Genomic DNA, 62891 nt, shown 5'->3' with positions numbered 1-62891 from the left:
AATTCAGCAGGAACAGTCCCTAAGTTTGCTCATAGTCTGTACAGAGAGATCCCATAAAACTATGGCAGCATAGGTATTCCCCTGTACTAAGCACAATTCAGCAGGAACAGTCCCTAAGTTTGCTCATAGTCTGTACAGAGAGATCCCATAAAACTATGACAGTATAGGTATTCCCTGTACTAAGCACAATTCAGCAGGAACAGCCCCTAAGTTTGCTCATAGTCTGTACAGAGAGATCCCATAAAACTATGGTACATAGGTATTCCCTGTACTAAGCACAATTCAGCAGGAACAGTCCCTAAGTTTGCTCATAGTCTGTACAGAGAGATCCCATAAAACTATGGCAGCATAGGTATTCCTCTGTACTAAGCACAATTCAGCAGGAACAGCCCCTAAGTTTGCTCATAGTCTGTACAGAGAGATCCCATAAAACTATGGTACATAGGTATTCCCTGTACTAAGCACAATTCAGCAGGAACAGTCCCTAAGTTTGCTCATAGTCTGTACAGAGAGATCCCATAAAACAGTGTCAATTTAAAGTGTGCCTACATACATTAATGACTATAGTAAGGGTTAAACCGTCCCGTTCCACTCTTTATCGATGATGGAGAAAGTGATTTTGAATATGAATGTTACAAAGGGTTGGTTATATGAATGTACAGGTTGTGATTAATAAATATAAATACACTGAAAACACAGGGAGAGGGGACCTGTCTCCATAATAAAACACACTAAACTCTATTGGGTATTCAGTTATATAGTTATTACTGGGGTAAGAGAGGATATATGAGAGTAAGAGTGGATATATGGGGGTAAGAGAAGATATAAGGGGGTAAGAGATGATATATGGGGTCAGAGAGGATATAAGGGGGTGAGAGCGGATATATGGTGGTGAGAGAGGAAATATGGGGGTAGAGAGAGGATATATGGGGGTGAGAGTGGATATAAGGGGATGAAAGAGGATATATGGGGGAAAGAGAGGATTTAAGGGGGTAAGAGAGAATATATGGGGGTGAGAGCGGATATAAGGAGGTAAGAGCGGATATATGGGGGTAAGGGAGGATATAAGGGGGTAACAGAGGATATAAGGGGGTAAGAGAGGATATATGGGAGTAACAGAGGATATAAGGGAGTAAGAGAAGATATATGGGGGTAACAGAGGATATAAGGGAGTAAGAGAAGATATATGGGGTAACAGAGGATATAGGGGGGTAACAGAGGATATAAGGGGTAAGAGAGGATATATGGGGGTGAGAGTGGATATAAGGGGGTGAAAGAGGATATATGGGGGAAAGAGAGGATATATGGGGGTAAGAGAGGATTTAAGGGGGTTAGAGAGGATATATGGGGGTAAAAGAAGATATAAGGGAGTAAGAGAAGATATATGGGGTAAGAGAGGATAGAAGGAGGTAAGAGAGGATATAAGGGTGTAAGAGAGGTTATATGGGGGTAAGAGAGGGGTGAGGGCAATTAGAGAGTTGGAGCTTGTATGGTGACATGATCACATTTCTCCCCGGAGGTACAGCAAATAGTTCTGAATTTGGGAGGCCTCATTATTGACAATAGGAGGGAGGAGCCCATAGAGTAGGTGCAACTGTATCTCTTATTCCTGTTTGTATAAAGGTACTTGTTCCCTGTTCTCACATCCAACAAAGGGAATTTCTCAGATCAGAATATCTGTATGAGAATCAAATGCAGATGAGTAATTAGGATTAGGGAATGGGCCTCATTTTACTAATGAGACTCCTTGCTACAAATTCTAGTCAATAATTCCTTTCGCAGCACCTCTCATCTAGTGCCTAAGTAAAGGGGCACATTTAATCCCACCGTAGCACTTATCCTATAGTAGCCTACAATGCCACTTCCAGTTTACTCTGTCTCCTCTAACAAAGAGCATCCCCTATAATGCCCACTGTTTTCCTCATAGAACATCGCATTTTAGCCCATGGCACCCTCTTTACTAGTCAACAGTGCCCCTACATTGCCAACTTGATCGTCAGTACTCCTTTAGTGCCAAACAGTATAGCCCTTATTGCACATATAGGGCTTGAGATAACTGAGCAGAGCACCCCCTACACAAGCTGCATTACCCCATTATAGACCACTCTGTCCCTATAATGCATTCCATTATAACCCTCAGTGCCCACTAGTACTTCCCATTAAAGCTGGCACTGCCCCCACATTTTATTAGTCATCCATTCTGTGCTGGCATTTAATTAACCAGAGGTTTTTAGTTACAGGTTTATGTCCCATTACAGCCCACAGTGCCTCTTTTATTACTTGGTATTACAGCCCAGAATGTGCCCTATACTACATAACATTATTGCCCACCAGGTTTACTATTTCACAAAGCCTTACTTCCCACGTTGGAACCAACACAGTACCACCTACAATAGTATATTGCCCACAGCATATGGAGATACTTCCAGCAGCGCCCCCTAGAGTACATTACAATACTGACAGCAGCGCCCCCTAGAGTACATTAATATCCTGCCGAGTGTATTTCCCCTTTAGATGCAGAAAAACAAAGAAATACACATAAATATGTAGAAAGAAGTTGTTCTGTTTTGTGCTTCTACAACAATGTTGCCCATGGGTAAGTGAGTGTGACACACAGGGTTGCTACTTGGGCAATTTTTTGCCATCTGGGTATTTTTTTCATCGGAAAGGTGCCACTGCTTGCCACATACCCCTAGCCACACATAAGGCACCTCTAGCCGCACATAAATCACCCCTAGCCACACATAACTCACCCCTAGCAACACATAAATCACCCCTAGCCACACATAAGGCACTTCTAGCCACACATAAATCACCCCTAGCCACACATAAGGCACTTCTAGCCACACATAAATCACCCCTAGCCACACATTAATCACCCCTAGCCACACATAAGGCACTTCTAGCCACACATAAATCACCCCTAGCCACACATAAGGCACTTCTAGCCACACATAAATCACCCCTAGCCACACATTAATCACCCCATGCCACACATAAGGCACTTCTAGCCACACATAAATCACCCCTAGCCACACATAAGGCACTTCTAGCCACACATAAATCACCCCTAGCCACACATTAATCACCCCTAGCCACACATAAGGCACTTCTAGCCACACATAAGAAACTTGTAGCCACACATATGACACTTGTAGCCACACATAAGGCACTTCTAGCCATACATAAGAAACTTGTAGCCACACATAAGGCAAGCATAGGGATGCAGCACATCCAGTGGTTAACCCTTTCCTTTGCCACAGCCACATGGTGGGGACATTCTTAGTGTTGGGACCCACAGCCCTGTGCCGGATCACTTCTCATGTAAAGGCCTTTTTAGGAGAGAGGGAGGGGAGCTGATTTCCCTCCTTTCTAACCAAATTACAATGGAATGTGAGCGGGAGGGGGGACAGGGGACTTGTACTGAGCAACTTCCTCACAGTGGCAAAGGAATGTGAAGGAGAAACCTGCATCCCCTCAGCAGCCAGACTGCCAGCTCTGCGGGTGAATCCAGACATCTGAGCCCCCTGCCTTGGAACTAAGGAAGTCAGCACACTGCACCAGCAGGGAAGAGGTTAAATAGCAAGTTGCTCCACCCAGATATCTCTGTTTTGCCCAAAAGATCTCAGATTTCTATTAATCTTAGATAGAGATAAGGAACTGCAGCTACTGATTGTCTTGTCTGAGCGAGCCTGGGAGTACCGAGGACGTCTGGGAGTACTGAAGGAACCTGGGAATACTGAGGGAGTCTGGAAGTACTGGGGAAAGCAGAGGGATAACTGGGGCACAACTGAGGGAAGTGGAATTAACTAGAGGTTTAATGTGTAGTTATTTATTGCAGGGCTGGTGTGAGGCTGGATACCTCAGGGATAGCAGGGATTAAATGAGTGAGGCTGGATACCTCAGGGATATTTAGGAATAACAAGGTGAGGCTGGATACCTCACGGATATCAGGGAATAACTGTTTGAGGCTCGATACCTCAGGGATAACAGGGAATAACTGGGATTAATTTAATGAGGACAGTTACCTACCAGATACAGGATAATCCAAGGGATTTTGGGAATATCTGGGAATAACTGAATGAGGCTGGATCCCTGTGGGATAACATGGACTAACTGAGTGAGCCTAGATACTACAGGAGTAGGAAAACTCGAGGAACATTAGAAATACCTGGGCACAACTGAGAGAGGTGAGAGACTTCAGGGATAACAGGCAATACCTGGGGGAACTTGGAAAGAAATTGGCCCTGACACTTGGAAATATCTCTGAAGAAGAACCAAGAGGGAAGCTTTTCGGATTCCTGCAATGTGCAATTTACACTGAGGACTCTGAGGATCTCCGAGAGTAAAAGATAATGGGGCAGTTGGGGCCCCTCTTGCTGCTTCTGATGGCGGCTCTGCTCCTGAGAGAGGTAAGTGATGTGTCACTATGGGTGGGTCACAACTGTCACTAGGGTGCTTTCTAGGGGCCCTGGACTGCTGCACCCTACACCCAGTGTTTGCCCAGACACTGCCCACAGCTGCTTATTATTGTTGAGGCTTTTTCTTTTCAATCATTTCCAAACTACCAGCTAAAATGAGATTATACACAGGGGTAAAGAGAATCTCTATCCAAGAGAAAAGGCTTTATAATCCCAGTCTCTGTCTCCAGTGGCAGAACCATAGAGGGAGCAGACCCTGTGGCTGCAGGGGGGCCCAGGAGGTATAGGGGCCCCATGAGACCCTCATTCATATACAATTTCAATAAATATTGGTAAAACAGCTCAACCTATAGACATTCTGGGGGCCTGAAAATGATTTGCTGTGGGGCCCAGTAATATGTACATTTTTACACCACTGCTTGTCATTGGCAGGTGCATCACTGTGGAACCATTTAAAGGGACAGTAAAACAGGTTTACTTTACTTATAGCGTTGTGCAAAGGAAAAACTTAAAAATAGTGAAGGTGTTACTTGCTCAACATGCCATTGTCTGACTGGATAATACTCATATCAGTTCACTCAGACTGACTATTGTGTCTATAATCCCATCCTAAGAAGCTAAAAGGGGCCTGACCTGACATCAGGGGGGCGTGGCATTACTTGAAAGGGGCGTGGCAAGCCTTGTGGAGCTGTAAATGGCAGGCAATGTCTCAAGCATAAAGAAAAGATAGAATAAAGATGTGCTGGACTAGATAATTCCATCTGTTTAGCCCAATTTTGATGGAAAATCTAAGGGAAAACTGTCTCTTTACAGTAGACGATCACAACTCCTGGGTCCTGTCTATTAATTCCCATTCCTGATACACAGTCATTTCCAACCCTCACTGTAATCTCATTGACTGAAGGGCCCTATCACATTCCCCTCAGCAGGGCCATCATTAGAGATCACCCTAGTCCCGCCCACCCCAGATCCTGCCCCCAAGCCCCACCCCAGATCCCACCCACCCCACTACACAGTAAAAAGTCCACACAGACACCAGCGCTAAAAACGGTAAAAAACTGTTATAAAATGCCATTGGTGTTCCGGGCCCCCCCATAAGATAAAAAAGAACTATTGGCGCCAGCGCCCCCATAAAAGTTTTTTTTTTTAAAAAAACATTTGTGGTCAGGGCCCCCCTAGAAGTTAAAAAAAAATATCATTGGGTGTCAGGTCCCCCCCTATAAATAAAAGTAAAAATTGCGCCATGAGCGCCCATAAAAGTTTTTACAAAAACATTGGTGGTCAGGGCCCCCTACAAGATTAAAAAAATCATTGGTGGCCAGTCCCCCTATAAATAAAAAAAAATTGAGCCAGGCCCGGGTCTCACCACAAATCCGGACCTGGCCGAGCCTGTTCTCTTTAAGAATGAACATTTGCAGCAAGTGCCAAGGAATCAGTCATGGGGAAAGCCAGAGAGAAATGGGGATATATACTGAGCATATCTGGAGATTTATAAGGCATTTTTGGAGATACATACAGAATTTCCTGAGATATATACAGTATCGCTGAGGATATATACAGTATACCGGGGCATATATTTATTATACCTGGAGATATATAAAGTATTTCTGGGGATATATACAGTATGCCTAGGGTTAGTATACCTTATAAGCAAGGCTGTGGTATCTATTGGGCCCACAGATGAATTGTTTGGCTACAGAACGCGGCTGAACATTCACAGACTAACCTTTAGCCAATAAGTGAATATGTGCCCTGCTCATTTCTGTGTTGTCTATTCTTCTAGCGCTTTCTCATTACTGCCTGGGACTAAAGCCTCTGGGTCCCAGTGTGACCCTCTGTGGGATGTTTCTAGGAAAGGTTGCACAGCTGATTACTGGCAATCGAATATCAAATGCTCGTAATTAGGGCTTCGGGAGAAAACCCTGGTTCCCTTCAAGGGATACTGTCATGGGGAATTTTTTTTTTTTTCCAAAATAAATCAGTTAATAGTGCTGCTCCAGCAGAATTCTGCACTGAAATCCATTTCTCAAAAGAGCAAACAGATTTTTTTTATATTCAATTTTGAAATCTGACATGGGGCTAGACATTTTGTCAATTTCCCAGCTGCCCCAGTCATGTGACTTGTGCTCTGATAAACTTCAATCACTCTTTACTGCTGTACTGCAAGTTAGAGTGATATCACCCCCTCCCTTTTCCCCCCCAGCAGCCAAACAACAGAACAATGGGAAGGTAACCAGATAACAGCTCCCTAACACAAGATAACAGCTGCCTGGTAGATCTAAGAACAACACTCAATAGTAAAATCCAGGTCCCACTGAGACACATTCAGTTACATTGAGAAGGAAAAACAGCAGCCTGCCAGAAAGCATTTCTCTCCTAAAGTGCAGGCACAAGTCACATGACCAGGGGCAGCTGGGAAATTGACAAAATGTCTAGCCCCATGTCAGATTTCAAAATTGAATATAAAAAAATCAGTTTGCTCTTTTGAGAAATGGATTTCAGTGCTGAATTCTGCTGGAATAGCACTATTAACTGATGTGTTTTGAAAAAAAAACATGTTTTCTGATGACAGGAGAGAGAGAGAGAGAGAGAGAGAGAGAGAGAGAGAGAGAGAGAGAGAGAGTAAACCCAAGGAGTGCAGATATGTCAGGACACAGAGCTTACAGTCCAGTATGGTCTTTAAGTCTTGCTCCATCCTTGCTGAAATGATATTTGAGGGCCAAAAATCACTGATCACAAGTGGAAGAGCAATAAGGGGAGCAAAATGACAGTGTGGCTGTAGCTTCATTACCGAATAGAGGTGTCATCAGGAGGGTCAAGAAAGTCATTGGCACTGGGGGAGAAAGGACCCATGTTATTATACATGACTCTTAAGGGCACATTTACTAAGCTCGAGTGAAGGATTTAAAGTAAAAAAACTTCAAGTTTCGAATTATTTTTTTGGGTACTTCGACCATCGAATAGGCTACTACGACCTTCGACTACGGCTTCGACTTTGATTCAACGATTCAAACTAAAAATCACTCAACTATTCGACCATTCGATAGTCGAAGTACTGTCTTTTTAAAAAAAACTTCTACTACATACTTCGGCAGTTTAAACCTACCGAGGTAAAATTTTAGCCTATGGGGACGTTCCCCATCACTTTCTAAGGTTTTTTTGATCAAAGAAAAATCCTTCGATCGATCGATTAAAATCCTTCGAATTGTTCAATTCGAAGAGTTTCATCGATTTTAACTTCGATCGATCGACCGTAGTATTTGCGGTAAATCCTTTGAATTCGAATATTGATATTCGACCCTTAGTAAATGTGCCCCTTAGATTATGAGTTCTGTGGGGAAGGGATTTCCTTCCTTTTGTCTATGTAACAGTTAGTATGGGTATGGGACCTATTATCCAGAATGCTCGGGACATGAGGATTTCCGAATCTGTAATTTGGATCTTCATACCTTAAGCCAAGTAGAAAATTGTGTAAACATGAAATAAACCCAATAGGCTGGCTTTGCCTCCAATAAGGATTAATTATATCTTAGTTGGGATCAAGTACAAGCTACTGTTTTATTATCACACTGGCCTGTCCTTTGTTATACATAACATTATTTCTCTGCAGATCCAGAGCTCATGCCCCTGGTTTTTGTTGTTTATGTTGGAACCCTATGGGAAGTAACACTGCAATTAGGGTTTGGGGGTCACTAATTGGTTTGAGGGTCACTCATTTACTATGAAATAGCACTGGTGGCCCTGTTGTGCTTCTTTGAATTCATCCAGTTGATTGATTATCAATCAGATTCATGCTGAGGTCTAGAGGTCCATAAGAGTTCTCTTGGGCTGTGTACTGGTGTTAGCTTAGGGTGTTCTTCTCCCTTGATCACTTGGGTTCTCCCTTAAAATCAGGGGTGATGAAAACTGGGCATTTACTCATTTACAGAATTTGAGATGTTGGAATGCTGTCTCCACCTCTGAGTGGTAAATGTTCCCCCTCTAATTAACTTGGTGAGTTGGGACAGCCATAGTAGCAAAGTCTGGTGCAAATGTTCTGTAGTAGCCCAGCATCCCTGGAAAAGCTCTTACTTGTTTGTTTTTTTAACAATGATTGGGGCCAGTTTTGTATGGTCTCAATGTTGTGCGTCTGGGCCTTAATTACACCCCTGCCAATTACAGTACATACCCTGAGTAGCAGGTCTCTCCTAATCCAACTGTACATTTCTTAGGGTTGGCTGATAAAGCCACAGCCCTGATAGAGTCTAGTGCAAAATATAACTACTATGTTACTATGTAACTACTTCATCAAGTTATTATGGGGCTTAAAGTAGACCTGTCACCCAGACATAAAAAGCTGTATAATAAAAGTCCTTTTCAAATTAAACATTCTTTTTTTTATTAAAGCATTCATAGCTGCTGTAAACTCATTTAAAAATCTCAGCTGTCAATCAAACATTGCCCGCCCCTCCTCTATGGCTTAGGAAATTCGTTTTTCTTTCCATTCAGCACTTACTAAGGGGGTTATTTATCAAAGTTACGAATTTATCTCAATATTTTCTGCTACAAACTGCTCGGTTTTTTAGGCTTATTTATTACGATTATGATTTTCACTATTTTGTTGGAATTTTCACGCGAAAACTTTGGGGTATTGCACGAAACCCAGCGCACATCAAAAAATTCATTGGGACTTCTCCCATTGACTTATATGGAACCAGTTTGATATGCAAATTAGATGACAGGTCTTCAGATTTGGACTTTTCCATCGTCGGGGGTTTAATAAATTCAGAAACATTTTTCATGATTTTTGCATTCGGATTTTTAGTGTTAGCAAATAACCCCCTAAATGTCACTGCTCTCCCCACATTCCCCCAATCTCTTCACCATATAATTGTGTAACCAGGACATGGGGATGGACATCAGGTCCCCCATTTTGGTGCACAAACAAGATTCTGAGATGATACAAGACTTGTCTTAATAACAGTGTCCCACAAAATGGCTCCTGCCTGCTTGTTATAATTATACATTTATAGGCCGAGCAAAACATGATTATAATTTATATAGTGTAAGAAAAGAAGTGGATCATTTGTGCATTGCACCACAGTGTCTTCTCCAATGCTGGGAGCACAGACTCAGACACCCCTAACTGTTCCTGACTCTCATTCACTGTCACACAGCTTGCTTGCCCTAAATCTCACCAAGGTGCCCAGAAGCTTAGTCCCAATTTGCAATGGAGAGACCTCGGTCTGAGTTACACTAATAACAATCCAAACCAGACCCACTATCACAATTAAGATTGCGTGGATTAAGTCTGCAATGGTGGCCATGTCCAGTATTCAAGTGGCAATGAATAATTTAGGAGTTTCTTATCTGGCAAATGGACTGTGATTACCCTGCAAATCCATTGGGCCCCAAGGACTGGTAACATATATGAGGGTGCCGTATCCATGTTATGGTAGGGACACGGGTGCACATTATTCAGTTCATGAGGCACTAAGGGAATCACCGCATGTCTAACATAACTGATTATTAAATTCAAACAATTCAGCTTATATTAATTGACTTCTTCCAAATTATCTTCTTCCCATGGTGAGAAATGATTTGTGGTGCAAGTGCCATAATAGTTTGCTACAAACACTGCTAATGAGCTTGGCAAAAAAAAAAAACGTTATAGCCGATAAAGACATTTATGCCAATAATATAGTTCATTTTACCTCCCCTGTCCGCAAAAAATAGTGTGGCGTCACGTGAATGCTAGAACTTTCTACCCAACAAATGTTGCTTGGACTTATAGGGGTGTATTTATCAAAGAGTGAAGTTAGAGATGGCCACAGCCCTCTAGAGTGAAATCCCACCACTCTCCATTCAATACTAAGGGATTTTTAAAAGACTATTTATCAATGAGTGAAAGTGAAAGCCTTTCAAAATCCCCTAGTAATGTATGGAGAGTGGCGGAATTTCACTCTAGTGGACTGGGGTGAGCTCTAACTTCACTCTTTGATTAATATACCCCATGGAGTTCATTTAAACCTGGTAATGGACAAATGGCAATTACCACAATAATACCACGCTGACATTAAAACCTCCATTGTTTTTAACAATTGAACAACTATTAACCAATGACCTTAAATAATGAAATCATATTTATTGGTTTTGTGAAATGATGAATTCTCTCACTAATGAATTGGAGTTTATAGATGATTGAATTATTTATTCCATAATCCAGTGATCCCCAAACAGTAGCTCATGAGTAACATGTTGCTCCCCAACCCCTTGGATGTTGCTCCCAGTGGCCTCAAAGCAGGAGATTATTTTTGAAATCCAGACTTGGAGACAAGTTTTGGTTGTATAAAACCCAGGCGCAGTCCCAAACAGAGCCTCAATGTAGGTTGACAATCCTCATAGGGGCTACTAAATGGCCAATCACAGCCCTTATTTGGCACCCCAGGAACTTTTTTTCATGCATGTGTTGCTCCCCAACTCCTTTTACTTCTCAATGTTGCTCATGGGTTCAAAAGGTTGGGGATCCCTGCCATAATCAATATTACATTCATTGTATTTATAAGATGAAATTAATTGATGTACAATACTGTGAATTAATTGTATTTTGGGATGAATTTATAATACTAATTTATTATAAAATTATAAAATATAAAATGAATTAATCTGGAATAACCCTACTGAGTGCAAAGTTTGAGACACAGTATTTTGTTAATTGTTTATTTGTTCTCATGCACCACTTTAAATTTGGAGTAGTGTAGGTTCCTTAATACGTAGATGAGTGTGTTGCCAGTTTGTAACTATAGAAACAGTATTTCTACTTTTAGTTTTGAGTGCTGTTTGGCTTCCTCATTAGTCCCATCAAAATAAAACTTTTTGGGGCTCCCCAGTTAAAAAAGGAGCAACCAGCTCTTTCCACTGGTTGGTTGGAAGATTGTCCTGGTCAGCCATTGATTCATATATCAGAACTGCTCAGCATAGGCCCATGATGGGTTTATGACATGAGTTTGGGCTCTGTCAGGCACAGAACATACCAGATCAATGAGAGGGGAGAGCTCTGTAGGTCTAGCATGGGCTGTGAGAGAGGGTTGTGGTATTTCCCATAATGCTCTCTGTCCGGCCCATACGTAGAATTAAATTCATGTGATTACAAGAAATATCAGGACATTTTCTGTACCAGGAAGAACCGAGTAAAATGATCACTTGGTATGTCAGAAAAAAATCCCTCAAATGATTGACTTGTAAGACGAGAATTTCTAAAATATTCTACTAGGGATGGGCGAATTTGACCCGTTTTGCTTTGCCAAAAATTTGCCGCCAGCAAGAAATTCACTCATCCCTACTATCTACCCTTTTGTATGTACTTCACTTTCACTATTCTTTCTTGGAACCCACTGTACAAATATATATATGTGTGTGCGTGTGTGTGCACCCCTATATATGCGTGGATAGATTGACAGATATGTGTACCCCTATATATGCCTAGATAGATGTGTGTACCCCATTATGAATGGATATATAGGTGTCCACAAATGGGTTAATAGGAGATGATGGGAAACCCAAGTTCCATTGCCAATATAACAATGGTCCAGTTCATTATTTATGAAGAGGCGCAGTGATATACTTACTGGCTACTGGGAATAGAAACTAATAGAAACAGAGATTTTCAGCTAATTTTTGCAAGTCCCACTCTGGCTAACAAATACTAAGTACAGGATTTGACTGCCCTAGAGGAGAAGGCTTACAGTCGCTCCCTGATCACAAGAACTTTTGGACTCTTGAGAGAGGCACAAGAGAGACCAGTATGTGATCATTATTACACCCAAAAGATCGTTTGCAGGTACAGGTATGGGATCCATTATCCGGAAACCTGTTATCCAGAAAGCTCCGAAATTACAGGATGACTGTAATTTTTTTGCCCAATTTTTAAAATATGATTTCCTTTTTCTGTGTAATAATAAATCAGTCACTTGTACTTGATCCTAACTAATTAAACCAGCCGATTGGCTTTATTTAATGCTTACATGATTTTCTAGTAGATTTATGGTATGAAGATCCAAATTACAGAGAGATCCATTATCCAGAAAGCCCCAGGTCCTGAGCATTCTGGATAACAGGTCCCATATCTGTACTTTATTGTTTGTGACTAAAGGGCTTTTGATATTGGGTACAATGAGTGAGGCAGAGGCAGACCATTCCCTGCTCTATGTGAAGGGGGAGACAATGAGTAAATCTGGGGGGCAGGGGGTTGAACAGATTATGGACAGATTCTATTGCCCTGCACTAATAGATGCTCATGTACACCCACTCACACACATATAAACACTAAAATACACACTGTACCTCTGGGACTTTGCTCAGACACAATCACTTTGGGGCCCAGACTGAAGATGGAGAGGCAAATGTTTGGGTTCAGGATGTGGGAAAAATGAGGGGAAATGAGAGCAGGAAAAGTCTGACATTTCCCTCACACTCATGTCTCACTCACTGAATGTTCTATGTCATTGTCATTGTCACAATTACTGTCACCAGCCTGCCGCAATCATAATCTCATAATCGCCCATTAAATGAATGTTAATTATGATGAATGTCCACAAAATCCAATACAGTAGGGTGTAACTATACCTTTATACAGAGTCAGGTAGTGACAATAACAGCACAGGAATTGGGGAAATTCCCTCGTATTGTAATGTCATATCTGATCCCAGTGAGGTTCCGTATCCAGACAGAAAGGAACAAAACTCATTATAAGTAACCCTTCCCATCCCCAATGCTCATGTTTCTATTTTACTGACCTCTTCCTCCTTTGCAGCATGAACGTTAGAAAACAGCAGTGTGATGTTCCTGCCTGTGGGTATTTGCCATAATAATGTTCCATTCTGTGTGTATCACTCTGGAGTGTTATAGTTTCACACTCAAGCAATTCCCATTATCCAAATATATTTTCTATGCTCCTCTGGCCCTGCACTGGCAGTGTTCTCTCCTTTCCGTCCCAAGCCTGTCTATCAAAAACCCACTATCTCCCCCTCATCACCCCAAACTGACCCCAGCAAGGGGTGGTGTATTAATAGGAGTTTTTTCAATAATGGCTCATGGTAATACTCTGATTAAACCAATAGCTCATCGCAATACTTTGATAAAGAACTGTATAAAATATATCACAAAGAACTGTTCTATTGTTGAACCCAATGTCTTATGTTGAGCCCAATATAGTGTAAAAAGACAACTTTATGCATTATAATTGTGTATAACAAAGCTTTGTATCATAGTATACAAGGCGGCCTTATAATCCATAATCCTGTATAATGAAGCGTTGTGCAAGAGAAATCATGGGAAGGAATCAACTCGATGACTTAATACTTGTTCATTATTCTCATATGTATTATGTCTTATGATTTGTGAAGCCCTTATCAGACTCTTCTTTATTATAGATAGGGGCACAATATGCTATTCAGGTACCAGTTAACTAAGATAAGATCTCTGCTTCGGATGTGCTTGTTGGGAGTCTGGCCAGATCCTGATGAGCGCATGGGAAGCAAGATCTGTTAATAACCAAATCATTGTATTTTCTTACTAAATTATTATATGAGCTCATTGTTTGCTAAGCCTATATAATACACAAAAGCCATGAATATCCTGTAAATTATATCCTTATAAACGGTGAGTAGTGATGTCATCAGTTATAAACGGTGAGTAGTGATGTCATTTCTGTCACATGACTCACTAAAATTTGTGTATTATAATAAATAAAGTACCCCCAGTTGTAAAATATGGGGATATTAGAAGTTACCTCGGAGTTCCATGACCTGTATAAAAACACTCGGCCTTCGGCCTCGTACTTTTATATGGTCATGAAACTCCTCGGTAACTAATAATATCCTTATATTTTACAAGAGGGGGTACTTTATTCACTATATTAACTGGGGGTCTACATTCGGTCAGTTGAGATTCGCCTGTGGGGATAACGTGTGCCCGCGCAGGGTCTTCTGGAGACCGTTTGAGCCTCGATCTGCGGACTGTTCCGGGGTCTCCCAGTCTATAGGCAGAGAGGGGGGGCTTGCATACTTTGCTCACTCGGTAATGTATATCTTCTTCATTCTATGTATTTAATTTGCTTATACTAGCTGGTGTGTTTGAATTACTTCCGAGAGACTCATAGAACCACAATTAAAACAGGTGGTCATATTGCTTTTTGATTATCACTGTCACAAGCCTATTACTTATCAGCACTGGCACTAACTGCCCTGAGCCTGGCACCCAATAGATTATACCAGTGTTACATTGCAGCAGCCATTGGAATTTACACAGGACACACTTGCGTCTCTCAGAGAAGTGCTGATAACTAAAATTGGGTGGATCCAGATACAACATGAGATGCCACTCACAAGATAATAATAACAGTATAACAATAAAACACCTTAAACTTAATATACTAGTATTATGGACTGCCCAGCCTTATAATAAAGATACATGACTTCCAGGGCTGGAAATCGCACCTTTATTCCTGGGTGAATGGAAGACAATCCAGAGAATACCTTGTAAATTTCTATAGAATATTTTCCTTATATACAAATGTTGGAAATGATGCTTTTACTAAACGTACCTGACATTTTTGGGAAAGGAATTGAACAGATACAGAGATATTATGTGACCCTTATTCTGACAAATAGCACAAATTCCTCCAACTGATTGGCCTTTTTTCTTTCTCCCCAAAAGGTGACCAGCGAATGTAATGGTAATGGTAAGTTCTGTGCTCCTTATACAGGTTCTTCGCTCCCCCTAGTGGATAAATATTGTTACCAAGCGGGGGGGTGAGTTATTCGGTTTGCATATGATATGCATGATGTACGACTTTATTCAATATATTTGAGCGAGACACACTTCCTACTCTTTTAGAGAACCGATCATGGGATTCAACCATGATGGGGTTAATGTTTTTACAAGGGGTGTGGTATCTGTCGTTTTAAATGTTTCTCTTGTCAGTTACAATGTAGCTTTTTGAGGAAGTGGTTTGTCCACGAAACGCGTCAAAGTCATAGAGCCGATGGGCTCCCTATGCTCTATTGTCATATTTTAATCATTTTTCAATAAACGGATGTTTTAACCTGCTTGATGCTCCGTGACTACGATAGAATTTATTCGGTTTGCATGGGGCCAGTTACATTTCGCATATCCCCACTATAAACATTGACAAGAGTTACATTCACTCAGATCTGTTGTCAAAGGAGCTTGCAATCCAGTTCAATATTGGAGGAGAGTGAATTCTCAGTTCAGATGTCAAGTGTTTCAGTAACATTTTTTCCAAATTAAAAAAGGAAATAGACTTAACACAACAAAGTAACTGCTTAGTGATCCAGAGGAAGGCAAAAAACTATTTGAAACCTCTCCAATATTTCTCAGAGGGGAACTATCAGCTTAGTCGCTCTTCTCTGTACTTTCTCTATTTCATTACTGTCCCCATATATTTATATATAGCGATCAGATCCCCTCTTATATATTTATATATAGTGATCATATCCCCTTATATATTTATATATATAGTGATCATATCCCCTTATTTATTTATATATAGTGATCATATCCCCCTTAAATATTTATATATAGTCATCATATCCCCTTATATATTTATATATAGTCATCATATCCCCCTTATATATTTATATATAGTGATCATATCCCCTTATATATTTATATATAGTCATCATATCCCTCGTATATATTTATATATAGTCATCATATCCCCCTTATATATTTATATATAGTCATCATATCCCCTTATATATTTATATATAGTGATCATATCCCCTTATATATTTATATATAGTGATCATATCCCCCTTATATATTTATATATAGTGATCATATCCCCTTATATATTTATATATAGTCATCATATCCCCTTATATATTTATATATAGTGATCATATCCCTCTTATATATTTATATATAGTCATCATATCCCTCTTAACTGTCTCTTCTCCAGTGTAACCAATCCCAACTTGCCTTTCCCCATAACTGATCCCTTCCATTCCCTTTATCAGCTTAGTCGCTCTTCCCTGTACTTTTATTACTGCAGGTGGCTATATAGCATCCATATCTGGTGACATAATGCCAGATTTATAGTGTAGATAATTGAGTTATGTGCCATCCTGTAACAATGAATCACATGAGTAACTATATGTTCACAATGTCACAGCTTTACTGAATGAATGGAGCTTTTTGTTCTATTGTGTCTCTGACTGTTTCTCTCCTCCCCATCACAGAGGTGGCCGAGTGCAACAATATTACTGTATTCAGCAAAACTTCCCAAATAACAGTGACAAGCCCAGCAGATAATGTGACACTAAACAGAGTGGAATACTTAAATGGAACGACGGTGGAACAATCAGTAATCACAAACAATACTGTCTCTAACCTCACACCTGGGAGCCAATATGTTATTGTTTATGGAAACTCATTGCTGAACTGCTGCCAGAACATCACAACCTGTAAGTCTCTACACACCGTTACTTATTGCCCCTTGTGGCACCGTGAGGCCCAACTCTTTGTTATCTAATTCATTCACGGAGATTCATTTTACAGACACATCACGTCCAGGAACTTCTATTCATTTAGTTTGTCATCTTTAAAATACTTGGACTAAATGTGGTGACATTTCCTACAGTCCTTTCAGTAAATGAAAGTAGGATTGTGTTAAAGCTTAATTGTCTTAATGAAAACCAAGGGCTCGTTTGGGATGAAACCTTGATCCATTTCAATTAGATCGTCTAGAAACGAAGTCAATGAAGCCAATTATTCAGCTTTACTCTACTTCCAGCTCTGTGGGTAGAAGGTGTCGCTTCAAGGTGACCATAAACTGGTGGAACAAAAGAATAAAGTGTCTCCTGTCAGTGTAAATAAAGGAAACATTGAATTGTCTCATGGACTCAGAGTCTGGGGAAGGACAGAACATTGGCTTGAATTTTATTATATATTAAGATGTCAAGTACCAAAATCCCAATGTCTGCTCTCTTCATCTCATATCCTAAACTCTACCTATTTCACTCCAATTGTGCAATTCACAAAGAACCCCCTAACATCTGTGCATCCATCATATATCCCAAAGTGTGCTATACCTAACATTTCCCAAAGTCTGCCCATTCCATGTAATAGTGAAGACATGATCCATCACGTGGCCTGGAATTTATAACATTTCATATATTTTTCCTGGTGTCCCCGGGAAAGCCCATCCCTGCCACCCCTGCAAAGCGATAAAGGTTTTCCCATATAATAATTTATCCCTTACTCAAAGATAAAAACAGTATTAGCCATATTCATAGTTTGCCCCTCCCCAACAGAAATGTTCCGCATTAGCACAATGTTCACCCTCCCTCTTGCGTCTCTCTGTCTCTTTTATTATCTTGTCTATGTCCTGCCTTTCTGAACAGCACTATCCATCACAAAAGCACTTCCTAAAAACGAATTTCAACATTCTTTATGCAATATAATCTGTACTTTAATGAGTGTATCTGTCCTTTTCATACACAGATCCATCTCCCCCTGGGTCGTTGATATCAAACAGCAGTAACACAACAAGTATCTCCCTCAGCTGGGCTCAACCCCAAAATATGACGGGCGTAGAGTATAACTTCAATGTAACATGCAGTAATACATCAGGACTTGTGTATTCCAACATTTTGGAAAATGTATCATCTGTGCAAATTCCCAATCTACAGTCTGGAACCAACTACTCCATCCAGATAGTAACGGTCGGAGTTATGGGGTATCAGAGTGACCCTATTTCTATTTCTCTCCACACAAGTAAGTAACCACATTCATTCATTTTACTCTTCCCGTGCTCTCCAGTATTGCTTGAAAGTTAGGGATCTCTCTCCATTGGCTTTCAGTTAGGAAATATGCTGTGGCTTCTGTGTATTTGGGGTGTAACTGACTTAGTATCACTCATGTCTTATAAGGAATAATGTACCCCCTACTGTAAATGATAAGGATATTAGAAGTCACTGAGGGGTTGTTCTGTGACCATATAAAGGCACAAGGCTGCAGGCTGAGTTATACAGGGAACTCTGAGTATCACTCATGTATTATAAGGGATAATGTACCCCCTACTGTAAATGATAAGGATATTAGAAGTCACTGAGGGGTTGTTCTGTGACCATATAAAAGCACAAGGCTGCAGGCTGAGTTATACAGGGAACTCTGAGTATCACTCATGTATTATAAGGGATAATGTACCCCCTACTGTAAATGATAAGGATATTAGAAGTCACTGAGGGGTTGTTCTGTGACCATATAAAGGCACAAGGCTGCAGGCTGAGTTATACAGGGAACTCTGAGTATCACTCATGTATTATAAGGGATAATGTACCCCCTACTGTAAATGATAAGGATATTAGAAGTCACTGAGGGGTTGTTCTGTGACCATATAAAAGCACAAGGCTGCAGGCTGAGTTATACAGGGAACTCTGAGTATCACTCATGTATTATAAGGGATAATGTACCCCCTACTGTAAATGATAAGGATATTAGAAGTCACTGAGGGGTTGTTCTGTGACAATATAAAGGCACAAGGCTGCAGGCTGAGTTATACAGGGAACTCTGAGTATCACTCATGTATTATAAGGGATAATGTACCCCCTACTGTAAATGATAAGGATATTAGAAGTCACTGAGGGGTTGTTCTGTGACCATATAAAGGCACAAGGCTGCAGGCTGAGTTATACAGGGAACTCTGAGTATCACTCATGTATTATAAGGGGTAATGTACCCCCTACTGTAAATGATAAGGATATTAGAAGTCACTGAGGGGTTGTTCTGTCACCATATGAAGACACAAGGCTGCAGGCTGAGTTATACAGGGAACTCTGAGTGTCACTCATGTATTATAAGGGATAATGTACCCCCTACTGTAAATGATAAGGATATTAGAAGTCACTGAGGGGTTGTTCTGTGACCATATAAAGGCACAAGGCTGCAGGCTGAGTTATACAGGGAACTCTGAGTATCACTCATGTATTATAAGGGGTAATGTACCCCCTACTGTAAATGATAAGGATATTAGAAGTCACTGAGGGGTTGTTCTGTCACCATATGAAGACACAAGGCTGCAGGCTGAGTTATACAGGGAACTCTGAGTATCACTCATGTATTATAAGGGATAATGTACCCCCTACTGTAAATGATAAGGATATTAGAAGTCACTGAGGGGTTGTTCTGTGACCATATAAAGGAACAAGGCTGCAGGCTGAGTTATACAGGGAACTCTGAGTATCACTCATGTATTATAAGGGATAATGTACCCCCTACTGTAAATGATAAGGATATTAGAAGTCACTGAGGGGTTGTTCTGTGACCATATAAAGGCACAAGGCTGCCGGCTGAGTTATACAGGGAACTCTGAGTATCTCTCATGTATTATAAGGGATAATGTCTCCCCTACTGTAAATGATAAGGATATTAGAAGTCACTGAGGGGTTGTTCTGTGACCATATAAAGGCACAAGGCTGCAGGCTGAGTTATACAGGGAACTCTGAGTATCACTCATGTATTATAAGGGATAATGTACCCCCTACTGTAAATGATAAGGATATTAGAAGTCACTGAGGGGTTGTTCTGTGACCATATAAAGGCACAAGGCTGCAGGCTGAGTTATACAGGGAACTCTGAGTATCACTCATGTATTATAAGGGATAATGTACCCCCTACTGTAAATGATAAGGATATTAGAAAATACTAAGGAGTTCTGTGACCATATAAAGGCACGTGTCTGTTTAATGAAAAAGATACATTTTTGATAAACATTTTGCATTTCATTCAACAGTTTCTTAGTAGATTTGCCCCTATCAGGTTGGTTAGGGTAATGGCCTGGAATTTGTGACACCAGTTAATCAGACAGTGACAATTATATGTCATTTGGTTTTGGTTTCTTACTGGGGTAAAACAGACTTTTGGATGATTGGAAAGTCTATTGATTCAAAGGGGGAGAGGAGAATTCAGCAGAGAGGTGCAAGTGCTCTCCCTGACTGTATACTAGCAAAGGAAGTGCCATTGGATATTCATGGGTGTATATGGTGCATTTATGTATATGGTAAAACTGACAAACAAAATCCATACGTTCCAATGGTGGTGCATCTCCACAGAGGGATATTGTGCATATGTTCCCACTCACTTGTAATATATCTATTAATTTCATTTTCCAGGACCGTTCCCTGTCCCAAAGCTGATTATTGGAAACATAACTACAACCTCCGTGGACTTACAGTGGCCTAAGCCTCAGGACTACAAGTCTTACTATTACTACAGAGTGTCAGTAATTGGGGACAAATCATTCAGTAATACAACCGGAGATGAGACATATAGCATAACAGGTCTAACACCCGGGGAAAAGTACAGCTTCAGTGTCACCGTACTGATCCCTAATGGAACAGAAGGAGAAAGTGTCTCCAACTCAAGCTACCTGTGTAAGTGAGGAAACATGGAATTCTCTCTTTTTCATTGGTACATTCCCAGCAGGGACCTGAACCTGGGGACAAATCCTGCACTGCACTTTTGGGTTTCCCTAATAATTGTACCCACATCCTTATGTCTGCCCATTCCATGTATTAATGAAGACATGAGGATATTCAAGGCCTGGAATATATATATATATGTATATTTATAGTTTCTTCTGGAAATAAGTCAGAAGAAGAAGGCAAATAATTAAAAAACAACTATAAAAAAGAAAAAATTAAGGCCAGTGAAAAGTTGCTTAGAATGAGTCATTGTATAACATACTAAATATTAACTTAAATGTGAACCAACCCTTTAACCAGTTCAGCCATAGGAAAATGTTATGAAGTGAAAGGGAAAAATCCCTATGGAGATTAAAGGTGAATATTCCCTTCTTTTATCATTTAGATCCTGAGAAAATCCCACCTGGAAACATTACAGCAAGAAATATCAGATCTACAGATGTGGTGGAGATTCTGTGGGTTGCCCCACCTGGGAAAGTGGAATATTATAACATATCCCTCATTAGTAATAACACAACTCAAATGAATCAAAGCAGATCTGTCTCACCTGTGAATTTCCATGGCCTACTCCCTGGGAGGAAATTCAATGTCACAATACTGACAGTGAGTGGAAATCTCAACCAGATCTCTGAGCCTCTTACTAATGCCACATGTGAGTATCATTCATGGATTCTGGTCCCATCTCAGAAGGCTCCTTTCCTGGTATTAACTGTCCCAATATCATGTCCTTTATTTCATTTTCTGTAGGTGAAGTAATGACAATTCTCCCCAGGACTTTGCTTTGTATGTCCTGAGAATCCCAAATACCCACGTACAAGGATTTACAAGCTCTCTCTGTGTGTCGCCAGTACAGGGGAGCTCTGCTCAATACACATTATCCTTTTTAAGTCAATCCAAAATTCTTAGTTACTCATTTGAGTTGGCTCCTCTCTTCTGTTAGATATCCAATGCTTGCTCTCATTTTCCCATCATGTTATAAGGTGTTTCTCTCATCTCAGAAACAGAATCAAGATTTCTGTTCAGCCAGACCAGTCTATACTGGGAACCATTTTAATATTTGGCCACAAACATGTCTATCACAGTAGAAATTGCCACATGGAAGATGCTGGATAACAATGTCATCTCTTGGACTGTCTCTTCCTCTGTAGCACTGTGCCAGCACTCTCCAAAAAGAAAAATGTCTAAAAAATATCTTTGTACAAAACAATTGGTCAATTAATATATCTCTGTCCTTTTCCTACACAGATCCATCTCCCCCTGGGTCGTTGATATCAAACAGCAGTAACACAACAAGTATCTCCCTCAGCTGGGCTCAACCCCAAAATATGACGGGCGTAGAGTATAACTTCAATGTAACATGCAGTAATACATCAGGAATTGTGTATTCCAACATTTTGGAAAATGTATCATCTGTGCAAATTCCAAATCTACAGTCTGGAACCAACTACTCCATCCAGATAGTAACAGTCGGAGTTATGGGGTATCAGAGTGACCCTATTTCTATTTCTCTCTACACAAGTAAGTAACCACATTCATTAATTTTACTCTTCCCGTGCTCTCCAGTATTGCTTGAAAGTTAGGGATCTCCCTCCATTGGCTTTCAGTTCGGAAATATGCTGTAGCTTCTGTGTATTTGGGGTGTAACTGACCTAGTATCACTCATGTCTTATAAGGGTTAATGTACCCCCTACTGTAAATGATAAGGATATTAGAAGTCACTGAGGGGTTGTTCTGTGACCATATAAAGGCACAAGGTTGCAGGCTGAGTTATACAGGGAACTCTGAGTATCACTCATGTATTATAAGGGATAATGTACCCCCTACTGTAAATGATAAGGATATTAGAAGTCACTGAGGGGTTGTTCTTTGACCATATAAAGACACAAGGCTGCAGGCTGAGTTATACAGGGAACTCTGAGTATCACTCATGTATTATAAGGGAAAATGTACCCACTACTGTAAATCATAAGGATATTAGAAGTCACTGAGGGGTTGTTCTGTGACCATATAAAGACACAAGGCTGCAGGCTGAGTTATACAGGGAACTCTGAGTATCACTCGTGTATTATAAGGGATAATGTACCCCTACTGTAAATGATAAGGATATTAGAGTCACTGAGGGGTTGTTCTGTGACCATATAAAGACACAAGGCTGCAGGCTGAGTTATACAGGGAACTCTGAGTATCACTCATGTATTATAAGGGATAATGTACCCCCTACTGTAAATAATAAGGATATTAGAAGTCACTGAGGGGTTGTTCTGTGACCATATAAAGGCACAAGGCTGCAGGCTGAGTTATACAGGGAACTCTGAGTATCACTCATGTATTATAAGGGATAATTTACCCCCTACTGTAAATGATAAGGATATTAGAAGTCACTGAGGGGTTATTCTGTGACCATATAAAGGCACAAGGCTGAAGGCTGAGTTATACAGGGAACTCTGAGTATCACTCATGTATTATAAGGGATAATGTACCCCCTACTGTAAATGATAAGGATATTAGAAGTCACTGAGGGGTTGTTCTGTGACCATATAAAGGCACAAGGCTGCAGGCTGAGTTATACAGGGAACTCTGAGTATCACTCATGTATTATAAGGGATAATGTACCCCCTACTGTAAATGATAAGGATATAAGAAGTCACTGAGGGGTTGTTCTGTGACCATTTAAAGACACAAGGCTGCAGGCTGAGTTATACAGGGAACTCTGAGTATCACTCATGTATTATAAGGGATACTGTACCCCCTACTGTAAATGATATAGTGAATAAAGTACCCCCTCTTGTAAAATATAAGGATATTATAAGTTACAGAGGAGTTTCATGACCATATAAAAACACGAGGCCGAAGGCCGAGTGTTTTTATACGGGTCATGGAACTCCGAGGTAACTTGTAATATCCTCATATTTTACAACTGGGGGTACTTTATTTATTATAATACACAAATTTCAGTGAGTCATGTGACAGAAATGACATCAGAACTCACCGTTTATAACTGATGACATCAGAACTCACCGTTTATAAGGATATAATTTACAGGATATTCATGGCTTTTGTGTATTATAAGGAAATTAGAAAATACTAAGGAGTTCTGTGACCATATAAAAGCACGTGTCTGTTTAATGAAAAAGATACATTTTTGATAAACATTTTGCATTTCATTCAACAGTTTCTTAGTAGATTTGCCCCTATCAGGTTGGTTAGGGTAATGGCCTGGAATTTGTGACACCAGTTAATCAGACAGTGACAATTATATGTCATTTGGTTTTGGTTTCTTACTGGGGTAAAACAGACTTTTGGATGATTGGAAAGTCTATTGATTCAAAGGGGGAGAGGAGAATTCAGCAGAGAGGTGCAAGTGCTCTCCCTGACTGTATACTAGCAAAGGAAGTGCCATTGGATATTCATGGGTGTATATGGTGCATTTATGTATATGGTAAAACCGACAAACAAAATCCATACGTTCCAATGGTGGTGCATCTCCACAGAGGGATATTGTGCATATGTTCCCACTCACTTGTAATAAATCTATTCATTTCATTTTCCAGGACCGTTCTCCGTCCCACAGCTGATTATTGGAAACATAACTACAACCTCCGTGGACTTACAGTGGCCTAAGCCTCAGGACTACAAGTCTTACTATTCCTACAGAGTGTCAGTAATTGGGGACAAATCATTCAGTAATACAACCGGAGATGAGACATATAGCATAACAGGTCTAACACCCGGGGAAAAGTACAGCTTCAGTGTCACCGTAATGATCCCTAATGGAACAGAAGGAGAAAGTGTCTCCAACTCAAGCTACCTGTGTAAGTGAGGAAACATGGAATTCTCTCTTTTTCATTGGTACATTCCCAGCAGGGACCTGAACCTGGGGACAAATCCTGCACTGCACTTTTGGGTTTCCCTAATAATTGTACCCACATCCTTATGTCTGCCCATTCCATGTATTAATGAAGACATGAGGATATTCAAGGCCTGGAATATATATATATATGTATATTTATAGTTTCTTCTGGAAATAAGTCAGAAGAAGAAGGCAAATAATTAAAAAACAACTATAAAAAAGAAAAAATGAAGGCCAGTGAAAAGTTGCTTAGAATGAGTCATTGTATAACATACTAAATATTAACTTAAATGTGAACCAACCCTTTAACCAGTTCAGCCATAGGAAAATGTTATGAAGTGAAAGGGAAAAATCCCTATGGAGATTAAAGGTGAATATTCCCTTCTTTTATCATTTAGATCCTGAGAAAATCCCACTTGGAAACATTACAGCAAGAAATATCAGATCTACAGATGTGGTGGAGATTCTGTGGGTTGCCCCACCTGGGAAAGTGGAATATTATAACATATCCCTCATTAGTAATAACACAACTCAAATGAATCAAAGCAGATCTGTCTCACCTGTGAATTTCCATGGCCTACTCCCTGGGAGGAAATTCAATGTCACAATACTGACAGTGAGTGGAAATCTCAACCAGATCTCTGAGCCTCTTACTAATGCCACATGTGAGTATCATTCATGGATTCTGGTCCCATCTCAGAAGGCTCCTTTCCTGGTATTAACTGTCCCAATATCATGTCCTTTATTTCATTTTCTGTAGGTGAAGTTATGACAATTCTCCCCAGGACTTTGCTTTGTATGTCCTGAGAATCCCAAATACCCACGTACAAGGATTTACAAGCTCTCTCTGTGTGTCGCCAATACAGGGGAGCTCTGCTCAATACACATGATCCTTTTTAAGTCGATCCAAAATTCTTAGTTACTCATTTGAGTTGGCTCCTCTCTTCTGTTAGATATCCAATGCTTGCTCTCATTTTCCCATCATGTTATAAGGTGTTTCTCTCATCTCAGAAACAGAATCAAGATTTCTGTTCAGCCAGACCAGTCTATACTTTAAACCATTTTAATATTTGGCCACAAACATGTCTATCACAGTAGAAATTGCCACATGGAAGATGCTGGATAACAATGTCATCTCTTGGACTGTCTCTTCCTCTGTAGCACTGTGCCAGCACTCTCCAAAAAGAAAAATGTCTAAAAAAAATCTTTGTACAAAACAATTGGTCAATTAATATATCGCTGTCCTTTTCCTACACAGATCCATCTCCCCCTGGGTCGTTGATATCAAACAGCAGTAACACAACAAGTATCTCCCTCAGCTGGGCTCAACCCCAAAATATGACGGGCGTAGAGTATAACTTCAATGTAACATGCAGTTATACATCAGGAATTGTGTATTCCAATGTTTTGGGAAATGTATCATCTGTGCAAATTCCCAATCTACAGTCTGGAACCAGCTACTCCATCCAGATAGTAACAGTCGGAGTTATGGGGTATCAGAGTGACCCTATTTCTATATCTCTCTACACAAGTAAGTAACCACATTCATTCATTTTTCTCTTCCCATGCTCTCCACTATTGCTTGAAGGTTAAAGGACAAGGAAAGTCTAAAATAGAATAAGTCTAGAAAAGCTGTATTTTGTATACTAAACATAAACATGAACTTACTGCACCACAAAGCCTAATCAAACATATGATTTATGCTTTCAAAGTTGGCCACAGGGGGCTGTCATCTTGTAACTTTGTTAAACATCTTGGCCTGAACCTGACCCTGCACATGCTCAGTGTGGTCTGGGCTGCTTAGGAATCGTTATAAACAAAGCTGCTTGAATTCTGCATGGCTGGGAAGTAAGGCGGGGGCTCCCCCTGCTGTTCATAAGTATGATTTTTTCCCTGCTCAGCAGTTAGGGACCATCTGACAATTCCTATCCACAGCAGTAAATGAAGGGACAATTTTACTGCATACAGTCAGGTTTCTTTTAAAACTGTACACATTTTTTAATTAAAGTATATTGGAAATAGGTTTCTTTTTCATTAAAGAAAGTAAAAATGGGATTTTATTTTTTTGCCTTTCCTTGTCCTTTAAGGAGCTCCCTTTATTGGTTTTGAGTTGGGAGATATGCTGTGGCTTCTGTGTATCTGGGGTGTAACTGACCTAGTATCACTCATGTATTATAAGGGATAATGTACCCCCTTCTGAAAATGATAAGGACATTAGAAAATACTAAAGAGTTCTGTGACCATATAAAGGCACGTGTCTGTTTAATGAAAAAGATTAATTTTTGATAAACATTTTACTTTTTATTCAACAGTTTCTTAGTAGATTTGCCCCTAACAGGTTGGTTAGGGTAATGGCCTGGAATTTGTGACACCAGTTAATCAGACAGTGACAATTATATGTCATTTGGTTTTGGTTTCTTACTGGGGTAAAACAGACTTTTGGATGATTGGAAAGTCTATTGATTCAAAGGGGGAGAGGAGAATTCAGCAGAGAGGTGCAAGTGCTCTCCCTGACTGTATACTAGCAAAGGAAGTGCCATTGGATATTCATGGGTGTATATGGTGCATTTATGTATATGGTAAAACCGACAAACAAAATCCATACGTTCCAATGGTGGTGCATCTCCACAGAGGGATATTGTGCATATGTTCCCACTCACTTGTAATAAATCTATTCATTTCATTTTCCAGGACCGTTCTCCGTCCCACAGCTGATTATTGGAAACATAACTACAATCTCCGTGGATTTACAGTGGCCTAAGCCTCAGGACTACAAGTCTTACTATTCCTACAGAGTGTCAGTAATTGAGGACAAATCATTCAGTAATACAACCGGAGATGAGACATATAGCATAACAGGTCTAACACCCGGGGAAAAGTACAGCTTCAGTGTCACCGTACTGATCCCTAATGGAACAGAAGGAGAAAGTGTCTCCAACTCAAGCTACCTGTGTAAGTGAGGAAACATGGAATTCTCTCTTTTTCATTGGTACATTCCCAGCAGGGACCTGAACCTGGGGACAAATCCTGCACTGCACTTTTGGGTTTCCATAATAATTGTACCCACATCCTTATGTCTGCCCATTCCATGTATTAATGAAGACATGAGGATATTCAAGGCCTGGAATATATATATATATGTATATTTATAGTTTCTTCTGGAAATAAGTCAGAAGAAGAAGGCAAATAATTAAAAAACAACTATAAAAAAGAAAAAAATGAAGGCCAGTGAAAAGTTGCTTAGAATGAGTCATTGTATAACATACTAAATATTAACTTAAATGTGAACCAACCCTTTAACCAGTTCAGCCATAGGAAAATGTTATGAAGTGAAAGGGAAAAATCCCTATGGAGATTAAAGGTGAATATTCCCTTCTTTTATCATTTAGATCCTGAGAAAATCCCACCTGGAAACATTACAGCAAGAAATATCAGATCTACAGATGTGGTGGAGATTCTGTGGGTTGCCCCACCTGGGAAAGTGGAATATTATAACATATCCCTCATTAGTAATAACACAACTCAAATGAATCAAAGCAGATCTGTCTCACCTGTGAATTTCCATGGCCTACTCCCTGGGAGGAAATTCAATGTCACAATACTGACAGTGAGTGGAAATCTCAACCAGATCTCTGAGCCTCTTACTAATGCCACATGTGAGTATCATTCATGGATTCTGGTCCCATCTCAGAAGGCTCCTTTCCTGGTATTAACTGTCCCAATATCATGTCCTTTATTTCGTTTTCTGTGGGTGAAGTTATGACAATTCTCCCCAGGACTTTGCTTTGTATGTCCTGAGAATCCCAAATACCCACGTACAAGGATTTACAAGCTCTCTCTGTGTGTCGCCAGTACAGGGGAGCTCTGCTCAATACACATGATCCTTTTTAAGTCAATCCAAAATTCTTAGTTACTCATTTGAGTTGGCTCCTCTCTTCTGTTAGATATCCAATGCTTGCTCTCATTTTCCCATCATGTTATAAGGTGTTTCTCTCATCTCAGAAACAGAATCAAGATTTCTGTTCAGCCAGACCAGTCTATACTTTAAACCATTTTAATATTTGGCCACAAACATGTCTATCACAGTAGAAATTGCCACATGGAAGATGCTGGATAACAATGTCATCTCTTGGACTGTCTCTTCCTCTGTAGCACTGTGCCAGCACTCTCCAAAAAGAAAAATGTCTAAAAAAAATCTTTGTACAAAACAATTGGTCAATTAATATATCTCTGTCCTTTTCCTACACAGATCCATCTCCCCCTGGGTCGTTGATATCAAACAGCAGTAACACAACAAGTATCTCCCTCAGCTGGGCTCAACCCCAAAATATGACGGGCGTAGAGTATAACTTCAATGTAACATGCAGTTATACATCAGGAATTGTGTATTCCAATGTTTTGGGAAATGTATCATCTGTGCAAATTCCCAATCTACAGTCTGGAACCAGCTACTCCATCCAGATAGTAACAGTCGGAGTTATGGGGTATCAGAGTGACCCTATTTCTATATCTCTCTACACAAGTAAGTAACCACATTCATTCATTTTTCTCTTCCCATGCTCTCCACTATTGCTTGAAGGTTAAAGGACAAGGAAAGTCTAAAATAGAATAAGTCTAGAAAAGCTGTATTTTGTATACTAAACATAAACATGAACTTACTGCACCACAAAGCCTAATCAAACATATGATTTATGCTTTCAAAGTTGGCCACAGGGGGCTGTCATCTTGTAACTTTGTTAAACATCTTGGCCTGACCCTGACCTTGCACATGCTCAGTGTGGTCTGGGCTGCTTAGGAATCGTTATAAACAAAGCTGCTTGAATTCTGAATGGCTGGTAAGTAAGGCGGGGGCTCCCCCTGCTGTTCATAAGTATGATTTTTTCCCTGCTCAGCAGTTAGGGACCATCTGACAATTCCTATCCACAGCAGTAAATGAAGGGACAATTTTACTGCATACAGTCAGGTTTCTTTTAAAACTGTACACATTTTTTAATTAAAGTATATTGGAAATAGGTTTCTTTTTCATTAAAGAAAGTAAAAATGGGATTTTATTTTTTTGCCTTTCCTTGTCCTTTAAGGAGCTCCCTTTATTGGCTTTGAGTTGGGAAATATGCTGTGGCTTCTGTGTATCTGGGGTGTAACTGACCTAGTATCACTCATGTCTTATAAGGGTTAATGTGCCCCCTTCTGAAAATGATAAGGATATTAGAAGTCACTGAGGGGTTGTTCTGTGACCATATAAAGGCACAAGGCTGCAGGCTGAGTTATACAGGGAACTCTGAGTATCACTCATGTATTATAAGGGATAATGTACCCCCTACTGTAAATGATAAGGATATTAGAAGTCACTGAGGGGTTGTTCTGTGACCATATAAAGGCACAAGGCTGCAGGCTGAGTTATACAGGGAACTCTGAGTATCACTCATGTATTATAAGGGTTAATGTGGCCCCTACTGTAAATGATAAGGATATTAGAAGTCACTGAGGGGTTGTTCTGTGACCATATAAAGGCACAAGGCTGCAGGCTGAGTTATACAGGGAACTCTGAGTATCACTCATGTATTATAAGGTATAATGTACCCCTACTGTAAATGATAAGGATATTAGAAGTCACTGAGGGGTCCTGTGACCATATTAAGACACAAGGCTGCAGGCTGAGTTATACAGGGAACTCTGAGTATCACTCATGTATTATAAGGGATAATGTACCCCCTATTGTAAATGATAAGGATATTAGAAGTCACTGAGGGGTTGTTCTGTGACCATATAAAGGCACAAGGCTGCAGGCGGAGTTATACAGGGAACTCTGAGTATCACTCATGTATTATAAGGGATAATGTACCCAATACTGTAAATGATAAGGATATTAGAAGTCACTGAGGGGTCCTGTGACCATATAAAGACATGTATTGGCATGTTAAGGAGACACGGGACTTTGAAAAAATGTGTATTTTCCTGCATAAACTTGATCATGTTTCTGATGTATGTGTTTATAATATGAAAAATATATTTTTTTAAAATTATTTAGATAATGAGAAGTCTATATTTTGTTATAGAAGTGGAACTACACAATAAGTGGGTTGTTGAATTTTTGTATATTTTAAAAGCTTAGGTTGTCCTGTAAAAACTGTTGTATACCGTATATACTCGAGTATAAGCTGACCAGAGTATAAGCCGAGGTACCTAATTTTACCTACGAAAACTGGGAAAACTTATTGACTCTAGTATAAGCCTAGACACAACTACAGCCTTGTCTGCCAGCAGCGCACATTCCGCCAAAGCGACCCCCCCAGGGATCAACCGGACTTCTTTGCAAAGTTGATGGTGACAGAGAATTGCCAAACGGATTACTGTGTGCATTTCCCACTGTCCCACTACCATGTGCAGAGGGTGCTGTGTGATATTGCCATCACTGTTAATCTTTCATATAACTAACAGAGGGCACTGTGTGATATTGCCATCACTGTTATTCTTTCATATAACCAACAGAGGGCTGTGTGATATTGCCATCACTGTTAATCTTTCGTATAACCAACAGAGGGCGCTGTGTGATATTGCAGTCACTGTTATTCTTTCATATAACCAACAGAGGGCGCTGTGTGATATTGCCATCACTGTTATTCTTTCATATAACCAACAGAGGGCGCTGTGTGATATTGCAGTCACTGTTATTCTTTCATATAACCATCAGAGGGCGCTGTGTGATATTGCCATCACTGTTATTCTTTCATATAACCAACAGAGGGAGCTGTGTGATATTGCAGTCACTGTTATTCTTTCATATAACCAACAGAGGGCACTGTGTGATATTGCAGTCACTGTTATTCTTTCATATAACCAACAGAGGGCGCACTGTTATTCTTTCATATAACCAACAGAGGGCTCACTGTTATTCTTTCATATAACCAACAGAGGGCACTGTGTGATATTGCAGTCACTGTTATTCTTTCATATAACCAACAGAGGGCGCACTGTTATTCTTTCTTATAACCAACAGATGGCGCTGTGTGATATTGCAGTCACTGTTATTCTTTCATATAACCAACAGAGGGCACACTGTTATTCTTTCATATAACCAACAGAGGGCTCACTGTTATTCTTTCATATAACCAACAGAGGGCGCTGTGTGATATTGCAGTCACTGTTATTCTTTCATATAACCAACAGAGGGCGCTGTGTGATATTGCCATCACTGTTATTCTTTGATATAACCAACAGAGGGCGCTGTGTGATATTGCAGTCACTGTTATTCTTTCATATAACCAACAGATGGCGCTGTGTGAGTTTGCAGTCACTGTTATTCTTTCATATAACCAACAGAGGGCGCACTGTTATTCTTTCATATAACCAACAGAGGGTGCACTGTTATTCTTTCATATAACCAACAGAGGGCGCTGTGTGACATTGCAGTCACTGTTATTCTTTTATATAACCAACAGAGGGCGCACTGTTATTCTTTCATATAACCAACAGAGGGCGCACTGTTATTCTTTCATATAACCAACAGATGGCGCTGTGTGATATTGCAGTCACTGTTATTCTTTCATATAACCAACAGAGGGCGCTGTGTGTTATTGCAGTTTGATACAAACTCACGTGCACACTCAGGCCCTTTCAGTCACGATCACGCTCGGTGCACAGCTCCTTAGGGAGACGGCCCTCCCAAAAATTACTGGTAAAGAAACAGAAGCAGGCTGGCACACACAGCTATTCAAACCGGGGTGCAACCCCTGGTACGTTTATTGCGTCACAACGTTTCGGGGGCATGGCCCCTTCGTCAGGTGATACAGAACACACCGTGCCCATCCATTAAATAGCCAAAAAACACCTCCCCCAATTAGGCAATACAAAAAACCAACATAATGTCCAATTATTGTTGCCAAGTAAGTTTCAATCCCAAAAGTGGAGAAAAGTAACATCAATTATACATAGTCATTTGTAAGAAAAGATTCAAGTCCAATATAATGTTGCCAAATAGTTTCAGTCCCAGAAGTGGAAAAAAGTAACATCAATTATACACAGTAATTGTATGAAGAAATTCTGTTACAACAAAAAGACATAGTAGCATTATGCAAGCAAAACATTTGCTTTCCCTACAAATGGAAAAAAGGTAGTTTTTTACCTCACCCTGGATGCGTGTTTCATTTCATTGAACTTAATATCTGCAAGGGGGAAAAAATTATTGCAGTCACTGTTATTCTTTCATATAACCAACAGAGGGCGCACTGTTATTCTTTCATATAACCAACAGAGGGCGCTGTGTGATATTGCAGTCACTGTTATTCTTTCATATAACCAACAGAGGGCACTGTGTGATATTGCCATCACTGTTATTCTTTCATATAACCAACAGAGGGCGCACTGTTATTCTTTCATATAACCAACAGAGGGCGCTGTGTGATATTGCAGTCCCTGTTATTCTTTCATATAACCAACAGAGGGCGCACTGTTACTCTTTCATATAACCAACAGAGGTCGCTGTGTGATATTGCAGTCACTGTTATTCTTTCATATAACCAACAGAGGGCGCACTGTTATTCTTTCATATAACCAACAGATGGCGCTGTGTGATATTGCAGTCACTGTTATTCTTTCATATAACCAACAGAGGGCGCTGTGTGATATTGCAGTCACTGTTATTCTTTCATATAACCAACAGAGGGCGCTGTGTGATATTGCAGTCACTGTTATTCTTTCATATAACCAACAGAGGGCGCACTGTTATTCTTTCATATAACCAACAGATGGCGCTGTGTGATATTGCAGTCACTGTTATTCTTTCATATAACCAACAGAGGGCGCTGTGTGATATTGCAGTCACTGTTATTCTTTCATATAACCAACACATGGCGCTGTGTGATATTGCAGTCACTGTTATTCTTTCATATAACCAACAGAGGGCGCTGTGTGATATTGCAGTCACTGTTATTCTTTCATATAACCAACAGAGGGCGCACTGTTATTCTTTCATATAACCAACAGAGGGCACTGTGTGATATTGCAGTCACTGTTAATCTTTCGTATAACCAACAGAGGGCTCTGTGTGATATTGCAGTCTCTCCCCAAGTGAACTGTTGGTATAGTAATGATTAAAACCAACAGAGGGCGCTGTGTGATATTGCAGTCACTGTTATTCTTTCATATAACCAACAGAGGGCACTGTGTGATATTGCCATCACTGTTATTCTTTCATATAACCAACAGAGGGCACTGTGTGATATTGCAGTCACTGTTATTCTTTCATATAACCAACAGAGGGCGCTGTGTGATATTGCAGTCACTGTTATTCTTTCATATAACCAACAGAGGGCGCTGTGTGATATTGCAGTCTCTCCCCAAGTGAACTGTTGGTATAGGAATGATTAAAAGTGACTGCAATCTCAGCTACTGCCCGCTGACCCGCGTATAAGCCGAGGTAGACTTTTTCAGCATATGTTGGATGCTGAAAAACTCGGCTTATACTCGAGTGTATATACTGCACATAGTAAAATATAAAGTAAACTAAAAGGCCCCTAGGGGTAAATTTATCAAAGAGTAAAGTTCTGCCACTAGAGTGAAATTCCGCAGCTCTCAATTCATTTCTATGGGATTTTGAAAGACATATTTATCAATGGGTCAAAGTGAAAGTTCACCCTTTGATGAATACGCCTTTAAAAATCCCATAGAAATGAATGGGGAGTGGCGGCATTTCACTCTAGTGGCAGAACTTCACTATTAACTTCACTCTTTGATAAATATACCCAATAGAGTCAAAGAGCACAGATTGTCCCAACTACAGTATCTGGCAATAAAAGTATACAAAGCTCCCAAATCCTGTGGCAGTGAATGGGTTAAAATTGGCAAACGCCATATGTTCCAATGGTGGTGAATCTCCACAGAGGGATATTGTGTATATGTTCCCACTCACTTGTAATAAATCTATTCATGTTCATTTTCCAGGACCGTTCCCTGTGCCACAGCTGATTATTGGAAACATAACTACAACCTCCGTGGATTTACAGTGGCCTAAGCCTCAGGACTACAAGTCTTACTATTCCTACAGAGTGTCAGTAATTGGGGACAAATCATTCAATAAAACAACCGGAGATGAGACATATAGCATAACAGGTCTAACACCCGGGGAAAAGTACAGCTTCAGTGTCACCGTACTGATCCCTAATGGAACAGAAGGAGAAAGTGTCTCCAACTCAAGCTACCTGTGTAAGTGAGGAAACATGGAATTCTCTCTTTTTCATTGGTACATTCCCAGCAGGGACCTGAACCTGGGGACAAATCCTTTACTTTGAATTTTTGAATGTTTGCCCCCAATAATTGTATCCACAACAGAATGTCGGTCATTTCATTCAATTTATGTCTAAGTCTTTACTATCCCTGTAATTTCCCCAAGTCTGCCCATTCCATGTATTAGTGAGGACATGAGGCAGCACCCGAACAGAAATATATATCATTTCTGCTCTTTTGTCGGGTTTTTCGCACTGGCGAATGGACGTAACTTCGCTAATTCACAATTTTTTTGATTTTAATGAACGTTACCTCTATCGCCAGACTTATCTTTGCCACCTCAGACCAGGCGAAGTGCAATAGAGTAGACAGGACTTGGTCCAAAAAAAGTTGAACATTTTTCTAAGTCCCAAAAACGCTGGCGTCTTTTCCTATTTACAGGGTGATAGACTGAAAAAGATCGTAAATTTCTTTTTGGGTACCCTCCTTCCCCCCTACATTTGATAACATATGGCACCTAAACTATACAGTGGGCACATGTGCAGGGCATTATAAGATCTCTGTTTTATTTTATTAAGTTTCCCTGGCCTTGTGTAGTGTAATGTATTTACTGCAGCAAATACGTCCATTGTACTTTAACTGCACGCCGTATGCTAATTAGGCATCGCTAGCATAACTTCGAACTGCTGATTGTATTTTCGCTAGCGCGACTTTGCAACTGTGCGCAACTTTTCATCTTCGTGAATTAGCGTTGTCTAGGTAAAATTACATCTGGCGAAGTGTTGGGAAGTGCGCAAAGCCAGCGCTGGTGAATTTTCACCGGTTAGTGTATTTGCCCCATAGACTTTGGTTACAGGTTAAAAACTTTTCCTTTCCTGATATTAAGTCCAAATATATAATGTGCAATAAGGAAGCGTCTGTAAGTGCTCATAGTAATTCTCTCCAGGTCTGTACTGTGCACACCCTGAGTATCCCAAATAGCCACTAAACAGTCTTATTTAGCAGTACAGGGAGCTCTGCCTCCAAATTTCTAGCTGCTCAGCTGACTCGGGTCCTCTTTTTTGTTGGATACCAATGCTAACCCTTAATGTTTCTATGTTATACGGAACTTCCATCTCCCCAGAAATAAATTCAGATTTTCTCTAAGGGCAAAGATCTCCAACTGGCTCTCTCTTCTTCTACAGCACTGTGTATAATATCAGCACTTTCCAAACTGAAAAATGTCTTTTTGTACAATATAATTATTGGTTTAATGTATTTCTCTGTCCTTTTCCTACACAGATCCATCTCCCCCTGGGTCGTTGATATCAAACAGTAGTAGCACAACAAGTATCTCCCTCAGCTGGGCTCAACCCCAAAATATGACGGGCGTAGAGTATAACTTCAGTGTCACCTACAGCAATTCATCAGGAACGATGTATTCAATACATCCACTGACTCAATCCTCTGTTCTAATTTCCTATCTACAATCTGGAACCAAGTACTCCATCCAGATAGTAACGGTCGGAGTTATGGGGTATCAGAGTGACCCTATTTATATTTCTCTCTACACAAGTAAGTAACCACATTCATTAATTTTACTCTTCCCGTACTCTCCAGTATTGCTTGAAAGTTAGGGATCTCCCTCCATTGGCTTTTGGTTAGGAGATATGCTGTGGCTTCTGTGTATTTGGGGTGTAACTGACCTAGTATCACTCATGTCTTATAAGGGTTAATGTACCCCCTACTGTAAATGATAAGGATATTAGAAGTCACTGAGGGGTTGTTCTGTGACCATATAAAGACACAAGGCTGCAGGCTAAGTTATACAGGGAACTCTGAGTATCACTCATGTATTATAAGGGATAATGTACCCCCTACTGTAACTGATAAGGATATTAGAAGTCACTGAGGGGTTGTTCTGTGACCATATAAAGGCACAAGGCTGCAGGCTGAGTTATACAGGGAACTCTGAGTATCACTCATGTATTATAAGGGATAATGTACCCCCTACTGTAAATGATAAGGATATTAGAAGTCACTGAGGGATCCTGTGACCGTATAAAGGCATGTATTGGCATTTTTAGGAGACATGGAGACAATGGTGGTGAATCTCCACAGAGGGATATTGTGCATATGTTCCCACTCACTTGTAATAAATCTATTCATGTTCATTTTCCAGGACCGTTCCCTGTCCCACAGCTGATTATTGGAAACATAACTACAACCTCCGTGGACTTACAGTGGCCTAAGCCTCAGGACTACAAGTCTTACTATTACTACAGAGTGTCAGTAATTGGGGACAAATCATTCAGTAATACAACCGGAGATGAGACATATAGCATAACAGGTCTAACACCCGGGGAAAAGTACAGCTTCAGTGTCACCGTACTGATCCCTAATGGAACAGAAGGAGAAAGTGTCTCCAACTCAAGCTACCTGTGTAAGTGAGGAAACATGGAATTCTCTCTTTTTCATTGGTACATTCCTGACAGGGACCTGAACCTGGGGATAAGTCCTTTACTTTGAATTTTTGAATGTTTGCCCCCAATAATTGTATCCACAACAGAATGTCGGTCATTTCATTCAATTTATGTCTAAGTCTTTACTATCCCTGTAATTTCCCCAAGTCTGCCCATTCCATGTATTAGTGAGGACATGAGGCAGCACCTGGCCAGAAATATATATCATTTCTGCTCTTTTGTCTTCACATTACGCATTTTTGGTAAAATAAAACTGGGTATTTGGTACAGATTCTCAGTCCTTCTCTAATTTGCTCTAATTGAAAGAAGAAATGTTATAGAAGAATGTGAATATGTATTTTCATTTACAGTTAGTAAAGCTCAATGTATTTCTTTTTTTCTCAATCAGACCCTGAGAGAATCCCAAGGGAAAACATCACAGTGAGAAACAACAAATCTACAAATTTCCTGGAGGTTCTGTGGGTTCCCCCACCTGGGAGGGTAGAACTGTATGTCGTCTCCCTTATAAATGAGATTTCATATGTTGTCCAATTCAATCAAAGCACATCTGTCTCACCTGTGATATTCAGAGACTTACTCCCTGGGAGGAAATTCAATATCACAATAAAGACATTGAGTGGAGATCTCAGCAGTACCTCCCTGACTATTCCTCAAGCCACATGTGAGTATCATTCATGGATTTTGGTTACAGGTTAAAAACCTTTCCTTTCCTGATATTAAGTCCAAATATATAATGTGCAATAAGGAAGCGTCTGTAAGTGCTCATAGTAATTCTCTCCAGGACTGTACTGTGCACACCCTGAGTATCCCAAATAGCCACTAAACAGGGTTATTTAGCAGTACAGGGAGCTCTGCCTCCAAATTTCTAGCTGCTCAGCTGACTCAGGTCCTCTTTTTTGTTGGATACCAATGCTAACCCTTAATGTTTCTATGTTATACGGAACTTCCATCTCCCCAGAAATAAATTCAGATTTTCTCTAAGGGTAAAGATCTCCAATTGGCTCTCTCTTCTTCTACAGCACTGTGTATAATATCAGCACTTTCCAAACTGAAAAATGTCTTTTTGTACAATATAATTATTGGTTTAATGTATTTCTCTATCCTTTTTCTACACAGATCCATCTCCCCCTGGGTCGTTGATATCAAGCAGTAGTAGCACAACAAGTATCTCCCTCAGCTGGGCTCAACCCCAAAATATGAAGGGCGTAGAGTATAACTTCAGTGTAACATGCAGTAATACATCAGGAATCGTGTATTCCAAAGTTTTGGGGAATATATTATCTGTGCAAATTCCCAATCTACAGTCTGGAACCAGCTACTCCATCCAGATAGTAACAGTCGGAGTTATGGGGTATCAGAGTGACCCTATTTCTATTTCTCTCTACACAAGTAAGTAACCACATTCATTCATTTTACTCTTCCCGTGCTCTCCAGTATTGCTTGAAAGTTAGGGATCTCCCTCCATTGGCTTTCAGTTAGGAAATATGCTGTGGCTTCTGTGTATTTGGGGTGTAACTGAGTTATACAGGGAACGCTGAATATTATTCTGAATATTATTCATGTATTATAAAGAATAATGTACACCCTACTGTAAATGATAGGGATATTAGAAGTCACTGGGGGGTTGTTCTGTGACCATATAAAGACACAAGGCTGCAGGCTGAGTTATACAGGGAACTCTGAGTATCACTCATGTATTATAAGGGATAATGTACCCCCTACTGTAAATGATAAGGATATTAGAAGTCACTGAGGGGTTGTTCTGTGACCATATAAAGGCATAAGCCTGCAGGCTGAGTTATACAGGGAACTCTGAGTATCACTCATGTATTATAAGGGATAATGTACCCCCTACTGTAAATGATAAGGATATTAGAAGTCACTGAGGGATCCTGTGACCATATAAAGGCATGTTTTGGCATTTTTAGGAGACAATGGTGGTGCATCTCCACAGAGGGATATTGTGCATATGTTCCCGCTCACTTGTAATAAATCTATTCATTTCATTTTCCAGGACCGTTCCCTGTCCCACAGCTGATTATTGGAAACATAACTACAACCTCCGTGGACTTACAGTGGCCTAAGCCTCAGGACTACAAGTCTTACTATTCCTACAGAGTGTCAGTAATTGGGGACAAATCATTCAGTAATACAACCGGAGATGAGACATATAGCATAACAGGTCTAACACCCGGGGAAAAGTACAGCTTCAGTGTCACCGTACTGATCCCTAATGGAACAGAAGGAGAAAGTGTCTCCAACTCAATCTTCCTGTGTAAGTGGAAATATTAAAGATACTGGGGTGGAACTTGAACGCAATAGGGGGAACCTCTTATATATAATGTGTTTACTTATATGTCAAAGCTGGAAGTTGTCTGCTGATGTCATTATGTCATTCCTAATTGGGTGTAGACTTTAAGGGGGCGTGGTCTTTTCAGTAAAAAGCCCTGCTGCCCCTGTGCTTGTCCTTTAACAAATTCTGGTTTGTGCAGATGAAACCCATCAGGAGCTCTGTTCCATCTGTTTGGTCACACTCTTGGGCTTATTGGGATTATTTTTGCTACAAATCTCACAACATTTGATGCTGCTTAGCATAACCATTCATTTCAGGGACACAGGGAGCAGTGGGGTTTATAAGTGTTGGATCTGGAAGGGAAAGGTGCTTTGTTCCATTGATATCTTGCTCATAGTGTTGGGTCTCTTTGCTCATATGTGCGCTGTATAACAGAACCTCTAGATCTGGGTGATACAGATGGCAGCATAATAGTCACTTATCTGTTGCTAAAGGGGGGACTATCTCAAAAATAAAAATGTAATATAAGCTACATCATACTAAAATAAGACATTTTCTAAATACAATCAATAAAAAATGTGGTACTGTTTCTGAAATAAACTGTCTTGCTCTTGTAAATCACCCGTAATATGTTCTGATTTCCTTATCCCTCCTCAGCCTATAACTATTGGGAAGGGTTCTCAGGCTATAACTATTGGGAAGGGTTCTCAGCCTATAACTATTGGGAAGGGTTCTCAGCCTATAACTATTGGGAAGGGTTCTCAGCCTATAACTATTGGGAAGGGTTCTCAACCTATAACTATTGGGAAGGGTTCTCAGCCTATAACTATTGGGAATGGTTTTCAGCCTATAATTATTGAGAAGGGTTCTCAGCCCATAACTATTGGGAAGGGTTCTCAGCCTATAACTATTGGGTTGGGTTCTTGCACCACAGCGTATAGCTATTGGAAAGGTTCTTGCTTCACAGCTTATAGTTATCATCAGCAACAGAAATATATCTAGAAACATAATTACAGTGTGTAGTCATAACTCCCAACTGTCCCTTTTTTGGAGGGACAGTCCCTCTTTTGACAGCTTAACCCGCAGTCCCTTATTTGTACTGGAAAGTCCCTATTTCTTCTGCACTGAACAGCCAGAAAAAAAAACAAAGTCTCTCACTTAATTTGCTTTTGGCAGAGAGCCCAGAACAGCTAACAGGTGCAAATAAAATACTTTGTAACAATTTTGAGACACAAAAAAACAGTTTAGATAAGGAGAATTATTTTCAAACTTTCATAACCTGCCAAATTTTGTATAATGAACATGGTAATTAGGGGGTGTGGCCACAGAAAGGGGCATGGTCAAAAAATTGCTTTGCTATGTGCGAAAAATTGTTTGGGAGTTATGTGTAGTGACATTTGCCATTTTTCTTTCCCAGTTCCGGCGGCGGTTACATCACTTACCTGCACATCTCAGGATGGAAAACCAACTCTCATCTTTACATGGCAATGTCCAGAAGGGACTCACAGTCGATTCTACCTAAATATCACCAAAAAGGGCACCAATGATCTATCAACAATTAATATCACTGCCAGCTGTGCTACTGGAATTCAAACCTTCCCTGTGGATGGACTAAATTATAACACAGTATATGATGTTACTATAACAGCCGTGTCCTTTAACACAGTCAGTGGCGCATATAAGCGAGACTGCACAACTGCAGTGGGACGTGAGTATCTGTTCATTCTCAGATAAAACAAACCAACAGCACATGCAACACAATTTACTTTCTGCATCCCATTTGCATGAAATTTACATTAAAACCCAGGGGGCAGAAATATCATCATCATTATTTATATTGCCAGCAAGTTACAAACATGGGTTATCAAGAGCTTACAATCTAAAGAAATGTCATTAAATTAAAGGATTACAAAAATGTGGCAATATTTTGGCTACAGGGGAGAAGGAGTAGGACAAAAGTCCTTTATAATGTACAATGTGCAGTGACCAATGACATTGCAGCAGTACATATTGTTTATACACTACACATACAGATTTATAATACAAAAAATCATGAATATCTTGTAAATGATATCCTTATAAATGGTGAGTACTGATGTCATCAGTTATAAACGGTGAGTTCTGATGTCATTTCTGTCACATGACTCACTGAAACTTGTGTATTATAATAAATAAAGTACCCCCTGTTGCAAAATATGAGGATTTTAGAAGTTACGTCAGAGTTACATGACCTGTATAAAAGCACTCAGCCTTCAGCCTTGTGTTTTTGTATGGTCAAGCAAATACAAAAAGTATTGTAGAAGTGATACCTATATTGGCTAACAATAAAACAATTAGATTGCAAGCTTTCGGAGCCCCTAAGGCCCCTTCGTCAGGCAAAATACAAATGAAAGGTAGAAAGGCACAGCATATATTCTGTTAGAGCAGTTAAAGGTATTCATGGGCAATAAATTAGGAAGTTACAGATAAATAGAGATCAAATGTAGAGATAATACAATGAATTAGGGTGGGTGGTAAATAGTCCAGGAGTCTGGATTCAGTCAGGTCACATAGTGTCACATGAAACCTGACCCTAAATTAAGGCCTGTCTTAATGTGTTAAATAACTCCATACATTTGAATTCATAAATCTTCCTTTCATATTCAGTTTTAAAGTTCCCTTTTAGAATTAAGACCTGCATGTCCTGGAGACTGTGATTGTGACGGCAGAAATGTTGCCCCACTTGTGTATCACATGATTTGCTATTGATTTTATGTCTGTGATGGTTCATCCTTGTGCGCAATTTTTGTCCTGTTTCACCAATGTATCTGCCTCCTGTAGAGCACCCAGTACATGTAATCATATATACCACATTAGATGAAGCACACGAATAGTGCTGCAGAATGGTGTAGACTTTTTGTGTATTGGGAATTGCAACTTGATCTTTGCACAGGATGGATTTGCAGGTTTCACATCTGTTGCTGTTGCAGGAAATGTCGCTGCTTTAGTTGTTTTAGGAAGAGACTTGTGACAATCATTTTCTTCAGATTAGGTGGTTGTCTATAAAACAAGAGGGGTAGTTCCGGGAATATTTGTTTTAGTCGGGTATCTGTATGGAGCATGGGTTGCAGGTCTCTGGCTATTTTTCTAATAATGTCCAGTTGTGGGTTGCAGGTAACACCCAGCTTTATACAAGACACCACTAACCTTTTAAACAAACTGGCCAATATAGGTCCACTTCCAGAGGGCACCATCCTAGCTACCATGGATGTGGAGTCTCTGTATACCAACATCCCACATGAAGACGGTATTGTAGCCTGACAGCACTTCCTAGAAAAAAATCATATGCCCACGGTACCAACTCTACAACTGATCAGATTTATACTGACACACATCTACTTCTCATTAGGGGATGCCATATACCTCCAACTGGTGGGAAATGCTATGGGAAGCAAAATGGCACCTCAGTATGCCAATCTGTTTATGGCCCAGTTAGAGGAAAATTTCCTGGCTTCCTGCAACACCAGGCCCTTAACCTATTTATGGTATATAGATGACATATTTATCATATGGACAGCATCAGAACAAGAACTATTGGCATTCCACCAAAGATTTAACCAATTCCACCCCACCATCAACCTTACCCTTAACCACTCTTACTCACACATCAACTTCTTGGACACAACCATCTACATCAAAAATGGAACCATACAAACATCCCTATACCAAAAACCAACAGGCCGTCCTGCATATCTTATGTGGGACAGTTTTCATCCTCATCACATAAAAAAATCAATTGTGTTTAGCCAGGCTCTGAGACACAACCAGATTTGCTCAAACCTTGATGACAGAAATAAACATCTCCATTCCTTACGGAAAACTTTTGTTAATCAGGGATCCCATCCGCAGGTTATTGATGATCAAATCCACAGAGCAACTCAAATACCCAGAGAAACACTCTTGGATTACAAAGAAAAGACAGAAAACAACAGGGTACCTACTGTACTTACCTACAACCCACAACTGGACATTATTAGAAAACTAGCCAGAGACCTGCAACCCAGATACAGATACCCGACTAAAACAAATATTCCCAGAACTACCCCTCTTGTCTTATAGACAACCACCTAATCTGAAGAAAATGATTGTCACGAGTCTCTTCCTAAAACAACTAAAGCAGCGACATTTCCTGCAATAGCCACAGATGTGAAACTGCAAATCCATCCTGTGCAAAGATCAAGTTGTAATTCCCAATACACAAAAAGTCTACACCATTCTGGACCACTATTCACGTGCTTCATCTAATGTGGTATATATGATTACATGTACTGGGTGCTCTACAGGAGGCAGATACATTGCTGAAACAGGACAAAAATTCAGCACAAGGATGAACCATCACAGACATAAAATCAATAGCAAATCATGTGATACACAAGTGGGGCAACATTTCTGCAGTCAAAATCACAGTCTCCAGGACATGCAGGTCTTAATTCTAAAAGGGAACTTTAAAACTGAACGGGAAAGGAATATGAATTCAAATGTATGGAGTTATTTAACACATTAAGACAGGGCCTTCATTTAGGGTCAGGTTTCATGTGACACTATGTGACTTGGTGAAACAGGACAAAAATTGGGCACAAGGAAGAACCATCACAGACATAAAATCAACGTGGGGGTTCTGTCTTGCACCTTTCATATGTATGATGCGAGTGTGAAATCATTTGTGTGCAGGCATGGAACCGGACTGTAATTGCTGTTCTCTGGATGTGTTATATGGCTGTGAAATTTACACTGCAAGGGAGCTTGATAAATACGGTGTATACACATTGTGTGATCAAAAATTTCTTTCAATCTCAGCATCACGTTTGTTATTTTTAAACTCACCAGCATTCTAAATTCTCTCTTTCAGCTCCTCCCATAGTTCTTACTCCTCTTGTGCCATCAGTTGGCCAGGTATCACCTTCTCAAATAACATTCACCTTCAATGAATTTAACAACACAAATGGGCCAATCAAAGCATATGCTGTGATAGTGACAACTGATAGCAACGGTAAGTTCTAACTCCTGACAAACTGAGTTACATCAGTACATGAGTCCAGTAGTTTGTGGGATAGCAGGACCGGCGGCAAACCTCATTGTTCCCTCTGGAGTTAGCATCTTACAAATGGCTCTCTGTGTATCACAGTCTGATATACAGGTATTGGAACTGATATCTGGAAAAACATTACCCAGAAAGCTCTGAATGACAGGAAGACCATCTCTCATGACTCCATTATGATCAAATAAGGATTTCCTTTTTGTCTGTAATAATAAAAACACTACATTGTACTTGATCCCAGCTAAGATACAATTCATCCTTATTGGTGGCAAAACCAGCCTATTGGCTTTATTTTATGTTCAAATGATTTTTATCAAACTGATGGTATGGAGATCCAAATAACAGAAAGATCCCAGGTCATATACCTGTATATGTAAAATAAAGCAGCACCGTGGTATTCACTTTGGAAAGTACCTCATATGCTCACAGAAAAGCTATAAAAGCTATAATAATCATAAAGCATTAATAATGATAGGAAAAGATTTCTCCACTAATTGGTGATTTTGTCATAATTGAAATAAGAGACCAAGATAGAGATCTAACATATAATGATACTCAATTGAGGTAAGATAGTGAACTCGGATAAAGTGCAATATATAAAAATAGTAATGTATAAGTCATTCTGATTTGAGAAAGCCAATCGGAGTGCTAGATACAGTTGATATGTATTTAATGGGATATCTACATTCAGACTTACAGGTGACGTTCCTGCTTGAAGCCATAAAATTTATCCTCTCACATAGGGGCATATTTATCAAGGGTTGATTTTCGAATTTAGAAAACTTCAAAATTCGAATTCAATTCGAATTCAAGACCAACCAAAATGAAGTCAAAGTTGTTGTTTTTTTGCCGAATAGGTCCATTTTCGATCGAATAGGTCCATATTCAGTCAAAATCATACGAATCGAAGGAATAGCGTATTCGATCGAATTTGAATTTCCCAAAAAAAACTTTGAATTTTCAAAGCCCACCAATTGATTACAAATGGGTTCTAGGAGGTCCCCCATAGGCTAAAACAGCAATTCGGCAGGTTTTAGATGGCGAATGGTCAAAGTCGAATTTTTAAAGAGATACTACATGATAAATTTTCAATAATTTTTTTCAAAGTCGAATCAAATTTGGACTATTCCCTAGGCGAAGTACACAAAAAATAGCTCGAAATTTGAATTTTTTTCATTCGAAAAGTCACCTCGACCTTTGATAAATCTGCCCCATAATGTTATTGCTTTATTGGCCAATTCTATAGGTAAATTGCACGGATCACTATTGAAGCAAAATTTACAGCATTATGGCCATCCGATCCTCTTTGATATCATAATTACATAGCTCAATGGATTCTTTACATTGATGATGTCATCCGGAATTGGGATGGATTATGTAAATGATAACTCGTATGTGATATCTCTAGTCTACTGGTATATGATTTAAAGGTTATTCGTTTTTTAGATTGAGAGTCAAATTTGTTCTAAATTACACAGGAAAAAAGTTGCAGTTAATAATATTCCAAGAAGGGTTTTATGCCATGTGAGTACACTGGTTAACCTAAACAATTTGCTCCGCTGGTGATATTATGTAAAAGCTGCTTCAGTCATGAAGTACCAGGTACGGGACCTGTTATAAAGAGAGAGAATTTTTTTCTGCATTATAGTACATGTTGATATGCGCATTACTTGAATTAAGCTCTATAGAGTGCTATAACTAAAATAGGAGGGGCCCCTTATTTTACTTAACAGTTCTAATTGGTTTTAAGTGTTTTTATTTGTATTGTGATTCCCTGGCACAGTTGTCTGATAAACATTGCCTTTTTATTCATACACATCTTGATATAAATATTTAAGTAGTACTCAGCCCTTTTCTTCTATATAACTTTTGGTTTGATATTATTTGTGGTTTTTGACTTTCAGCTTTTTATTCAGCAGCTCTCCAGTTTGAAATGTCAGCAATCTGGTTTCTAGGCTCCAAGTTACCCTAGCAACCATGCTTTGATAAGAGGCAGGAATATGAATAGGCCTGTACAGAAAGATGCAATAACAACAAATTTGTGGCCTTGAAGAGCATTTATTTTTTTTAGATGGGGTCAGTGACCTCCATTTGAAAGCTGTAAAGAGTAAGAAGAAATGGCAAATAATAAAAAATAAATAATAAATACCAATTGGAAAGTTGCTTAGACTTGGGCATTCTATAACATACTAAAAGTCATGTTCTTTTCTGTGATTGTCAGTTGAGAATTGGAATAAATTGAAAGTCATGATTCTCAGTTGTGATCACATTTTGTCACAATTAAAGTATTTTTTAAAGGAGAATATGCACATAGGCCCACTAGAGTCATGTGACTATACAGCTCTGGGCAAGATGATGCCATTTTCAGAGTTATCATTATAATGCTGGATCTTGTTATAGTTCAGCGACACCATTAGCATCTCAGCCATGATTTGAATATACTCTGTTCTGTACTTGGAAATATTTAGTCTCCTAAATGACACACTGGACACTTAGGGGCAGATTTATCAAAGGTTGAAGTTCGAAGTTAAAAAAACGTAGAACTTCGAATTCAAAAAGACCAACCGAATGGTGGTCGAAGTGGGCCTACTTCGAAGCGCTACTTCGATCTACTTCGATTCAAAGTTTTTTAACTTCGATCTTCGATCTCCCAAACTCCCCCAATTGCCTCCATACAGGTTCTAGGAGGTCCCCCATAGGTTATAACAGCAATTCGGCAGCTTTTAGGTGGCGAATGGTCGAAGTTGAGGTTTTAAAGAGACAGTACTTAAAAAAAAGTTGATCTTCGAATTCCGAAGTTTTTTCAAATTCTAATAGAAGTTGGACTATTCCCTTGTCGAAGTACCCCAAAATTACTTCGAAATGTGAAGTTTTTTACTTCGAAAATTCACTTTGACCTTTGATAAATCTGCCCCTTAGGGTAATATTTACTAAAATGCTAGATGCCATTTGACAAACTGTTACCAATTTGTTAATACATAATTACAACTAATGTTTGCGAATTAACTTCGAACTTCTGCATCACTTCACCAGATGATGTAATGCCACCTTGAAACCTTGAGAAATACACCAATTTATCAATAGCACCACCAAAATTAATTTCAGCAGGTCCAGCAACATACTCTTATAATCTAATCCCATTATAAAGATTCCTTGGCAGATAGATGAGTGGTTTCCTATCAGTGGTACTATTTTAGCCATTTGCACAATACTCATAATGGCATCATTACAATAATTAGTAAATGTATATGAATTCGACTCACCATTATGGTGCTTTAGTAAATACACCTTCTGTTGCTCATTGGTACAAATTTGACGCAAAGGAAACTTTACTATCTCCTCGTGATGCCCTTTTAGGGTTGACTAGCTCTATAGATTTAACATTATTAGTACGAAAATCCAAAGAATGTAATGCTGCCCATATCTCTAAATTTATAAAGTTGGTTATTGCTGGAGCTCAGAGGGTTATATTTAAAAAGTGGATAGAAAAATCTTTACCTTCTTTGAATGAAGTTTTAATTGAGTTAAAACCTGTTTACACTAATGAGGCAATTAGTCATAAAGTTGAAAGTATACATAATTGTTTTAAGTTCTTATCTAAATGCAAAATTTTCTATCATTGGGTTCTGAAGAAAGAGTTAAATTCAATAATATTCTTAACTGTTCCAGAGATACATAACAATATGTTATTATATTGTAGCCTATAGGTTGTTATACCTGTAAGAGGTCATTTGAATGCAGTAACTCAGTGTTAATTGTATTATTATGATTTATTATGATTTATGTTCAATTTGTTTATTTTATGTTTATTTCTCATATTACTAATTGCTTGTTTTCTATAATAAAAATGAATAAAAATACTTGAAAAAAAAAATACACCTTCCTTCTGTACAATACTGTGGGTATTCCAGGCTAATGATTCTCTTTTCTTCTCATTCTCTCTGCATTGAAGCCGTCAGTCCACCCAGTGGAATTTTGTCCAAGACCTACGCAGACTTTAACAGCAAGAATACAAACAGTTATGTGTCACAAATCATGGAGTTTGGGCAAACGAAGGGGAGATCCATTAGGCAAGCTGCCTACACAGTGGCCATTGGAGATAAATCTACAACCCGCGGCTACTACAATGGACCTTTACAGCCTGCAACGTCCTATAAGTAATTAGTTGTTTATGCTACTTCACTAGGGGGCACACTATACAGATCATGTGACTAGTAGAGAGTTAAAACATGTTTCCGATAGTTCAGAATAAGAAAGAATGGGGCTTTTTTTGTGGTAAGGTGATACCATTTATGAGCTGCTAAACAGTGTCTTGTTACCTCAAAAACCCTTTAATGGTGTATATACAGCATAAAGTTTAGAATGATGGAAGGACCATACAGCATGTGACTGAGGGGGAAATGTAATAAAATTTGCAAAGAGAACAAGTTTGAGCACAAATGAGAATAAAAATGTGCATGTAATATTCTTCATCAGACTTATATTGCATTGCAAATCTTGGTTGCACGTTGCTCTCTTTGAAGGTGGAGTAACTTTTGGAGCTAATGCAACAACTTTTTCACTAGGATGTTTTATTATTATCACAAACAATTGCTATCCTACACTTGCATGAGGGGCAAAGGGTTCGCAAAGACAAAATTGTTCACAATGTGAACATTTATTCACATTGCACACAATTATTCCATTAGTGACCTATTTTACATTCCCCCATAAGTGACTAACACCTAAAAAGTCACAGTTACAACAAATGGACAGATCAGAGAAGCAGCACTAACACATTCATAACAGAACCGATCTCCTACTGACATCCATGGAATATCATACACCAAATTCCTCTATTGCAGTGGTCCCCAACCAGTAGCTCCCAAGCAACATGTTGCTCACCGACCCCTTGGATGTTGCTCTCAATTGCCTCAAAGCAGGAGATTATTTTTGAATTCCAGGCTTGGAGGCAAGTTTTGGTTGCATAAAAAAACACATGTACTGCCAAACAGAGCCTCCTATGTGTTTGCAGTCCATATAGGAGCTACCAAACAGCCAATCACAACCCTTATTTGAAATCCTCATAGGCTTTTTATTGCTTGTGTTGCTCCCCAAATCTTTTTACATTTAAATGTGGCTCACTGGTTAAAAAGGTTGGGGACCCCTGCTCTAGTGGGATCCCTACCTTCCTCCAGTGCCTATACTCTACCCCCAGTACTGTAATACACCCCATTCATCTAGTGGGCACCCTAACTTCCTCCAGTACCCATACTCTTTCCCCAGTACTGTCATACACCTGATTCTTGTAGTGGGGACCTTGCTTTCCTCCAGTACCCACACCCTACCTCCCAGTACTGCCATACACCCCATTCTTCTAGTCAAACTCTTACATTACTGTAATATACAACATTGTCCACCAGTGGAAAAAAACACTAGTGGAAAAAAGGCAGATACGAGTCAAACGTGCCCCATACACGTCAGCATTGACAGGAAGGGAATGTGGATCACTTCCTGGGTGACTCCTGTGCACTGTGACAGGCACGTTCCCTTCTGTCTATGCACTCACGTATATATATATACCACTTCTGGCCCATATCTGCCTCTTCTCTGCCAGCGGAGAGAATGCCAGCGTGCCATACGTGTGCCCACATAAGGGAAATACAAGGCATTCTATTAACATGTCTGTTTGTTCTCTTGCCTCTTCCAGGGTGGCGGTTGCTGGATTTACTAATATTGTCTTTGATAACAACACAAACAGAGTTATAGAGGATCGCTGCAGTGTAGCAAGCTCTTTATTCTCAAGCCCCATCTCAACAGCTCAGGATCAAGGTACCAGCAAGTACATGTAACAGCTCAGCAATCACTGCTCCTCCCATGGGACTGTGTTGTTTGCACACTACAAATTGGAGTATTTATGCGCTTGCTGCAGGGTCTGGATTCACCTGAATGCTAAGTGCCAAGTCATGGGACTTTATTCTCTCAAACTAGTGTTTACACTAGTTTGCAACACCCAGTGATGGTTGGGGTCCCTCTGCTGGGTGTTTGTGCTTGATTTATATGGGCTGGGGTATATTCCATTATATATATTTTATTCACAGTTCCTTTTTACTTATGGGTTTTGGTCTAGAGGTTCTACAGGGACACCCACCCTCCAGCCCAAAAATGTATAAGTTATTAATACTTGTTCACAACTGAACCCTGTAAATGGATTGTGGGTAAAACGGTGACTTGCGCCAATACTTTTGTACTTTTCACCCAGCAGCACATAATAAAGCAGCCCAATGTAGTTCTTGTGTGTAGGAAGAAGCCTGACAGACTATTAGTTGTCCATCCTACTTGTATGGTGACATATCATGTAAAATGACATATGTATTGTGATAACTATAGGTCCTGTCCAGCAATATTGCTTATTCACATGTAGTAGTTAGAACTGAATATCCATGCCCTCTCTCCCTGTCACCCTATTAGGTGTGATTGCTGGGGCCGTGATTGGGAGCATCCTAGGAGCCGCTGTCATTGCTATTCTTGCCTTTTTCATCTGGAGGAGACAAAGGTAAAAGCCTTTATTGGCTGCTTTGTTCATATATATTAATTAGATACTAGGGGGCCCATTCACTAAGTTCGAGTGAAGGAATAGAAGAAAAATACTTCGAATTTCGAAGTGTTTTTTTGGCTACTTCGACCATTGAATGGGCTACGTCGACCTTCGACTACGACTTTGACGTCTAATCGAACTAAAAATCGTTCGACTATTCGACCATTCGATAGTCGAAGTACTGTCTCTTTAAGAAAAAACTTCGACCCCCTAGTTCGCCACCCAAAAGCTCCCGAAGTCAATGTTAGCCTATGGGGAAGGTCCCCATAGGCTTGGCTATCTTTTTTTGGTCGAAGGATAATCCTTCGATCGATGGATTAAAATCCTTCGATCGATGGATTAAAATCCTTCGATCGATGGATTAAAATCCTTCGATCGATGGATTAAAATCCTTCGATCGATGGATTAAAATCCTTCGATCGATGGATTAAAATCCTTCGAACGATTATTCCTTCGATCGTTTGATCGAATTATTTGCGCAAAATCCTTCAACTTCGATATTCAAAGTCGAAGGATTTTAATTCCCCAGTCGAATATCGAGGGTTAATTAACCCTCAATATTCGACCCTTAATACATTTGCCCCTAGGGGTATATTTCTCAAAGAGTGACATTAGAGATCGCCACAGTCCTCTAGAGTGAAATTCCGCCACTCTCCATTCATTTCTATCGGATTTTGAAAGGCGTATTTATCAAAGGATGAACTTTCACTTTCACCCGTTGATAAATACTCTTTTAAAAATCCCATAGAAATGAATGGAGTGGCGGAATTTAACTCTAGCAGACTGGGCGACCTTTAACTTCACTCTTTGATAAATATACCCCTTTGTAGGAAGTGGGAAAGCTGAACCCTAACCTGAGAGCACCAGCACAGGGCACTGTGTCCCAATGCTTCCTCTATATCCATACAAATATACAAGAATATCTGGGTGTAGCTCTATTGGGGAGTCCTGTGTACTCAATACAAGGGCCAAGTTAAAGTGCAAGATTGTTAAAGATTCATTAGCCCCCCTCCACACACACACACACAAATTATAAAAATTGTAGCATTACTTGATAAAACATTTTAAATTCTAATGCCGCAGAATGTTGTTTGGGGATTATTAGTCTCTAGTATTTCCATTCAAGACCCCCCAGGCATCAAGCTGTGATATGTTTATAGCTTGGAGAAGGGCAAATCCTTAATGAAGCATAAGGTTAGATGGGAGGGCTAAGCATATGATGTGCCACTAAAACCCAAAAATATCTAGTAAGATTAGAAGCTGAGCAGCTGCTGGGGCAATTGGATCAGTACTGTTATATGGCTGCTGAACCTCTGGGCTGGCGCAGTAAGTCCAGTATATAAAATACAGCATTTGTAGTCAAATTTTAGGGTTAATCTCTGCACTGTAGATGATTGTGTTAGTTATCAAGAAGAATTATGGTAAAATCCCATTGGCTTCCTGTAATGAGTCTTCATTTATTCCCAGAAATCGAGAAGTGAAAAAGCGGGAGAATTTGTCATTCTCAAGTATCAAGTGAGTGTCTCTATGTCTCTCCTTATTCGCTAATAAATACAGGAGCTGCCGCCATGTGCTAAAAACGGGAGATCTAACTTTCTGTCTCTTTCTTTTCTCTCTACAGGCAAACAAAACGGTAAGTCATTTGGGGTTTCCACATTTGAGGTTCCTGATAACATTGGACGAGATCCTGTGATACCGACCCAGTATTTCTCTTACAGGTCCCAGCCCATTCCCAAGTCCGATTTTGAGGCGCATTTCCGAAAGCAGCAGGCCAACAGTAGCCTGGGCTTTAGTGAGGAGTATGAAGTGAGTGCTAATTATATGGGGCACTTACGATCATTAATGGAATTCATTTGGGCCTAATTATTCTTCCTTTCACTTCAACTCAGAACTTTTCATCTGTGGGAATTTCTCAACCTAAAGAAGCCTCCGAGCTGCCCGAGAACAAAGCCAAGAACAGATACAATAACGTACTACCCTGTGAGTCTGCATCACTCTCTTATTCTTTCTTACACAAGAGCCCAAAAGGGCCATCAATTGGCAAATGTGAAACTTATGTCATCAGTTCACTATTTTCTACTAAGAAAGGCGTTCTTGCTAGCAATGAGAGGGGGTGGAAATATTGCCAAATAACTGATTGATCAGTAATTTGTTGTTGCCAAGTTGCTTAAGTAACTGCAATTCCTCCATTTCTCATTCCTTTCTCACCCTAGATGATCATTCCCGGGTGAAACTCTCCATTGAAAATCACCAGACTGAGGATTATATCAATGCCAATTACATCCCAGTAAGTGCCTGAACTGCTGGGTGTTCTGAGGAAAGAAAGAGATGGGGGACAGTTAGTGACGGTGCTCCCCATTCTTCTGTTTCAGGGTTACATGACAAGCAAGGAGTTTATTGCTGCCCAAGGTCCCCTGCCCAGCACCGTCCGTGATTTCTGGCGCATGATTTGGGAGAAGAACATTAGTGCTGTGGTTATGCTGACACGATGTGTGGAACTGGGAAAGGTAGAAATGGGCTCAGCTTCCTCAAGTTCCTCTAGGGCTGCACTTATCTTTCACCATTCAATAGCAGAACCAGTATCCTGCAGCTCTAAAATCCAGGTTTTGGGGTCTGAAGGGTACAACAATATCTCTACCAAGCAGCCAGGCCAGATTATGGTGTATAATGGAAGGCGAATAGGAGACAAAGTGACAAAAATAAGAAAAACGATAAAACTGGAGTTTCACTGCCAATCTAGTTTCTAGTTGCTGGGGTCAGTGACCCTTATGACCAGACATGATGTCCAGCTGTGGGCTTGAAACAGGCAGAATAGGAAAAGGAATGAAAATATTATTTAAAATAAGAAATGGAAATGAAAGGCAATTCATGTATACCCAACTAAAAGTTTGTTTCAAGGTAAACTTCAGAGGGAAATCATTAAGGCTCATCCTAGAGAGAAAAGTAGAAACCAAATCCCCATTTAGTGTAAGGGACTGGATCACTTTCCATAGAAGACTTACCTGTAGAAAGAGTCACTGTTCCTGAATGACTTGTTGTATTTAATTGAACCCTAGGGTGCAGCCTCCGAGTACAGTCTCCAACAGGGGGTGTGCACCCGTTCTGCCCCACTATTCAGTCTCTGCATCCTTTGCATTAACCAGCGTTGCACAATATCATATGGTGCCTTCAGCATACAGAACAGAAGGAGGTAATGACCATCTAATGTGCCCCAATTGATTGTGCCCCATTGCTTGCATTCTAGGTAAAGTGTGATGAATATTGGCCAAGCAGCGGGAAGAAGGATTTCAGTGGCATGTCCATCTCTTTAATAGAGGAGTCTGTTCAACCTGAGTGGACCATCAGGGACTTCACAGTCACTCATGTGAGTTTAACCCCCAGTGTGTACTGCTAAAATGGTGCAGATGTGGTATCAGTGAGATATGGTGGGCCTAATGCAGTACTGATGTGGTATCAGTGAGATGGGACAGGCCTAATGCAGTACTGATGTGGTATCAGTGAGATGGGACAGGCCTAATGCAGTACTGATGTGGTATCAGTGAGATGGGACAGGCCTAATGCAGTACTGATGTGGTATCAGTGAGATGGGATGGGGCACTCACTAGAAGAACATGACAACATTTAACAGCAGGTACTGGATCTTGGCTCAGCTTGATCTCTACGTGACAAAGTTGCCTGGGTACCAAGTAATGTAGGGAATGTGTTTGGATCCACTGGGTTGTTTATGGTATTTTCAGAGATACAAAACTTCCTGGGTCTTGTGCTTGTGCCCCCACATCCCATTCAGTTGGGGTAGGGAGGGGGCTATAGGGAAAATGAGAGAGAAATAGGTCCTTGCCAGTGCATTGTGATTATGGGGATGTGGGGCAACAAAAATGTCTGCTCATTTAACTGACTCACCTTTATTACCTCCCAAAGAAACAAGAAAATCAAAGCAAGTGCGTGCGCCATTTCCACTTCACTGCCTGGCCTGACCATGGGGTCCCCAAAACAACGGACGTTCTCATTGGCTTCAGGAATTTACTATGGGACTATGTAAAACAATGTCCGCCCAATTCCCCCGTGCTGGTTCATTGCAGGTAAGTGGTTCACTTTGTGGTTAAGCAACTGCTTGTGCCCCCTTAGCACATAACACCCCTAAATCCCTCTGTACAGAATCCTCCTCAGTCTTAAAATTGTAGCACTATCCTACCATTTCTTTCTATAGGTTACCTACTGTATATATTTTGATTATAAGATCTGTGAAACAGGGGCCTCCTTTCTTTTGTGTCTCTTAATACAGCATTTAATCTCACATACACACAATACCTGCTCCATTCTACTCATACCAGCCCCTTATCCTTCCCCCAGGGCTCTTCCACTTCTCACGCTGGCAGCAGGGCTCCCCAATAATGATCTAGAGCTGTATTAGAAACCCATTTAGATGCAACATTAAGGTACAGTAGGGCCAAACACCAATAACTTGCCCTCAAAGTGAGTTTCCAAGAGAAATAACCGCTGCTTGAAACTCTCATTCATATATATATATATATATATATATATATATATATATATATATATATATATATAAAATTGGTATATGGTAGGAAGCAGCCATCTTATTCCTGGAATGGGGACCACAGCAGAACTTTCTCTTAATAATAGCTTTTTAAAGAGAAACTAGTAATACAGAAAGCTACAGGGTAACCCCTTCATGGCAGTGAGGTTGCAGTGCTCCCATACTTATGTGGGGTAAAGGCATGCTGGGAAACTGTAGTCTGTCCAGATTAAGCAGCGCCTCAGACTGGGCTCATGGAGCCATGTGGATCCATCCTTGTCTGAGTAGATATAGGAGTTATATTATATATATATATATATATATATATATATATATTCAGTGCTATATTTTCCCGCATGATTGGGGTAACTCTGGCTCCTCTAACTCATGACTGATATTCCCTCAGCGCTGGTGTTGGCAGGACAGGCACATTAATCGCACTGGATCGCATTATGAAACAGATTGAATCAGAGGATGTGGTAGATGTGTTTGGCACTGTGCATAGTCTGAGGATGCATCGGGTATTGATGGTACAAACGGAGGTGAGTATGTGGCTTTATATTAACCATTTGATGGAAAATACTTGTCACAAACAGTGCACCTAATGGTCATAAAGGGTATTGTTTCTATGGAGGCAGCACTTATGTGAAAGCAGAGCCACAATGTTCAGCACTTGATATCAGTGGAACGTGAAGCCTAGTTGGACATTAGTTCTATTTCCCATGCAAGAAATAGGCATTAGAATCAGCTGCTGGCTGTGCCTCCTCTCATTCTCCAGCCCAGAATATTTAGGTTGTACATTTAAGAAGGGAATACATTACATTAGCAGAATTTACTGACAGAGAGAAATTTGGTTGAGGGAAAATTACCTTAGTTTATGGGTCGCTAATATCTGGCTTATTTCTGCTGATTTGCTTGTTCATTTACACCTCATCAGAAACAATACATCTTCCTGAACCAGTGTGCACTCGATTCTATCAAAGCCCAGAAGGCAAACAAACCGGACCTCATCTACCAGAACGTGAGCACAGTCTACGAGAATTGTAGCACACCCCTCCGCTTGGGAAACTCAAGGGTCTGATCAGGGAATCAAACCCACAGGCTACGAGGACCAGCACTGACTCTACTGGACTCACAGACTTCAGGGAGAACAAGGAAAAAGCACTTTTGAAGGTTTAATTTTTATTATTGTGAAATTAAATATGAAATTAATATATGTAACAATGTGATTTCAATCAAAGTAGAACTTCATGTTGTGCGGGATTGGGGTGCAGGGGATACAAGGGGTGCAGGGGATTGTTCCTTGTGCAGCTGCCCCCCCTCACTGAGATTCTTACACTGATAAGTTAATGAGTATATTATAGCAATTGCACCTGCTAATTACCCTCCTATCACTGCCCCCTGTGCCCAGAGATGATTTGCACTTGGCCGTATATATTTATCAAAGTGATTATTTATTCAGTTCAGCTCAGGAACTTGCTACTACTGGTTATTGTTATGTATGATCCGGTGGCCAATCTTTCACCCTTATTGAGTGCAAAGCTGTGGGTGATACAAGCTTCCTACACACACCAGCAGGACAAGACTCATGCTACATATTGTATCTGGGCAGAGGCAGGATCATACATGTCTCATGCTATACTGGATCAAAACAAACAAAAAAGGGGAGCAGAATAAAGGGGAGCAGTGGGCACATAACAAGGCACTTACTCAGGATTTTCTTGCACTGAAATCTTCATTCCAAGCCATTTCTGTTGCTGCAGTTGATCAGACACTGTGGGGCCGGGGGTGTGGGATACACTGTAACATATTTCTATATTCAAGTGCATTTTTATATTACATTATGTTTCTGGGGTGCCATGGATCTTGAAAGAATCACATTCAACCCTGTCATTCTATATAACATGTGTATATATATATATATATATATATATATATATATATATATATAATTCTATATAATAAGGAATCCCAATGAACTCAATCACTGCCAAGAAACACTATGGAAATCCTCTTTATCCTCCGGCAGCAACACTCCCTTGTGTTAGTTCTGTTGGAAGGAATGGACTGGAACACACATGTGCCTTCGCATTGGCTATTTCTGCCTATAAGTTTCTCACTTGGTCAGTGTGCTGAAAGAGCAAACCCTAACCCTAATACACAGGCTGTGGCTACTTGGCTACGAGAGCTCTAGCCATATCCTTGTGTGCCAGCGCTCAGCTTGCCTGGGCATCACTACTATGATTGTGCTCACGGGGTGAGGGCAAACAGTCTCAGGTTTGTACATAAGAGCAGAGAGCCTCTGTTATTTTTATACCTCTTTTTCTATGATTTCCTGTGATTTGTAAAATACTCTGAATCCATAATAAAGACTTTTATTTACAATTCCCGTCCATTGTGTTCTGCTCAACAATTACCACTGGCACACTGCCGGCATTCACTGGCACACTGCCGGCATTCACTGGCACACTGCCGGCATTCACTGGCACACTGCCGGCATTCACTGGCACACTGCCGGCATTCACTGGCACACTGCCGGCATTCACTGGCACACTGCCGGCATTCACTGCTGGTTGTTAGAATTCAGCACCAAGGTACAAATACAAGCAACAGATGCCTCCAGTCTCTCTCTCTCTATACAATCTAGATGGATGTTATATAAGAAAATATTTAAGGGCACAGTTGGGTGTACGTGTATGGAAGTGACTCTCTACCTTGTTCTCCAATTCTCTTGAAAGGAAAATGCCTTTATTTCATACTTTCCAGCATCACAACAACCATTTTCCTAAATGTTTGTCAGCCCAATAGAAATTCCTTTTCTCGATACAAACCCTGCGTTAATCTAAATACAAACCTGATCAACTAGATACACATCTGATAATCTAGATACATACCTGATAATGTAAATACAAACCTGATAATCTGGATACAAACCTGATAATCTATATACAAACCTGACAATATACAGTAGATACAAATCTGATAATCTAGATGCAAACCTGACAATCTAGATACAAATCTGATAATCTAGATACAAATATGATAATCTAGAAACAAACCTGATCATCTAGATATAAATGTGATATTCTAGAAATAAACCTGATAATCTAAATACAAACCCGATAATCTAGATACAAAGCTGAAAAATCTAGATAGAAACCTGATACTCTAGATTTAAATGTGAGAATCTAGATACAAACCAGATAATGTAAATACAAACCTGGTAATCTAGATAAAAACCTGATGATATAGATACTGTCACGGTTGGCACCATAAATCTAGAACCGATGCCAAGCACCCTGGTCTCGGCTCATGCTTCTGCCTGTAGCAGTCGCCTTTGGCCTCGGGAGGAGAACTCAGCTACTCAGATTTTATAACGAGAGGTGCAAGGCGAGGGGTTCTGGACAAGCAGAGGCACAACTGAAAAGCAGAGTCTTTGGGCAGAAGGGTCAGGATTCAGAAGTCAGGATAATCAAAAAGCCAGGCAGGGGTCACAACAGGAATCAGGAATACAGAATTGGAATCTCAAGAAACCAGCGCCCTAAGGAACCGGCGTGGAGACAGAGGCAGAAGTGCGGCCTGGCGGGCGCCCCCGCCAACCCACTAGGCCACCAGGGTGAGTATAATGTTTCACATTACCCCCCCCCCTCGAGGGGGGCCACTGGACCCCCAGGTTTCTCAGGAAAGTTCAGGTGGAACTGTTTCCTGAGATGATCAGCCCTAATATCACAAACAGGAATCCAAGAATTCTCCTCAGGACCATAGCCCTTCCATTTAACTAGGTATTGTAACAACTAACCCCGCACAAGGCGAGAATCAAGGAGTTCTTGGACAATAAATTCAGGCTGACCCTCTACCAACACTGGGGGGAGGAAAAGATTGTTGGCGTTCCTGCGTGGCTGGTTTTAGGAGAGAAAAATGATCAGGTAGTTTAAGACGAACAGAAGAAGGATTGATTATTTCAGTAATGGGATATGGACCAACTTGAGAGAAGGAACCTTAAGTTTGCATTTTTTTGTAGATAACCATACAGAGTCTCCTACCTGATATTTGGGTGCCTCTCTATGAGACCTATCGGCTGCCTTTTTCTGAGCGGCCGTAGCTGCAGAAAGAGAGTCGAGCACCCCAGACAAAATTTTGGCAAACTGTTTGACAGAGGAATTGACATTATTGCAAGCAAATTCTGCCCAGGGTAATAGTTCAGCCCATGAGGACTGGTTGTCCAAAACATAACACCTTAGAAATTGTTCAAGGCACTGATTAACCCTTTCAGTCTGACCATTGGTTTGAGGGTGATATGCAGTAGAAAATGACAACTCAATCCCAAACCAGAGCAGAATGCTCGCCAAAATTTTGAAACAAACTGTACCCCTCTATCAGAAACAATATTAACCAGAAAACCATGTAACTTGAAAATATTGGAAATAAATAACTCAGCCAATGTCTTAGCAGATGGGAGGTGTGGGAGGGAAATGAAGTGACTCATTTTGCTGAATCTATCCACCACCACCCAAATCACAGTTTTCCCTTGGGATGAAGGGAGATCAACAATAAAATCCATCGATAGATGGGACCAGGGTTTGTTAGGAATAGTTAGTGGCTTTAGCAATCCCTGAGACAGATTTATAGAGGATTTTGATCTCTGACAGACAGGGCAAGAATTAACAACATTTTTGACATCTTGCTTAAATGAAGGCCACCACACATTGTGAGACAATAGAGACACAGTCTTAGAGATGCCAGGATGTCCCGCCATTTTTGAATTATGAACCTCATTTAGAACCTGTTCCCTTTAATCCTCAAGTACAAATAATCTCCCGGAGGGAGTCTCTACAGGAGCAGAAGATTGAACTGAGGATAATAGAGTGGACAGGTCTGATCCTAGAGCTGCCACAATTAACTCACCCGGAATGATGGGAATACACTCGCTAGGTTCAGACGGATTAGATTCAAAATTCCTAGAGACTGCATCTGACTTGGTATTTTTGGAACCAGGCCTGTATGTGAGAGAGAAATTAAACCGGGTAAAAAACAAAGCCCATCTGGCCTGCCTAGGATTCAACTGCTTGGCAGACTCAATGTACATTAGATTTTTGTGGTCAGTAAAGACCGGTATCATATGTTTAGCCCCCTCCAACAGGTGTCGTTATTCCTCATAGGCCAACAGTTCTCTATTCCCGATGTCATAATTGGTCTCCGCAGGGGAAAATTTCTTAGAGAAAAGTGCACAAGGGTGCACCTTGTTGGTTATTGGATGCCTTTGAGAAAGGACTGCCCCTGCCCCAACTTCTGAGGCATCTACCTCTACAATGAAAGGAAGAGTGGTGTCAGGGTGACGAAGAATGGGGGCAGACACAAATTCTTTTTTGAGAAATTCAAAGGCTTGAATAGCCTCGGGGGGCCACATACTTGGATCTGCACCTTTTTTAGTTAGATCCGTGATGGGAGCCACTATCAGGGAGAACTTTTTTATAAATTGACGATAGTAATTGGCAAAACCTTTGGGTTGCACGCAAAGAGGCTGGGCCCACTCTAGTACAGCCTTAACCTTCAGGATCCATTTCTAGACCATTACTAGAGATAATGAACCCCAAAAATTGGAGGTAGTCTCCAGTCTGAACATGCCCATTTCAGCACTAATGCAAATGACCAGCATCACCAGCTGAAAATCCCAGAAAGAAAGAGGCCTGTTGTACTTTGAGCCATAGAGTTGGCCCCTGAGAGGTACATTTAAGGTGTACACCAGTATATAGGTTGTACTTGTTTAACCAGTATCTAACTCCTGATCTACACATCAATAAAGCACTTTACCATTGCTTATCACTATTGTGTTTCTTGCTTTCTCAATGATCGTGCTTTTGTTACTATAGGGGACCGAGTATCTCAGCTGAGTATCGATTAATTGAGAAGCAATCTCCCTATGACTTTGCTTTGTGGAAAGCTTCAAAGCCTGTGGAACCTTTATGGGAATCGCCACGGGGAAAGGTAACGGGCAAACATGTCTTGTTTTTGATTTTCTGATCCATAGATTGACCTGCCTGCACCGCAGCAGACTACAAACCCATCCTTTCCCTCATAAAGTACAGTTCCTTTCCCTTAGACCAGAGCAAGGGATTTATACACATATTTACACGGCTGCTGCAGAGGAACCATTCAGTGTGTCAGGGTGCTTGCCTGATTCACTGCCGATCGGTGGCGCTGAGCGGACCCACTGTTCCCCGCTCACCCAAGCCTGATCCTTGGTGTCCTCCGCAGCAGTCGTGTAAGCTCATAACAGACCCGCTGACCGGCAAGGCGCACGCTAAGGGCAGGCTTCTTGGCAAGGTAACCCGGCATTCACCTCTTCTTTCTATTGGGCGTCTGTGCCTGGAAAGCCTGGGGCGGCTACTTTTACTAGAAGGACAGAGTACAGGGTATTTATGTGACCAGAGGAGTGTCCACTTTTCAGCCTCCGTAGGACTATTGCTTCCAGCCGTGTCGGCTAGTTGGCCGTTTGCTTGTGCTCTAGGGGGGTCGCTGAGCCGCCATTCCCCTTGTGGTTTGTTTGTTTGCATGGAGGAGACGTGATCATCTTCCCCCTTTTAATTAAATAAACATACATGGGGGCAGTACACATGCCTGTGTAGCCTCCTCCTGCTGCTGCCACCTTGTAGTCAGCCCCGGGCACACTCAGATGGGAAGACTCTGGGAAGCGACGTTTGGCTCACCCATCTTGCCTGCCCAGAGCCTGAGAGCTGAGCCTCAGCCTCTGTCACATGCTGTCAGTAGTCAGGGAGGAGAAATCGAGCACTGAAGGATGGATGGTCACCGTGTCGCCGGTTATGAAGAGGAAAGGAAGTGGAGTTTTGGTAAGTTATTTCTTAATAAGGCTTTGCAATTTAACAACTGAGGCAGATCTAGACTGGGATGTGAAAGATAAGTAATTGAAGGTACTTGTCTTTTTAGCAATATGCTCCGTGTACTGGA

At 40.4% G+C, this 62891-nt stretch overlaps 1 protein-coding gene across 5 annotated transcripts; it reads left to right on the top strand.

The window, feature by feature from the left end:
• The first annotated feature begins 3424 nt into the window (after window positions 1-3424).
• Window positions 3425-58310, top strand: LOC108713433 (receptor-type tyrosine-protein phosphatase eta). 5 transcript variants are annotated; one of them, XM_041589622.1, is made up of 34 exons: window positions 3428-4412; window positions 15117-15141; window positions 16664-16888; window positions 17928-18200; window positions 20597-20857; window positions 21294-21560; window positions 22154-22426; window positions 24460-24720; window positions 25157-25423; window positions 26017-26289; window positions 27450-27710; window positions 28148-28414; window positions 29008-29280; window positions 34698-34958; window positions 36261-36533; window positions 37141-37401; window positions 37830-38102; window positions 38558-38830; window positions 39456-39716; window positions 41152-41442; window positions 44623-44763; window positions 48764-48968; window positions 50501-50622; window positions 51262-51346; window positions 52856-52903; window positions 53010-53021; window positions 53107-53194; window positions 53278-53368; window positions 53602-53675; window positions 53761-53895; window positions 54633-54752; window positions 55307-55467; window positions 56332-56467; window positions 56863-58310. In XM_041589622.1, exons 1-34 carry the CDS (start codon window positions 4356-4358, stop codon window positions 57004-57006), a joined length of 6438 nt encoding a protein of 2145 aa, XP_041445556.1. In that variant the 5' UTR covers window positions 3428-4355; the 3' UTR covers window positions 57007-58310. The 5 variants fall into 5 exon arrangements, with proteins under 5 accessions (XP_041445559.1, XP_041445558.1, XP_041445556.1 ...); XM_041589625.1 differs by lacking the exon at window positions 21294-21560 and having other exon boundaries at window positions 3425-4412; XM_041589624.1 differs by lacking the exon at window positions 28148-28414 and having other exon boundaries at window positions 3425-4412.
• The last annotated feature ends 4581 nt before the right edge of the window (window positions 58311-62891 follow it).

The sequence above is a fragment of the Xenopus laevis genome, chromosome 4L, assembly GCF_017654675.1.
Source record: "Xenopus laevis strain J_2021 chromosome 4L, Xenopus_laevis_v10.1, whole genome shotgun sequence".
Lineage (NCBI taxonomy): Eukaryota > Metazoa > Chordata > Amphibia > Anura > Pipidae > Xenopus > Xenopus laevis.
Note: the sequence above shows the minus strand (reverse complement) of the source record. Positions and strands in the feature narration are given on the sequence as shown.

Bases quoted from the DNA above. Each gene is read 5' to 3' on its own strand.
- LOC108713433 (XM_041589622.1), top strand. From the start codon at position 4,356: ATGGGGCAGTTGGGGCCCCTCTTGCTGCTTCTGATGGCGGCTCTGCTC. The intron at 27,711-28,147 runs GTAAGTGAGGAA...TTTATCATTTAG, and splicing joins CTCCAACTCAAGCTACCTGT to ATCCTGAGAAAATCCCACCT. The intron at 39,717-41,151 runs GTAAGTGGAAAT...TTTCTTTCCCAG, and splicing joins CTCCAACTCAATCTTCCTGT to TTCCGGCGGCGGTTACATCA.